At 40.6% G+C, this 72,089-nt stretch overlaps 1 protein-coding gene across 5 annotated transcripts; it reads right to left on the reverse strand.

Annotated features, from left to right (window-relative positions):
- Positions 1–24,981: 24,981 nt before the first annotated feature.
- Positions 24,982–43,433, reverse strand: SERTM1 (serine rich and transmembrane domain containing 1). Of its 5 annotated transcripts, XR_003528849.1 has the most exons (5): positions 42,094–42,677; positions 40,936–40,994; positions 35,520–35,615; positions 25,993–28,366; positions 24,982–25,314 (listed from the first exon to the last, which is right to left on the reverse strand). XR_003528849.1 is itself a non-coding variant. In XM_027650691.1 (3 exons), exons 1-3 carry the CDS (start codon positions 43,074–43,076, stop codon positions 28,352–28,354), a joined length of 243 nt encoding a protein of 80 aa, XP_027506492.1. In that variant the 5' UTR covers positions 43,077–43,172; the 3' UTR covers positions 27,197–28,351. The 5 variants fall into 5 exon arrangements, 2 of the variants coding, with proteins under 2 accessions (XP_027506492.1, XP_027506482.1); XR_003528850.1 differs by lacking the exons at positions 40,936–40,994; positions 42,094–42,677 and adding an exon at positions 43,336–43,433 and having other exon boundaries at positions 24,983–25,314; XR_003528848.1 differs by lacking the exon at positions 40,936–40,994 and having other exon boundaries at positions 24,983–25,255.
- Positions 43,434–72,089: the final 28,656 nt, after the last annotated feature.

A 72,089-nucleotide genomic window follows, 5' to 3' on the forward strand; every position in this document is an offset into this window, starting at 1 on the left:
AGGAAGGCAAGCACAGTAGGGTCAAGAGACAAGTACTCAAAGAGATCCTAAGTATCACAGCTGAGAATTTTATAAGGTGAAGACCTGGGTTCCCTCCTCCGGAATGATGACCAGCTTACAGAGTCCTTGAATAAAACCAGAAGCTACCCTGTGAACAGGAACCACAACCTCCAGTTCCCCACACCCCACAACATACTATCACGTGAAGTGATCTTAGTCAGTGCCACATTCTGGTATGGTAGCTTTTGCTGTCTAAGGGTTTGCATAAGACAACTAGGCATTTGGACCCTCATTGGAGGGCCCACAACCAAACATGCTGAAATGCAGGGCCCTGGGGAAATCTGGGGATAACAAGATGTAGGGAACTCCAGATGAGGTTGCCGTTGGAGTTGGGGCTTTGGGACAACCCTTGTGATAAGACAAAAGGGAATGGCTTTAGACTAAAAGATATATTTAGATTAGATATTAGGAAGAAAATCTTTACTGTGAAGATGGCAAAGCACTGGCACAGGTTGCCCAGAGAAGTTGTGGATGCCCCATCCCTGGAACTGTCCATGGCCAGGTTGGATGGGGCTTTGAGCAACCTGGTCTAATGGAAGGTGTCCCTGCCCCTGGCGGGTGGGGTTGGAACTAAATAATCTTTAAGGTCCCTTCACACAGAAACCATTCTATGATTCTGTGATAAGTTGCAAGACCATTCACCTTTAGATTAAGAGCAAGCAAGCACCTGATCCAAGATATTCTTAAATGTGATTCAGTGGAGAATTTGAAGTGTCTTTAGTGGTCTGTGTGGAGAGAGAATTGCCTCAGTCTTAGACCTCTTGTCTTGCCGTGTGCATTAGCTATTTGAACAGAGAAAAAAATGGATTTATAAGGAATTTTTTGTTCCCTCTTGCACATATAGCTGGTTCTTCCAAATTAGGAAGGAAGTAGCTCAAAAAAGAAGTCTGAGGAAACTTACAATAATTTTGTTGTACCAATAATACCTGATAATTCTAGCTACTTACGTAAGACTACGTTTTCTTATTAAGAAGCAGAATGATTGCTCAGGGAAATGGCCAAAATCATGGTAAGGATTAAACAGCAGCAAGGTAACAACAGCAGTCCATTTCAGAGGGAGATGAAGGTGAGGAGAAAGCAATAGTTATTGGACTTGCTGTTCTACAACAAATGTATGGATGCAGACAGTTTGCATGCAACAGTCCACTTGTCTGCCACTGCCACACCACCACGTGCTGTCATAGGGTCACCCAGTGTCGTTCAGTGAATGGAGCCACCAGGATTGCTGCTGTAACAGAAGTGCTGGTGTGTTGCCTGACAGCTCACACACTTATGCAGTGGCACATAGCTGGCCCACATCAGACCCAAATCATGACAATGATGTCAGAAAACAGTGACGAGATAGAAAAAATGTCCTTCCACTTCATAAAGTTCCTCATCGGCTGAATGCAATCTCCAAAGCTGTGATTCATACCAAGAGTTCTGCATGTACAGCAGTTTTATGTGCTGGTTGATAATGCATTTTGGAGGCATTTTATTAGAACCCTCATTTAGGGCAAGGTTCTTGTGTGATCAAGGACTCTGAAAAGTTCAGTGATTACAGTGCTACAGGCTTTCAAGAAACCAAGCCATCAGGAACAATTTATAGTCCAGCTCTCTCTTTGCTGCCATGTTTTGCCTCTGATGAGATGCAGAATCTCTGAGGGCCTGATCTTATATCATATTGATGAGTAAAGCTTTGAAAAACTGATGTTTTATAAAATCCATTTAACTGATAACTAGTCACTACCCAGTCACCCTCCAAGCTTCCTCGACTGTTCCACATCTCTCATTCTGATTCAAAATGGATTTTGTTCTTCAGGAGTACACAGTAAATCCCAGTGGTTATTGTTACTGATAGCTTATACTAGAGCTCAGCTGTGCTGCTCCTGGATTTCTAATCAGCTTAGCAATGACAGAACTCCTACTGGAGAATTGCACTAAGCATATTTTATATTCAAAACTAGAAAAGTGAAAAAAAAAAGTAAAAATATTTTAACACTCTGTATCACAAAAAATGGGATAAAATAAAAAGAGGTAGACATTTTCACCCATGGGGCACATCTTCTGCTAATCCCTGGAAGTTAGCAGAAAGAATGACTGGCTGCATGAACAGGTTGCCACAGGGCAAGTTTACACCACAGTAGCTATTCTGCTGGGAGACCCTATGAGAATGTTTTCATCCCACAGTATATGCAAGGTAGCTTAGCCTTTACTCACCAAGATACAAACCACTTGACACTTAACCACAGTTTAAAGAACAGTCACTGCAATACTTTGAACAGTCACTAATACTTTGCAAAATCACAACTCTCATGCCTGTTACTTGTTTGTGTTACTGCATTCAAAGTTTCGGAGAGATTATCATCAAAGTGGTCTTCTTGGGATTCCTAACTGCTGTAAACAGAAGTTGGAGACAGTATTTGGTCATACTTTTGGATGTCTATTTATCTAATTCATCTTCCTTTGCTTCGTGGACTGGTCAAAGACTCCCTGGTGACCTTTAGCAAACCTCTTTTGCCCAGATCCTTAGATTAGTCCCACACTTCCACTGAATTATTGATTAATCAACTTTGAGGATCTAGGATTAATCCTTCATTTCCTCAATTGAGGAACAAAAGCAAGAAGCAATAATAATCCTTGTTAGCTATTTTGTTTATACAGCCTGTAGTCTTTTTGGGTATAAATGACAATTATTGTGCTGATTGCAATGTAGTGTAGATCTACCAAGCTTTGAAGCAAGTGGTTTCGTGTTTGATTTTTCTTTTCCTCAGAGTGATAGTTTCATGTTGGAAGAGTATGCTGTGATGTTTTATAGAGATAAGAAATATTTCTCTCTTCTGATGACTGTCACTTTGGAACCAAAATAACTAATTTAAAATTGGTAAAACATGCTAGCTACTGATTGTCGCATTCAAATGTTTAATAATCTGTTTGCCCAAGAAGGGATATGTGCCACATTTGTTCAGCAGTCAGTGAGGAATGAAGCTCTCCATGTCACTGATTTTGGATGTTAGTGACTAAACAAACTTGTGTCTTCTGAACTGGATGCAAGCCTACTCTGAAAGAATCTAACCTTATTTTCATTCTAGGCACATTCACACCATGGATACCTCAGACCATTTAACATTCGCAAACCAGTGAGAAGATTCATTTAAAACCTGAACTGGATGCACATTTGTCCATAATCTCTGTAATGAGCCACAAAACTGCATTTCAACTGGACAAATTGGTTTAGTTCTCAATAATTATCTATATAAGGACTGAGACACCTTCCAACTGGGTTTCATCTCTTTCTGAAAAGGCACTAACCTACTGTAAAACAGAAGCTGTGAATGCTATGCAGAAGTCCTCCCACAGAAGGGGACAAGTTCCTTTCTAGTCCTCTGCTCTCAGTGAAACCCTTCTCTTTTTTGGTTTTCTTCTTAGTGTTTATAGCAGTATCCTGCATTCAGACTAGAGGTGTTTGAAGGGTATCTGTGAAAATGCAAGAGATTATGATTGTGATGTTTGTACCTGCCACTTCAGGCTTCCCTTTCTGTCAGTGAAGTGAATAAGTGTATTAATTGTAAAAGAGATAGCTTAGGACATCTGCCAACATACCTGTCCTCACAGTGTCTGTGTTTCATTCCTGGCAGTAAAGGCAGCCCTATGTGCTCTGAAGTAGGTACATGGTGTTAAAGGTAGGTAAGACAAAAACAATTCCACAACTTTGGGTTACGCAGACCAGCAATTTTTTGTGTGTGTGTCATCCAACATTGATTTTGTTGTCTTTAAACCCTCTCAGGATTTCTGGCATTATAACTTCACGAGGCACCTAGCTCTTCCTTTCCCATATAGCTTTTATGCTACTCTCAACATCACTGCTTACTGGGCAGGCTCCAGTTAGCACTCCAGATAATGAAGGGACAAATGTATTGTAAGCAACTGCTGATTTTTGAGCCCTCTTGCTGTGGAGAGATAACCATGCATCTCTAGGGGGCAGACAAAATGGCAAATGTTTTGTTCTGCTTGTAACTGAAGAAAAAGGCAAGGGAAGCTTCCTGCTGCAGATGCATTCATTTCTCTGTGCAGGTATCCTGACATGAGGTCCTTCAGAAAAGGTTAATTTTCTAGGGGAATGTGTCTTCTTCTTAAACAAAATGTGGCTTCTTAAGCAAAATGCCTGTGCGCCACAAGACAGTTCTCCTACAGCTGTGCTGGCAGGGCTGTTTGTGAGGAAATGCTGTGAATATGATAAGGAACTAGATCAAGCTCAAAACAAATCCAAAAAGATACATCGTTTTTCAGTTGCCTTGTCCAGTCCATTAGCAAAACGGGGAGGAGCCTCCAGCTGTGGGGAAGGAGGACCTTAGAGGAAACAGTGTTTGACTTGCAGAGTTCTTCAGTCAGTAGCCACATCTGATATACTTCTGAGGCAAAACCACTAATACTTTTTGGACTGTTGAAATATTAAGGACATCAGGATTTAACTCACAGAACCTCTGTAAGGGACATAACAGCCCAAGGATAAAAATGGGAGGTTGTCGTGAGTATTTGTGACCATTCTGTACTAACACTTGTATTATTCAGCTTTTTTCTGAAATTCATTCAGCAAAACAGGGCTTATCCACCCCCTGCTACCTGTTTGACCTCTGAATGACAGAATATTCTACGTCAGGATCTTGTTTTGTTCTTACCTGTGGCAAGTCAGCATGAAATCCTTGACAGGCCAATGAATTTAGAGGTATACGTAGTGACTTTTCTGTCCTTTTTTTTTTTTTTTTTTTTTTTTTACACAGAGACATTACAAAGCAATGAAAACTGAAAGGAGCAAGATTTCAGATGCTTGCCTGATAAATGGCAATCCCAAAGTAGCTTTAATCTGTAAGACATAGTGTAGTACATCAAATGGGCTTTTTGTTAAATTCTTCATCACCATGTTCTACTTAAAGGAACTGACCCAGATTCACAAGACTTTTCTGGTTGCAAATCCACTTAGAAACCTTTTATGCCATACTTAGTATCCTATTAAAAAGATATACTGCCAGTCTTTAGTGTGTCCTTTCTCCTCAGATATTTGAGCAAAAAGAGGCTGTGTTTCATGACCTGAAGATCCAAAATTGGGGTTAAAAAATCATCATGAATATCTGAGGCCTCAGCTTCAAAGATGTCTCCTTGTTTCCATTAGCTGTGTGTCTGAATCCTGTGTTATGCCCACACTGACAAGATCAGAGGATATCTGGGCAGTCAGTAACCTCAAAGATTTTTTCTTACACTGACCTGCGTCCCCAGTAGTTTTATCAGAAATAGAAAGTTAAAAACTGGCAAAGAGTCAGTGGGAACATGTCCGCAGTTGCATTTTGAGTTGCCATGGTACTGAAATTTCCTTAACATAAGCTGTCACCTTCCCACCCAAAGGAACTGTTGACAACAATGGGCACATCTCTTCCTCACTAGCCCATAACTAACTTCACTTCAGTGCCAGATTTATCATCTCTGTTAGAAACACATTTGATGAGAGTTGTTACAGCAGAGATTAATATATTCTACATGTCCACAAGGCAGACCAGCCCTAATTTTTTTTCACATGATATTATAAAAGTCAAAAATAACTGTAGAAGCAAATCTGTACGTTTTTCGGCTGTTTTGTGTTGCCAGCAGGTAAATAATAAGAAGATGTAGCTATTGAAGTCTAGCCAAAATTTTCTTATCAGCTTGGTTGGAAGATATGTCAAATGATAAGACTAAAGGGAACTTATTCATTTATTCTTAAATTGTGGGAGTATGATTAACTGATTTTTCCCATCTCCCAAGCTTTTTCTTATAACTCTGCTGGTAAAGGCTTTACTTTCAAGAATGCAGCTTTGCATACCAAAGTGTTGAGAAGTGTCACTTCAATTAAACATCTCTGAAAGTGTTAAGCTTTTGTTTCCACTTACTCTTATTTGGCTACCATGGAGTATCAACTCCAATGCAATATTTTTCTTAACTTAGCAGTGAGCAATACACCCAGTAGTCCCCTGTATTCTCTTACAAAGAGCTCTGCAAGAGCCTATCAATGTACACTGTAATCTGTCCTGGTGAAGTCAATACAATGGTCGTGTTTGACTATATGTAGAAGCACATTCAGTCCCAAGGAAGTCAACAGGCAAGGTTTAAGCAGGCGTGTAGGACTGACTCAGCCTAGTTGCACAAAGTTGCAGAATTGGGCAGGGATGCAGAGAATAACAACATTCTGAAAGAGAAATAAAGAAATTCTGGCTCCTTGGCCTACCCTGAAGATACTAGAATGACTTATCTTCCATTAGAGTAAATATCAAATTCAAGTGGGTTCTACTACTAGAATACATTGATGATATGTCAACACTGTTTGTCTTTTTATGTCTTTTGGTGTGAACTAAAATAGGGTTAAGAAACTTAGGAAGGTAGACTGATAGAGTATGAACCTACAGTCTGCCAAGGAGCCAAGCCATCTGTTTAGAGTTTCAACTGTCCAGCACTCTGGATAGATCTCAATTTTGGTTCTCAGTGAGACAATATAGGATTTACCTTCTTGCAGTTTCAGAGATTATTATCCCTTAACAAAACTCTCAGGGAATTAGAAGGCAAAAACTAGGTGCTTCTCCATTTAGAAAGAAATTTATTGACTCAGGATGACAAAATTAACATTGTTTCCTGAACTGAAGGCATACAAAAAAAAGGAATATGCAATTTGGTTTATTCCCACACTTAAAATGACTAACATGATCAAGACATGCTTTCTCAGCAGACAACTCATTCTTGGGTAAAAAAACCAGCTAGAATGAAAGTTCTTAAGGCTCCATGAAGGAGCTAAAATTACTGTGTATCCTTTGTGACTACCATGACTCAGAGCACAAGAGACGGCATTTAAAGAAGCAGTTCACAGTAAACAAATCAGTCTAGCAGGTGTACACATATTGATTCTTTAAACAGAATAATTTGTCTCTTTCTCTGCCATCTTTCATTAGAGAGGAACTGTAGTAGTTACTCTATTTTTAATTTATAATTCACTAGCTTCCATATTTTTTTTTTCCAAAACCCTTGAGACTCTGTCTGCACTAGCAGGAGAATGAACAGGTTCTTGCCATAAATTCCTTAATTCTAGAATTAAGTAATCACTGAGGATTTAACAGCAAAATGCTGCTGCTCTACCTGCCATTGCTATGACTTCATTAATTTTACAGAATATATCAAAGTGCATTGTCAGAAATAATTGTTGTGTAGCCATTCTCTGGAAAAGAGATATGTAAAAATGCCATCTTCTTACACAGCAGGTCATAGGCCCATGAGCATGCAGTCCCTATATTGTGACAGAAATACTCTTTTTTTGTTTTTCAGTTCTGCAAGCATCTTGTTTACATAATATCAGTAAAACTGAATATGTCAAATCCCTCAAGGACATTCTCCTCACGGTGATCACCAAACCTGGGTTCATCGAGTTGTGCACAAATTTTAGAAAAGCACAGCTGGAAGATCTTAGGGCTGATGAATCTTGAATGAATTCACAGCTTGATTTTCTATAGGCATGAAAGCAGACATAATAAGAAGAGAATCTAGTCTGACTTCTAGGAGGTAGGCAGAATTTCCAGAGCTAGCAAAGCACATCTCTTATTGATAGAGGCAATGTGTTTGATCTGAAAGGAATTAAGCTGTAACAAATATAGAATCAAAAAATGTTATTTTACATCACTTCCATTTTCAAACAACTTTATAAAATCAAGTTGTAATTGTCCAGTGCTACATTTTATTGTGCAAGAGCCTTGTTTCAACAAGGCTCCTCTCTTAATGATGTTGCTTTATTTCTTTATTAATTCACATAACATGACATTGTAGGATATCCATCTTTCTTCATTGTTTTCTTAATCCTTAAAACCCTGAGCAATTTAGTTTCATCTGAAATATCACAGGAGCCCATTACCACCTCCCTTTCCAGCTCATTCACAAATTATGTCAAATAGCAAAATGATCCTCGGCAGCTCCCTCCAGTCTGAAAACAGTTGGTCCTGTTTTGTTTCCTACCTCTTTGTCATTTACTCATCCATAAAAGCACTGTCCTGCTTGCTCCTCAGCTGCTTAGTTCCCTAAATAATCTTTGGCAGTAGGCTTAGTCAAAGGTCTTTTGGAAATCCAAGTAGACCTTCACCCATATTCTTGTTCAACCACTCAAAGAATTCATAAGGCAGTATTTCTCTTCATAAAACCCTTGATGATTCTTCTCCGATCATTTTTATTCAAGTGTCCACTAATTCTAATCTTCATTATACTTTCATTTAATTTGCCTGGTAGAAGCATCAAGGTTACAGAACTAGAGTTCCACAAAGCTCCCCCAGAGTCCTTTTCAAAATTGGGTTCACACCAATTTGCCACCCTCTAGTTTTCTGGTATCAAGACAACCCAGCACAACTTCTTCCCAGACTCCTATGATTTATTTATTCATAAAAATGTAACAAGCAGAGAGTACAAGATTGAAACAAGCAGAGCCTTTATCCTTTCCCTTCCTTGCCAAACTAGTTAATTTTTTCTAAAATGTAGGTTCTGTCAAGACTTACCCGAGCAAGTTGTCATATAGCTTATTTTGTCAGTGTCTCTGTTGGTCTTCCTGCAAGCAGTTGCTGTCAAGTCACCTCTTGTGATTTCTTCAGGAAACTGTTTAACTGGGAGAACAAGTTTTCAGTCTTGCTAACACCACTGTTTAACTTGGTTTGAAGCTTTGTTATTCCCATTTTGCAGATAATAGCTAACTGCTTTCTCTCAGTTTCTTTTTTTTTCCTCCCTCTTGGGCTGTTTCTCATCCAGACTGCTGCTCTTCCTACCTACAACAGCCTGTTACCAAAACAAGCCATTATTTGATCCACTGTGCCATACCTGTACTTTGTAAAAAGCTAAGAAAATATTAATATATAGCCTGTGCACTCTCTTTGGGCTCACACCTGTCCTAAAATGGAGCACTGCAAAGGAACTTCACATGGCTTGAGGGGTCTGTGCTGGTTTCCCAGGCCATGAAGCCAACAGGACAGGACTGTGAGACACAATCTGCACAGCTGGCATGGATGGGAAGCCAGCCAGCATAAAGTAAAACATCTATGAGATTCTGTTAGTTCCTGTAGTAAAAGGAGCTCAAAACTAAGCTTAGGAGGGCAGAGGATCGAGAGATAGCTAAGTACAACATTCCCATGACACAGACTAGTTCTGAAGTCCCAGGTGTTTCCCTGAAGTTGGAACGCATTCCTCCACTACTGTAAATGACTGTTCAAGCTGCTGAAGAGGTTTCAGTAGAGTCTGACAGTAGAGTCTGTGCTGGCTCTGTGCTTAATATGCCAAGGTACATTGACAGCAAGGGAAAACGTAGAAGGAAAGGATTCCTCAGCTTCCCACTCTTTGTACAGTCCACTAGGATGCAACCAAGCTAATAGATGGTAATATGGCATCTGTTCTTTATGTCTTTACCAACAGTTTAGTAACTCAGTGTGCTGGGTGTGGCCACCGGTGTTTATCCTTGTGTAAATAGCAGAAGTGCCAATACGCAGCCTTTAATCGAATGGCACTAATTTTACTTTAATGAGAAACAAATATGCATCTGAGTGCAGAGCTGCAAGCATCCCCCAAGATACCAAACTAAACTGCACACCACATTAAACAATAAAAAATAACACAACACAACACTTTTAAAAATAATTGTGTAGGTTCTTGCACAGCCCAGGCTTGGCAAGTGGCCCGAATAACACCCCCTGATAACACAAAGGTGTGAGGTAAAGGGGTAAAGTGTGTGTGTGTGTGTGTGTGTTGAATACACATGATAGTGACTATCAACCCCACATGGATGGTATTAAAGGGGGAGAGAGAACTTCAGTGGATTAAACAATAGGCAGGGAACTTAAAAGAGAGCTTTGAAACAAAGGAGGAGTCAGCCTGAAAAGAACTATGAAGTATGAAGGAAGCGTGAAAATTGGGGTGAGGGAGACACCTTGAAGGGTAACCAGCAGTAGTCAAACCTGGTTTGATGCTACCAGAAGCTGCCCTGCCACCACCTACATCCAACAAATCATCATCCCCGTGGAATTCCTCTTGGAACCTGTGCTAACCAGGTGGCATGACTGGATGGGATGCAACAAGCAGGAATCCACACTCAGGTTGCAGCTAAGGATGCTTGTGGAGGGACCTTTCTTAGCCTGCAGGAGACATGGTTTATCTCTTGTGTTACTGATATTGATTCTGAATGTTCTGCACATGAGTTATGTGTCAATAACAAATCAGTAAACTGCTTTAATCCTTATTTAGTTTAAATTATGAGGGCTGAACTGTTTTCCTCTGCTTCACTATTTGTACAGTGGATGGTAACACTAGAGAAATCTTTCCATTTGAGAACACTGCTTTGCAGAAAAGGTTTGTAATTTTCAACTATCTAGTGGCTAGATAATGAGGTTCAGCCCAAGATTTGCCATACACCTCTAATATGACCTTGGAAAAGACATTTAACATCCCACTTGAAAGACCTAATCAGTTGTCTGTAAAGAAGAAAAATAGCTGTGAGTTTTTTCTCCTTCCATTGTATTTAGACTGAGTATACTTTGGGGCAAGGATTGCCCTGTGCGCTGTTGCAATTTCATTTGGGGTGCAAGTATGATAAAATAAGTCCAAAAGTCTGTTTCAGGAGCAGTGCTGGTGAACAAAAAATTGATTTCTACATTGAAATACATTGCAAATGTACCCTGCTCTAGTACATCTCATGGTGAGGTCTAACTGTGACTCTTGAAAGTCAGTGATTTCAATTGCCTAACAGAAGGACTCAGCAGACAGTAAGTGCTGGCTGCACAACCTGATTCCAGCAGGAAGGACCCTCAACACTATGAAAAACTGTTGCTTTCTGAAATGGATGAACAGGAAAACAGTGACAGCAAAAATAATGCTTTGGCAAAAGGTTTTCAGTTCATGCAGTATGCCCAACACTTCTCTAAGTTCCATGACCTTTCCACGTTTCTTTTCCATTTATGCAAATATATTCATGCCTCAGATTGACACTGACACCCAAGCTGGATTTCAAAATATTCCAAAAATCCTCTCAAGAAAATTTGGATTTTATTACTATTTCATAGAATTTTCTTTAATTAAAAATTATCTATTTCTTTTAAGAGCTAGCTCTGCAAGTCATTGCAGAAGATACTGTAGTTGATTACTGAGATTAAGAAGTGTCAGGCCACATGTTTGAAAACACCACTTTGAGTCCTTTACATAAAACTGAAGTGGGTTTTTTTCTCCCTGAATAATGCAATCAGACTTGAAATGTGGTATCTAATGCTCTATTAACTATTTCTTTAGGGTGACTCAGACACTCCCTATTTTAGGTAATCTTCTGTCAAAATCTTTGAGTTTAAAACAAGGGGAAGTAGAGCACAATACAGCTGTACTGGCCACCTCACATCTTATGCTAAGACAAATGCCTCTGAGATGACAAAATATTTTGAATTATTCATTTTCACTGTTGACTTAGGTGGGAGAGAATTTACTGTAGCAAAGAATATTACCTTGGAAGGGCTGAGATTAGTTGAGTTTGTGATTCTGCAGAAAACAAAGCTCCTCTTAGTCCCTTTCAGCTGCTTAAAAGCAATTTCAGCAAATACTTTCCATGAAGAAAAGTGGACATGTGTACTTTGTTCTGCTACTGCCATGCTCCAAGGTTGCATGGCACTAGGTGGGAAGCTAAGTGCCTTCAGTGGCCAGGACTGATGTTATCTCTTAGCATGGCTAAGCAATCCATACCAGAAGGCACTCATCATTTAATCAAGTGTTTAATTTTATGCTTAAGGCTGAGATTTCAGGCATGCTTTCTATTTTGCTTCTTCCCCATCATACTCATCTTCAGGTCTAGACCAATGAGCTACACAGAAGAGCTGAGATCAAAGAAAATCTGCAGCAACAGAACGAAACAAAAAGAGAGAATTGGCTAAGGCTTTTAAGGAAAACATATAAGTAGGAAAACCAGTAGAAATGTAGTTGGAAATGATCAAAGAACAAATGAAAAATTTAACACATTTTAATGAAGGCCACTTCCTGCCTGAAAAAAAGGTTGCCAGAAAGTAAAACACTCAGAAATTGTTGAGGGGACTAAATACACACAAGAGCTTCATCTGACTCTAGAGAGGTTATGTCATACTGAGAAAGAAAAATAAGAGCATTTAGGAAGTAAAGGAGATCTAATAAAAGACCTGTTAATTGCTAAACCAGACATGGACTCCCGGAAAATATGAACATGAAAAAGGCAGTGGATTCAGGTCATATGGGGACTGTGGTATTTATGCAGCAAATGTAGGGTTTAATTGGGAGCAGCCACATTGCCAGTTCCTGCAGAGCCTGAGCCATCTGAGACACTGTCTGGGAGGAGGTGTCAGTCCCAAGTAACTTCAATGGTACTCCTGGAGCTGGATGTGCTTCCCAGACAAAGACCAGTGGCTGAGACACTGGCTGAGCAGAAAAAGAACAGCTGGCACGAGACTTCCAGCAGTGGTTTAAGGTTTGAACCAGGAAGAAGTGGATGAAGAGCTATGAAGAGCACTGCCGCTCTATGTATCCTGCTTCAAGGGGAGGTCTTACAGAGATTGCCTGTTAGTTGGTAGTGTTGACCTCAGGATGCAGTAAACTCCCCAATAAGGCAACTCATGCTCCAAGTTGTCTGTGAACAAGAAGAGAAAATCAAATGTAGTTTGGTTTCTCTGGAAGGGAGAAAAATCATGGCAGTTACATTTGGATGAGGATGAGCTCCCATCCTGGTTTACACAGTGAAGAAAATTCTGAGGAAAAAAAGCCCTACATATCTGTGGAAGGAAAGTTGGAACCACTGAGGACAGTACTGTAGACATTTCTCAACCAATGCAGCAGTCTGTAACTCTCCCAGCTGTATCTGGTCCAAAGTATCTCATGGATCCATGCCCATGCTGCCCAAACACCCTTCTTTCTCCTAGGCCCTGTCTCTGCCTCAAACAAGCAAATTAGGAAGAAGAAAAACAGAGGAGGTAACAGCAGCAGGGCTTCTATGAATGTAACATGCCTAATTCTGTTGATAGCTCTGACAATTTACAGCTGTATAATTACGTTTTAGTAATGCACCAGATAGAGTCACTTATGAAATATTACTTTGTAATTGTCTTGATAGATTGACTGGGATAAAAACACCCTGGATTGTAAACAAAGAGTAATGATAAATGTTGATGTATCAGATTGGTGCTTGGTGGCTTACTGCTGAAACTGGGTTTACAGGCAGGCTTATTTAACATCTTATTTAATGATCTGAAGAGAGTAGTAAACAGAGTGTTAAAAGAAATCCCAAGGGCGAGCTGAACTGGGACAAGGTGAGCACAGTGGAGGCAAAAAACGATGAAAGGATCTTAAGGGAAAGGATGGTTTGGGGTTGATGGTGTGGAGCAGAGTTCAGTTTTCTGATTATACCATATGCAACATGCCTCTGCCCAGGCTTTCATCCATGCGGATTGATTTGAGACTCACACAGAGGCTTTGGACCTAAAAAATTATTAAATCCCACAATATATGGCCAGTTTGGGGCTGTTTATGCAGAAGCATCTCCTTCCAAAGCGAGGAATCCAGCAAATGCTCTCCATGCCTGTGGGGTGACAGGAGCTGCAACGCTGAGTGGGATGCAGACTGTCTTCCTAGAAGTGATTGGAAAATTCAGAGAAGAATGACAGAAGTGACTGGGAGGATGGAGGAGTTTGGTGACATACACACAAGCCCACAAATATAGATGTGTATGTTAGAGTGAGAGAAAGTAAAATGAACTAATTTGGCATTGTCAACAAACATTTGCAGGATGTCAAACAAATCTGTGTTTCATACATATGCACTGAAAGCCATCACTGGGAGGCTTGTTTTGGTCCATGGCTTTGTGAAACCATAGCCTTAGCAAGTCCAAAAACCTGCACTGAAAGTGTTTCTTTAATGTTTTTAATCCAGGCTGTACTACTAGATTTTGCATGGGAACAAAATAATCCTGCAATGATAAGGAATACTTGTTGATTAAAATTTTGTAATTCAACCCTGTAAACCCACAAATCTTTGGGGACTTCCAGAAAACCAACCAAGCTAGTTTTTTTTCCAAGGCTTTCAAGAGAAAAAAAAAAATGAGAAGAGAAAAAAATGCATTAATTTTCCAAAGTTCCGTTTTCACTAAGTTTTTTTTTTTGTTTTCATACACTGAGTCATGAATTTTGGATAGTCTTTTTGGGTTTTCCATGAAAATTTTTCCAGGTTTGTGAAAGTTATAAGGCCTAAAGATTGAGATAGCACATCTGTATTTATTGTACTGTACAAGCCTCCGCGTGCTGATATTAATAGGATCATAAAATGGTTTGGGTTGGAAGGGACCTTGAAGATCATGCAGCTCCAACTCCCCTGCCATGGGCACTCCCCTGCCAAAGGGACACTTTCCACTAGACCAGGTTGCTCAGAGCAAGCCCCCTTCAGAGCCTTGAATGCCTCTGGGGCATTTGATAGAGCAAATCAGTGCCTCCATCATGGAGCTCAAAGTGCTGACCTGCATTTGCCTAGCAATTCCTTCTCCTGGCTTCCAGCTTTGCTGTGGCACTGGACCCCAGTCCTTCGAGCACAAAGGGCAACTTTTTCATCCTTTGAAAAAAGGTTGGAGTGGGTTTTGGCATATAAGGGAAAAAGCCTCTCTCCCAGTCCAAGTTCATTGGTGTGAATTGTGAGAGAAAGCAGTTGTTTCCCTGAATGCTAACACAGGTTGTCTAACACTTAGGACAGGGATGGAAAGGAGTCTCCATCCCCACTTCTCCTAATCTGAGCAGCAATTCCAAAAATTCCATATTTAATCATGCATCATTCTTAGTGCCTGTATATAGGAAAGGGGCCCTGTATATACTCAGGGCATATACATTTGCAGCACCCACCCTGGAATATCTATCTGTCTGTCTGTCTATCTATCTATCTATCTATCTATCTATCTATCTATCTATCTAATCTATCTTCAATACAAATTAGTATAGAACTAAGGAAATTAAAGAGTCTTAGTGAATGATAGTAGAGTATGTAGTACCAATAAGTATATTTTCATGAAAAGGCTTATAAATGTGACAGCACCACCTTTAATAATGAAACTAATTGATTTTTATCTTACCTGGCAGACAGACAGCCTGAAATAGTATTTGCAGCATTTCTCTATTTAACTGTAGAGACTTTTCCCATTATGTGTTCATCGGGTAAGCTCACTGAGTTTACCAGGACTTGGGAGATGCTTGGAGAATTGGGTTGAGAAAGTTGGGGCTGTTCAACCTGGAGAACAGGAGGTTGCGTGGAGACCTCATAGCAACCTTACAGTATCTGAAAGGGACCTACAGGGAAGCTGGAAAGGAACTCTTCATCAGGAACTGTAGTGACAGGACAAGGAATAATGGGTACAAACTGAAAGAGGGGAAACTTAGGCTAGATATTAGGAAAATTTTTTTTACTGTGAGGGGGGTGAGATGCTGAAACCTGACACTGACCAGGGAGGTTGTGGATGCCCCAACACTTGCAGTGTTCAAAGCCAGGTTGGACAAAGCCTTGAGCAATCTGGTCTAGTGGGAGGTGCCCCTACCCATGGCAGGGGGGCTTGGAAATAGATGGTCTTTAAGCTGACCCATTCCAACTCCTTAACATTCTATGATTCCATGATTCTATGATTCATTGCTGATAAAAATCCAAACCCGAAATGAAGTGCTGTATATTGATATCCAGATGAGAGGTATGTAGCTAAAAATGGACCTTGTCAGCTGTGATTTTTGTTAGACACCAGCTCCACCTAAAATTTGCTACAGACAGGCAGGATGAGCAGAGTCTGCTGGCAAGAAGTATTTGTTCCCTACTCTTTTGATCTAAAGCAGATGTTACTGATTATCAGAAGAAGGCCTATGTTGCATGCTAAACAAAGTCAGTAATATTCAGTAAAGGGCCTTGATAAAGGTATGTGTGAGAGTTGATAGGCATGTATTACTTACTTCTGTCAAGTTACCCAACTGTTTCAATGCAGTTTTCATCGCAGAGGCTTTCTAGGCTCAGTAAATCAGTGGGAGGTCAAGTCATGCCTAGTTACTGCACCACAGGATTTAAGATTGCTTAGCATAAAGTGCCACATACATAGGACAAGCAGTAATTTCTGGGAAAATAAAGAATCTAGGGAAAAAAAAAGAAAATAGGGAAAAAAAAGAGGTTCCTGAAGTACCTACATACAAGAGGACCCAGTTGAAGTCACTGTCATGTTTCATTTGAAAAACCTCAGCATACTTTCTTTGTGTCATTGTTGATATTTTGAGTCACTTCTTTCCCCCCTGTAGGCTGAATTAATGGATAATGTGATTAAGATCCATCCTGTGGACAATTCACAGATCATTGTCCTTAATGCAGATGGTCCAGTCCTCCTCTTTACTGCTCTGAAGGTCTCTGTATGGTGGTGCACACAGTTCAGTTATTGGCACTCAGTTTCTCAAAGCAGATGTTTTACACATTTTCAGGGATGTGGTTTTCTGAATATAAATTAGTTGAAGTGGAAACAGAAATGGTAATCGGTGGCATTTGTAATTCAAATGAAAACATTCACATTTACCAATTGCTCTGTTTCTGGAGCGCTAATATAATGTTAACTATTTTTCTTATCTGATTACATTCCAGCATACATTTCTTTTTCCCATTAAGAGTCAGTAACTTGGTCACTAAACTGCGGAAAAATCAAACACCCATTAGAGGAATTAGAAAACCACTAATTTTGTCTACTGAGTTTGTTTCTGCGTTCCTTTTAGATGTGTAACTTCCATGGAGGTCAACAGGAGGTCTGTGTGCAGACATGCATTAGGATCAAGTCATAAAAGAAAATTAGATCAAGGTTTTATTAATAACTGACTTTTCCTTTTTATTTTTTTTCTGGATGAATTAAATAATTGAAAAAACTCATCACAGGTCCATCAGAAGTAAATTTTCTTCACTAAAAGATGACCCTGCTTTTGAAAAAAAAAATTAAAAAAAATCTACTTTTAGGATAAACAAGATTGTTTCATTTAATCTGTACAGACATCATTTGGATACTTCTTTTTAAAAAAGATATATATGAATCACTTTTAAGTATAGTTCAAAACAATCTGATAACAGTCCTTGTTTCAAAAATGTTGTAATAAGACATCTCAACTGATAATGGTGTTTATTTAATTGAAATTATTTTGACAGTGAACATCATGCTTGTAGCGTCACTCTTTTCCTGCTTCTCTCAGCTGCAATATGCAGAGACACAAACTGGTGCATTAATACTCCTGCAAAACATCTTTTGGATCGGAGAGCAGGCAAAGTGGTAGCGTATGGCAGGCTAGGTTAGTGTCCCACCTCTGGAACCAGAGTGCTGGCACAGCAAAAATCCACTTCTGTACTGAGGGCTTGGAGTTACTTTAAGGCCAATGATGTTCAGAGCTCCAGGAACGGTGGTGGTCTCCTTCACAGTCTTGGAACCGTCATTTTCCTCACTTTGTCCCAGAAGAAGTCTATGAACTATCACAGGTTCTGTTTTCAGTGGGACTTTAAAGCACTGTGAAATAAGAATTTTAAGGATAACCATAGAAACTACTTAAATCATAGTAGGATATGTATTATGATTTACACCAAACTAGACTTTACTAAGTGGAAATGTAAATATTAAGTGTTACAACCTATAGTAGTGGACAAGCTCTGTACTTCTACATTAATTTCTTCTCTTCTTATTCAGTGTTGGTCTCAGCTTAACTTATATCATGGAATTGTAGAAACATTAAATTGGAAGGGAGCTATAGAGAGCTCTATTAGTCCAATCCCCTGATCAGTTCAAGGACACTTCAAAGCCAGAGCAGGCTGTCCAGAGGCTTCCCCAGATAAGTTTTGAGTATCTTCAGGGATAGTGTTCCCATAGTTTCTATAATATGTGCCTATAATTTAATGGCTGATATATATACCAACACAATAGAAAGAATTAAAAGCATGTGTCTGCAGGGATGGATATGGAATGCTACGAACTTTTTCTGCTGATGTTCTGAGCAAGATGAACAAGAGGAGGTCTGTTCTAGGGGTTATATAGATTTTAGGCTGAGGCTAGCACTGCACTGACACAGGCTACGGCCCCTACACCAGCACTGAGTCCTGGAATCCTTGGGTCACACTGCATCCTGCATCACTGTGTCACCCTGCACCCACCTGTGCAGACCCAACCATGTGAACTAAAATAGCTCCAGTGAGGGTTGGTGGGAACAGCTGAGTTGCTTCTAGCATAATTTCTTTACAGTTTTAATTTTGAAAAAAAGAACAGATTAAAACAACTGCAAATCCTGTGATCCTTGGCAATGATGTAGGGCAAAATTGGTCCCTCACTTCTGTACTCTGCCTTGCTCTCATTATCCTTTTATTTCTTTCTTCACTGTGGCACAGCCCTCATAGTAGCAGACAATTCCAGTTTAACAGAAGTCAGTATCTTCAGATACAAGTGTGGTCTGTTTTTCCAGGATAATTTTTTATGCCTTAGCTTTAAAGAAAGAAACAAGAAAAAAAAAAAAAAAAAAGAAAAAGAAAAATATAACCCTTTTTTCCAGGCAAGAGAGAGACCAGGTAACTACTTTAGGTGACCATGAAGCTGTCCTAAGGCATATATGCCTTATGCATATACAGAGGTTACTATGCAGGTGTTCGCAGGAGTCACACTGTCTCACGGCAGCTCCTGCAGCATCCTGGCTTCTGAGAAGAGGAGGAGGCAGTGGATGGCACTCACTGGCCGTGGGCACCTGAAGATGCCAGTCCAGTCCCTGAGCGTGTCTGGAAGGGGTGTAGGTGGAAACACGAGGAACAGATCCTGCTTGCTCAAATCCCACTGAGAGTTCATGGATCCCAGTGTTACTGAAGGCAGAGTTCACCTGCCTGTTATTTCTTGTCTGCAGAGATGGCTCTATTTCTCCATTATCTCTGGCACATTTCCTGCAGCAGCTGAGCACAGGGGCAGAGAAGATACCATGCTCCCCAAACATTTAATCATATCTGTTTTCCTAATTACCCTTCCACTTAGCTATTTTGCATGGTGGGTTTCTAGTTGTAAATAGGAAGTAACTGGGAAGTGGTTTGCCTCAAAGAAAAAATGTTTTTGAATTTGTTTTCCCTCTTCTCTGTCTGCAACCCTTTTTTCAAGATAGAATTGAACTGAATTTGCACCTCTTCTGCCTCTCTATCTAAGCATAATTTCCAACCCCTTTTTCTTGCTCTCTATTTATTTATTTGTATACCTATTTATTTATATATCCAGTTCTATTCTCATTAAAACTCCCTTGGTTTTTGCTTTTCACTTTTCCCTCTACTGAGATGTGTCTTTGGGGAAGAAAACTGAAGACCATCCCAGAAGACCATCTATAGGGTTACTATAGAAAGACAACTACTCAGACAGACTAGGGCATGTAAGGGAGCAACAGCAGAGCTTTGCCATTTTTGATAACTTTAAACAAATCCAGATCACAGAAGCTAGGAGCACACCAGCTGAGCAAAGGCCAGTCTGGCTGTCTTGCTAGGGTTTTTTTCACTTTCTCTCTGCAACCACCCTTTTATTGCAAAATTATAATCATTTCCTGTAATGCAAAATCATGCGGAGCTTTTTTTTTTCCTGTTTTCCCTTCCCCTTCAACTCAAGCACTCTGACTCTAGTACCTAACTAATTGCTTTTGATCTTGCCAAAGTTCAAGTTACTGTATCTCATATTCTTCTTTGTTGCAGCAGCCTACATTTCCACTTAATGAATACTGATGAGTTAGACACTAGAAGGCACCTTCGGTCAAACAGCTTGCCGTGTTCTGAATTCTCAGCAGATCTAAGTAATTACAAACCTGTCAGTCCAATCTTATTTACCTTCAAAATGAGCTACAATGTGTTTTAAATGTTTCTACATTTCTAAATGTTTCTACATTTCTAAAACTATTTACCAATAATATTTTTTCTGGAAGTTTTTTTGCTTGATTAGGTTACATACAGCTGCAGGGTCCCTTTAAAAAACATACATGTAGCTTGAGCTATTGAGGCCAGCTAAAGTGTCCATCAGTTAATTAATATTTTTATCTACCTGCAATAGTAGATTGCAGATTTTATGATATGGAAACCAGAAATCTCTGCATGCTAGATGAAAAAATACATATTTAAGAGGATGGCAGGGCCTTCTAGTCAGTAGTATTTTACCCTACATGGCAACAACAGAAAAGCACTCAAAGACTGCAGCTGGGCTGACAGGGATGTGGTACAGGTGCAGTCATGAGAAACATCAGAGGATGTTTCTCTTGTTGTGTGTATAATACAAGCTAAAGGGACACTTCACTGGATTTGCTCTTTTTAAACGCACCTGTGGCACTGTGAGGAGCTTATTTAGAAGGTTACTGGAGTCACAGAGCCCATCAAACATGTGTGGTGTGGACTTGCCCAAACCAGGATCCTTCCAAAGCATTTCTGCAACAACCAGGTCTGACCAGCCCATGCATGAGCTGATGATGTGGGAGAATGTGGCAGGGCAGGAGGGCAGCTGTGTACTGGATACCCATTCTGGGTGAGGATGAGACCACAGGATCACACCACACCTGCTGCAAAGCACAGATTTGCCCTTTGCTTGACATCAACAAGGCTGGCTATTTCTTACAACAAATACCATGAAATCTGAACCACTTGGGTGGACAAATCTAACCCAGCCTTTAACCCACTGTTGGGATCAGACATTGGGATTACCCTTTTTCCCCACAAGCACTTGCTTTCATATTAATGACTGAAATGGCAAAGCTGGACATTTCTTCAGGAATATAACATAGGGCTGTAATTTAAAATAGTGTATTTGCAAGCTTCTCAAATATAGAAAAATCAATGAAGAAAAATTATTCCTGCAGAGATACAATGACATGTTCACTCAGGAGTTAATTTCTGAATAAAACTAACCTCTTAAAGCAGGAATGGAAACTGAAAATCATGAAGCAGCTCCCATTTTAAAGGAACTACTGAAAATATCTGTTACTCATTCTTAAGACTTCTTACTGTAGAGGTTAGGCATAGGCCTTTTGGGTTTCCAATAATGTTACAATAACATGCAAAATTACTGTGAGGATAGAGGTATTTCTCATCGAGAAGCCCTCTCTGGACATGTAAAGAACAGTTTTTGAGGAGTACTTAGTTCCATGTGTGCTGAAGTGTGCTACATAGCATAAGAGCTGGGGCACTGGCAGGTGGCAGGACAGGAAACACCAGCTTGGTGTCTCTAGATGAGGAGACCTGTTGGGTCACACTGTTAGTGCTGTCTGTGTTTGGTGAAGCCAAACTTAGCTCTAAAGGTTGCTGCTTGTTGCTATCCATGTATGCCAGGTTCCCTGTGCCATTGATCACAGCTGCCCCCTGCCTTTTCTGTGATTCCAGGTGAAGAGGGGCTGCAGACCCAGGGTGGTGGTAGTGGGGTGTCCTGAGCTCTGGCTGCTGCCCACCAGCCCAGGCTATGCAGAGGTACATCATGACAATCAGGGAGAGCCTTTCTGTGATATCCCAGATGAAGTGCAGTTTATTGAGCAATCCTTTGGAGGCTTCAGATGCAAAGAGACAGCAAAAGAAGCACTACAGCAAAGGAAGGACTCTCATATAGCCTGAGCAGAAAATGCTTTGCCAGAGACAAAGGATTTAGGAGCAGAGCAGCAGCAGAGAGTGTGTGACAGGTTGGGTGGGGGCTTTCCCGTGTATTACTTGCCCAGACACTAATCTTTCTTTCCCCCCGCCCATTACCTGTCCCCATGTAGTCCTGTGGCAGGAGAAAAAGGGACAATGTGCCTCATGAGGAATGGTAGCCTCCCTTACCTTTTTGCTGCAGTATTGCCTATTTGTGTCTAATTCACCACACCCTCTCACCAGAAGATGCTTTTCTGTCACTGCTGCTACCTGTTTCTCTAGCCACCAGTGGTCCTTTTTCACTTTACTCCTGCCTCAGACACATTCATTTGCATACTTTTCAGATGGCATCTCCTTTCACTCCCTGCCATGCTTCTGTTCTTGCTGCGTGCCTTTGTATCATCATTCCTTTTTCCTGGCAGGTGTTTGCAGCTTGTCCTAGTTTAATAAGTTTCATCTTCTGCATTCTGATACAGCTGTTTGGAAAAATGGGGGATACCTTTGCAGAAAGCCCCTGGCACATAGCTCCCAGTGCTAGAACAGCATCCAGGGAGCTGGAGCAGGATTTGCCCTGAACAAACCACATGGGGAATCTCCAACAAAAACATGTCCTTTGCACTTATTTCTTACTTGTCAGCAACTGCTGAGCCCAGGCTCAAGATAAAGCCATGCAAATTATTTATGGCAGACACTTACTTGTTTATTGAGGATAAGGCAGAGAAATAATTGGATAGAATAATTTTATGTCACCTTAAACAGTGAAAAATCTGTGGGAAAAAATATTTATGTTAGCACAGCTGGAATAAAATGTTCCATTTTTAACAACTCAGCCAAGTAGTTTTTCTATTATTCTTTAAAAATAAATATTTTGGCAAAAATGTAATTTTCCAAAGAAAAGTTTCCAAGTTTTTTTTGTAAAAATTATACATTAGATTATACTTAAGGAAGTATACTTTTTTCCTTCTGAACTTTTAAATGAAGCTGCTTACAGATGTCTGTTGTATTAAAACTGCATCTTTTGGCACTGAAACAAATGCAGCCATTGTGTTGGTGCTTTCCATAAGGAACAGAAGGTGAACTGAAACCAGTCCAATTTCCTGAAGGCAACCGGAGATCCTATACATGTTGATAGCAACCTACTGTGATTTTCAGACTTACAGTGGATAATCAGCTCCCATTGATATAAAACAAAGAAAACAGAAGTGAAAAATAGCTCATCATCCTGGTCCTGCCTCATTGTCACCTGCATGGTGATTACCATGATTACAGTAATGCACCTACCTGGTCTTGGAAGTGAATACACAGGAGGCTGATGTTGCTTTTACCTCCAAAGCACAGTGCTAGGAGGAGCTATGGCAACAGCTGTCATCAGAAAAGTGCCCCTGGCCAAACCCCAGACTGGGGCAGCATCTTGGCTGGTTTTAGCCCCTCGTTTACAGCTGAGTGATCTAGGAGCTTTGTGGAGCTGTGGTGTGAGCGTGGGGCTGTGGCTGCAGGTGGGTCCCATTGGCACGTCAAACTGACTGGCATCACATAGATCATTTAGTGTAAAGCAACTTGAGGGCTGCTCTAGGTTATGCCAAAGACATAGGCAAGAGCAAGCCCACTTTTCTTGAAGAAAAAAAAAGGGTGTTTTCAAGCTGCTTTTGCACCCTGCATTTGGGGCATGTAATCCTCCACTGTAGCCACAGAGTGGGGCCGTTTTCTTCGGGAGCCTACAAAGGGCAGTGGATGTGAAAAGGTCATTCAGCTGGGGAAGCAGCTGAGCTGTGATTCACTATGTTTCCTTAGACAAGCATAACAGATGCAGTGAAAACAGTCCTATCAAGAAAAATGGAAGGTATACGGACCTCATAAATAACCTTCCCACACAGATGTCATTCCCAGTGGTCTCACAAAAAAAAAAAAAAAAAGGGACTCTGAAGGAAAAAGGCTCAAGTACAGCAGAGCATGATGCTCCATGGGGATTCAGCCTTGCCAGAGTACCATGGGGTTAGACAGTGAGAGCAGGGCAAACAAGTTGCACAGAGTGGAATAAGAATTGTTCCCAAGTTAAAAGATATTTATAGGAAATCCAGACAAGACTTTCAGCTTACAGAGAGAAACCTTTCAGGTGAGCTGGCAGACAGAGAAGGGCTGAATGCTGAAAATAATTCCAGTAGAATAAACTCTCAGCAGATGAAGAGTTGCTAAGTGGTACTAAGAACATGACATTTCAGGATGGGAATAATTTGGTAATGTTGAGGACAGACGAATATGATGGGTTAGTTTGACAAGTAGGGCCAAGGTGGCCAGCAGTGCAAGAGTCTTACATATAAAGCCTACTACAGCCTTCACCATGTACTCTTTGATTAAATATGCTTAAATGGACCATATTTGTTGAACTTTCCTCATCCATGCTTTATTCATATTTTTCTTCCTATAGATTTCCAAGTATACTTTGCAACTACCTGATGTCATGCAGTCTTGGAGTCATATATTACCAAAGCTAATGGCACTGTTGGGAGTCAGAGGGCTTAGTAAAAACTAAAAGGGCTCAGGGCAAGAGATGACTGTTAAATGTCAAAATTGTAAAAGAAACCCACACCACAAAAAGGCAGTGGAAAAGCTGGAAAAATGTATGGCTGCAGGCAGAAGGGGAGGCAGAGCAACTCTTTAGCAACAAATTATTGAACAAATCACCTCCTAGTAAAGATATTGCTTACTAAGCTCCAGGGATGAGAAAACATATCAGGAGGAAGCAGCAAGCCAGAAGCCGCTGAGTTTTTGCCCTGATGTGATCCACAGGATCAGCTGCAGGGAGGCCAACACATGCAGATGCCACAGCCCTTCTGGGCAGCCTGTGCCAGTGTTTGACTACCCTCATAGTAAAATATTTTCTTGTGATCAGGTGGAATTTCCCATGTTTCAGTTTGGGCCCATTGACTCTTGTCCTGTCATTGGGCATCACCAGGAAGACCCTGGCTCCCTCTTCTTCCTCTTTCTCATGAGGTATTTATACATATTGATGAGATCCTTCTGAGCCTTCTCTAGACTAAACAGTCCCAGGTCTCTCAGCCTCTCCTCACATGATAGATGCACCATCCATTAATCATCTTAGTAGCCAAGCACTGGACTCACTGCAGTATCTCCACCTCTCTCTTCTACTGGGGAACCCAGGAATGGACACAGGAAAAAAAATTCCTGCAACTCTAGTTAATAGAATAGAATAGAATATTTTCCGTTGGAAGGGACCTACAGTGACCATCTAATCCAACTCCAGGGTTTACCAAAAGTTAGAGCATGTTAAGGGCATTGTCTAAGTGCCTCTTAAACACTGACAGGCTTGGGGTATCAACCACCTCTCTAGGAATCCTGTTCTAGTGTTGTCAAGTTAGCTCAGGCTCAGGTTGTCAGATTGGTTTGTTTTTTCTTTTCTCTTTTTTTTTTCTTGATGAACTGGTACTTAGCAATCCTCAAAAATGCCATGGTGCTTTTCTCCTGTGGCTTCTCCTGATGCTATTTTGTTGGATCCTACTTGTTTCTACTCAGATCTGTCCTGAAGAGAACAGGTGCAACTCAGCTGAAATCAGGACGACTATACAATCCCATATGTCACTGCAGAGTGGGAAAAAATTAATAGCGTCTAGTAAACTACAAAGCAAAATCAAATGTGTGGTTTCAGTTATTGTTGCTACTTCTTGCAGTCTGAAAAGAACTTTTTGTTCTTGTGAAGTTTGACAACAGCCAATTGAACAAAGCCAATGGGGTTTTAACAGTCTGTATTTTAATATTAAATGTCTCCATATCTGCAAGTATAAACATATTGCTGGGAACAAATACCCATCTCAACCTCTGGTCTCATCTCTGGTTTTGATTAAATTTCTGCATTTGCAGCAGAGGAAGCAACAAATTTACAACTTTGCCAGTAAGAGAAGATAGTTGAACAGTTGCCCTCCCTTGATTTACAGTTCATTTATTTTTATCTGCCAGTCAACACACAAATACATTCTGTTACAGGTTTAGGATTTGGAAGAGCTTTCAGAAAGGAAATAATATTTCCTGATCCCTCTTAAATAGTTACCTCTTTTCTCACAGCAATTACAGTGAAAAGTGACATACAAGAAATTTTTGTCTAGATGTATAAAATATTCCAAGCAATAAATATATTCATCAAACCAGTTTGGCTCAGGGAACCTGAAGGCTTAAATTCTTTATTAGTCAGCAAGTTCTTTGACTTTGTAAGGAGCTAATCACCACAGTAAGTCATTATCACTTACCATACTCTATACTCACTTTTAAAAATTGAAAACACCGACTCCAGAATCATCTGTGTTGTTTGGCTGAGAAGCTGCATTTCTAATGATTATATTTACACTGGGCTTTCCAAATTTCTCTTTTAAAGCCTGTGTAGTTAATGACAGTCTGTCTTGTTGACGAGCACAATGACAGGTTTGCAGGAGGCATAAATCTGGTTGGGAGGTCTTCTGCAGCTCCGTAACCCCTAAGCCTGCTGGGTAGTAGGCTTGCCATGCAAGGAGAGGGCAGCTGCCCTGTGTTCCTGTTGAGACCAATCCATCTCCCAGAGCTGTGCCTGCTGTTATGCCAGCAACAGAAACAGCAGTGACATCGCTGTACCCTTTCTTGGGTCTCTGCAGTAGCTTGGATCCTGCCATGAGAGCAAAAGTTGCATGGGCTTGAGTGGCAGGATGGGGCTGTGCTCACACAGTGCAGTAAGAAAAACAAGGCATCACACTGCAGTATGTGGCTGCAGTCCTAGCAAGTCACACTTGGCATTCCAAATCACTACTTTGAATGTCTGGCTTGATTTAAAGCCCAGCTGACCAAAGGATCCTGTTAACAAAGCTTCTAGTTATTTTACTGCAGAAATTGAGTGAAGTGTTACATTTTGGGCTGGGGGAATCATAACCGAAACTATGACATGGCAAAAAGGAATGAGACTGATGAAACATCATCCATTTCTCTCCCTCTCATCTCTGGCCTTTCCTTATGCTGACGGAGAAAACAGGCAAGGCCACTGCCATTTTCCTGCCCATCCCTTCCTGCTCTCTGCAGGTACAGCTCTGACGGTCAGGGCACAGGTCTGCCTGGCCATAACACAGATCCTCAAGTCCTCGCTCCACCCCAGTGTGCATTTGTGAAATCACAGGACAAAACCTGGCCCAGAAAGTCTTCACCAGTACAAGTAATTTCTGTCCCTGCTAGCCCTGCTCACATGAGTACAAATATCTTGTGCCTAAAGGACAGTTTAGGAGCTATTCCCTTGAAAACTACATTTGTTGATTGCAGGTCTTTTAAAAGAAATCACTAGTTTGTCCCGGTATCCAGTAAGAATAAGCTACAGTATTAGTGAAGAATGCAAAGGAGTTGAGTGGTATTTATGATTCAGCAGCAAAAGCTGCCCCCTGGAGGAACAAGTCATTAAGCAAATGAGCTGCAACAGGGTCTAAAAATACCTCCACACATTCGATACTGAGTATTGTTATTAAAGTCACTTTACTAAGTTAACCAGAGACTCAAAAACTGAAATACAGACTTTATACAGAACAAGTTGGGAGTACAAATAAACACAGGCAATATTCTTCAAGAAATGGATTTTAGTTGTGTTTTATAAACATCAATAAATACCAAAAAAAGACATGAAAATTAAAAAAAAAAAGAAACAATACCAACAGCTTCAATTTTTCATAATATTTATAATTTAAGCAGATTTTTTTTATACTTTTGCAATAGGGATTTCATTCAGAAGTCCTTATATAATTAAAACATGAGAAAGAAAATTAGTCAGTATATTACTGACACAAAACCAAGGAAGGGGTCACAACTAGGGCAGAAAACTGACACATCAAGTTAAAACTGTATTACAATTTGGCAGGAATGCTCTTAATGAATACCATATATGTGTGAGAAAGAGACAGCATCACTATTACAGGCAAGAAATGATGATCAAGTATCATTATCCATTGTCCAAAATGAAAATTAGTTAAAGAAGAAATGAAGACTAGAAAAGGAAAGGGGAAAAAATAAGGAAACTTAAAAAACCTCCTCTTCATAACAGTCTTCTAAGGCGAATGTTGCATGCATTACCTCCCCAAGAAACTAGACAGAGCTCTCCCATTCCCCATGTATTACCTTTCATTTAGTTTCATGAAGAAAGGTTTGAGAGAGCAGAGCGCTGGGAAGAAATACTACAAACCTCTAAATTAGTGAATGAACTTCCAGCATCACTATTGTATTCTGGGTAGGAGGAACTGGAAGAAATTATGTTTTTCAGCCTCTGCAGTGCAATGATCAACAGCAAAAGGAGAAAAGCTAAGAGGCTAAGGAATATAGAAACATAGACATAAACATTGGATAAACGGCCAGGTGATGAATCCACTGAAGTTGAAAGAGATGTGGGATACAGCTCCAGAAAAGTCCCATTTTCCATGTTTCCTACAAATCCAGATGAAGGGTCAGGTTCTGACATTACTGGATTTGAGTTTTAAAAATCACAACAGATCTTGTATTCAAAGGTTTTAGTAAAATAAAAAGGGTTTATATTAAGCGAGCATTTTTCCATCACAACGGTGAGATGACGAGTCAGACAGTGAACAAATTTATCCTTTACTGCTCAAGCCAGGACAATTTAAGATCATATCCTTTGGAACTGCAAGAAAAAAAAGAGGCAAGATTAATATACTAGCAGATAATGTGCACCTGATACAATTTAGCTCTTAAGAGTTAAAAGTTATTATTCCTTAGCACAAAGCTGCAATTCTTAAAAAATTAGCTAGGAACTATCTGCATATCTCAATTTTCCAAAATGCAGGGATTAGGAGAAATCCTACTGAATCCTAATGAATTAAAGTTGACTTCTCCACCATGAGTTGTTTAACTGAAAGGGACAATCAAAAATGTGCTTTATATGGGACAGAGATATTGGAATCCAAATTCATCTAGTGGAAAAAATCTAGTCAAGGAATGAAACTCCTTCTCAAGACTTCAGCTCCTCAATCTAGATGAGCAAGGCCACCCAACATCACAATGGATGATGAATCCATTAGCCACTTACTCCATAGTGTCTTGCTAGAGGTACCCAGAATGAGAAAATCTGCCAGACTTGCTTTCTTACTATGTATTTTTAAAATGGTTTGAATGGTTTCAAGTATCAAAATGCATCTTGCTGTAATTCTGCCATGGCAGATTTCAATGGCAGGCAGGTTTCAGTGAAGTGATGCAGCTTCTGACACCTACAGTCAAAATCCTAAGGGAATGGGCAGCCCTGTCAGCTGAGCAAGCATGAGGTGACTATCTAAGGGCAGCAAACACTAACTGGGAAGAGATCCCACCTTTGAAAAAGCTTTGCCTCCAGCCATTTGTCAGAACCTGGAAGCTCCAGTGCTGGTAAAGGTCAGAGTAGCACAAGATAAGCAGATCAGGGAATGCTAGGATGCTTTCCTTTAAACGAACATAGTCAGTCCCCTGGTGCAGGCTGGAAGCATAAGAGAAGACTTGGTGATGAGGAATTGCTTGTAAAAAGCTGACATGCTGTAGCTGAATTACATGGCATAACCCTTGTTTTTGTTTTGGTACAAAAGAGATAATGCAAGTTGCATACAAGGTAAGAAATTAAGATCATTCTCTGCATATAATCACCCACATGCAATCTTGCCATCCATCCATTCATGGTCAGCCTCTCACTGTAGATACCCAGGCACCACAAGGAAAGTCAGCAAGCTTTCCTCCGATAAGGAAAACAATATCTAGACAGAACTACCTTCCCAGTGTGATTCCTCTCATCCTGACCATGGTTTCAGCCATGTCCTGTGGTCACAGTTCAATACAATTATCTCTGACTCACATTTAGAAGCTTTGAGGAAAATTCCACTGATTTTCATAGTGACAGAGAGCACAAACAACATCAGCATCAGTCAGAGAGACAGAATCAGACCTTGAAGTGATGATGTGACAGCCTGGAGTCTCTCCTTCTCTGTGTCACACAACCGCCCAAGTATCTATCTGGGTTTCCATGGGAGTGTCCCATTACTGTTCCCAGCAACGACCTGCCTTATAATTTTTCCTTTAAATGTGCAACTTTTTCTAACTTTCTTCAAGTACCTCTTTCTTCAAGAGGCTGACACTTTTTGAAATTAGGTGTGACCACAAAAGCCCCAACCTGAACTAAGGATGCTTTAAAAGTATAAGGTATTTAAAATTCCTAGAAGTTTGCTTTCCAGACACTGAAGTTATTTGCATAGTTACCTACTGTACTTTGGCACTGTAAATTAAATTTAGGTTATGCTATATGCCATTAAAAGCCCTAAGAGCCTGAGTAAACAAGTACTACATTAGGTGGTAAGTAGAATTTAATTGTACCTTTTTAGCCAAGATGGCTAAACTCCCTTTTATCTGCATGGACAGGATGGCCAGATCACAGCTGCCTTTGGGAATGAAAGATAGCCACTCCTAACCCCAAATATGTCCAGGCATTGCTTGAAGGGTGCTAGCTGGCCAAAACCATGCCAGGAGGTCAGTTTACTAATTCAACAGGAGCCTATGTCCTGGCCTGGATTAATTTACTAGTACACACACATCCATAATGCTTTTATGGACAAAAGGTTACATTCCAGATGTTATTTTATTGTTTATTGCTTTCATTGTTTTATAGTGGAGCTTTTGATAGCCTTAACCAAGCATCCCAATAGCCTACAAGACATGCAGGAGTACAGAACTGCACCTATATATACCAGAAAAAAATATTCTTACCCTTGTGGTATATAACTCATACTGATGCATAAAATATACTAAACCAAAACAATTTTATAACCTTAATAGTATTAAGCTCCACAGGAAACAGTATTTGTTGTACCTCGTGAAATAACTCATAACAGACTGAACAAAGAGAGCTCCTTATGAGATTATACTCCTTTTGAACTGTCTTTAATTTAGTGATCCAAAATTAACTAATGGAACAATATGTGTTCATTTCATGTTCTGGAAGTAGTTGTGTTATAGCTAATTTATCCTTTTTAAAAAATAAGCTTTGATATAGGAGATATTTATCCTTAATTACTCGTCATAATGAAAAGCAGATCCATTATTAATTGAATTGCTCTATAATAACTTAAGGAATTAATTCACATGAATTCTTTAACATGGCAGAAGTTAAAAGTCTTTAAATTTTTCACAAATTTTAAACCTACTATATTCTAATTTTATCATTAACACTTTTGGCCCTGCTACAAGGAAGAACTTTGGCATGGTACTTTTTTTGAAGTTAGTGAAAAACCTATGGTCTTAAACTGGACTAATCTGAACCTCAGTTAAGCAGAGATGTGAGTGCTTTGATAAATCAGAGCTTTTATAGGTCTTACACCATCACCCAGGCTACTTTTAACTGAGCATTTTGTAATGAGGTCAGAGACACTGTAAAAATTCTGATTCCAAATGACTATGGCCTAGATTCCAGTTGTCTCACTAACACTGTGTAGTGACGCAATGTGTAAATGTAGCTTCGGCTAAAGTGGATAGTATTTTAGGAAGAAGAAAAAAAATCTGCGTTGTTTTAAACACAGAGTTAAAAATATGGGCCTAAAGTCTAAGGTCCTACTCAGTCTAAAAGGATTTTTACCAACCATCTGCACCCTATTGGAGTAAAATGGCAGAATCATACAGATTGTGAACATATCTGGTCCTGACAATTCAGTAGTTTTCATAGGAAAGGTACAAAATGCATAAGAAATAAAACAGATCTGATCCTGCTCCATGATGATGATTCCTGGTGCTGTTCCAGCACGGTGATCCTGCCAGAGAGCAGCCAGGATGGCTCAGCCAGCGATGTGTGGCAGGGTTGCAAACACCTGAACAAACACATTCTGAACCTCATGCAACTCCATGGTTCTAGGGCTGCACAAACCTCTGCCATGCTGCAAATTAGACCTCACAGCCTTTAAGAGCCTAGTTTTATTCAGTGCACCACATCTACCACTTCGGCTGAGGTTTCTACTTCTGCTGGGAGAAGACGGTAAATGGCATGAACCATTTGTCTCTCTTACCCCAATTCTCCCAAAGGAATAATCCCCATAAAGCCAGATGTCAGCTTCACCTTCCTGTTTGGTAATTGGTTTTTTTGCACTTCTGAAAGTGAAATAGAACAACACCATAACATCTAGCCCAAACCTAGTCCCAAAAAAATGACTGGGAATTTTGTCACTGACTTCAAAGCGTGGCAAAAATACCTAACTGCAATAAACCCATTGTCTTTGTGAGAGCCATAAACTAATCAAGGAATTTAACAAAGGAGCCAAAGTTTTCAAATTCTGTAGTGGTCCCTGCCTTCTCTTCATCTATTGTTGGAAAGCTGAGTTGGTTTAAGGCAAAGAATTAACTGAAAGTGTTGTTCCTGAATGACTGCAGATGGAGAAGAATTTTAACTCTATTTGACAGGAGAAGGCTTTCCAGCTAACTCCTGAAAACTCCTGGGACAGGAGAACTGGAACCTGCCTGCTGGGGGACTCAGATTTTGTGGTGTAGCTGGATCTGGATTACTTTCTCAGAGGCACTTCTGCAGTGCCAGGGTAGGGTTCTGTGACTTGAGGAGTCTTCCTGAGTCATTGAGTTCTGCCCCACTGCCGAAAGGCCCAAGTGCCTTTCTGACACTGGCTAATTTTTCCTGTTGCTATTACTCCATTGTTACAGCAGCCTTGCTGCTCCGATGGACAAACTGCTTAGAAGATTCACACATTTCAGTAAAAGAACTCAGTGTTCCAAGAAGGCAGACTCTACCTCCATGCTCTGCTGGTTTTAGATGTACAAGAGAGCAAAACCTTGTTCTGTTACTTTAGTCCCCAAATATGAGGGTTGGCACACAAGGAGAGGCTCTCCTAGACACATGGTGTCATTTGTACATCCTGGCTTTTCAACCAAACCACTATTTAAGTATTTTCTTCAATGTGTGCATTGTTTCTCCATTCATGTCCTTGGTATAAATCACTTTCCACAGGTGAGAACTACCACTCATATCCCAAGGGTAGGCCTACCTGGCAGATACTATAGGCAGGCTCAGTTGGAGTTGTTAATATTTTCTTTTATCCTGTGGTAAGTGGGAGATAGGCAAAGAGGCATTCAATAGAAGGAGGGCAAACTGGATAGGTGAGGGATCAAGCAAGGCATCACTATGTAAAAGGTCAGTCCCAGATACCGTGCAGTACCATGCCTGGGTAGCCATGCCGGAGCTATCCACTGTTTGCATATTTGACAGTACTGGTCATAAAAACTATTTTGTCAGACAATGCAAATGTGATCAGGAGCAGAGGTCTCACAATTAGCATATGCCATGAGTACCAAATTATAGGTAACATATGTAATTTAATCTTTAGGATCGCTGAGACAGTAGTCATCTCCCTGTTCAAACTAACGTGAATGTTAAATGAGACTGCAACACTACCCAGGATGGCATGCAGCAAACTGAACTTTTTCACAGTCCCAATGTCATAAATGCTTTACCATCCAGCCATCTGTATTGCATGCCTCCACATACCCTGATGGAACAACTCTATTTCTCCAGGCTCAGTGAAATATTATTTAATGGAGCATACTCACTACCACTGAAACGCTAAAAACTGAGGAACAGGAAGCAAAAATAAGTCTGGTAGATTGAATTTCTTGGGAGTTTATCGGCCATAGAAAAGGACTTTGTTTTCTTGGTTCTTCCTGTATTTTTGTGACTACAAGCTGAGAAATACCTAGGCTGTTTCAGAGGCTTCAAAATGTTTAAGCAGAGAGACAGACTGACATCAAAGAAAACCAGCATTTTTATGCAAAATAAACTAACATTTTTGTCACACTCTCCCATGAACTCTTTCTTTACAGGTAGAAGGTATTCTAGAAAGCCCTTATTGTAAACAACTTCTAACAGATGAGAGCTTAATTTGCCTTTAGCATAGTTACAAGAGTGAGGTCCCTCATTCGGCTTAACTTCAATATGCTGTTAATTGTACCTGCCTTCCTTCCATGAAAATTTAAAATCCTCTTGGCTGATTTCAGCCCAATGTACACAGAAAGGCAGAAGATGAGTGCAACAAAAGGGATAGATTTAATCTTCAAAAGAGAGGGCTCTGTGAAGCGGGACAGGGAGTCCCTCACTGACCCATGCAGGACAGCTGAAGAAGCTTGCCCCCATCAGATGTCTCTGGATCTTTGCAAAGGGAGCCTCTGACCACCAAGCTTCATTATTTTGTACACACCGCCATCCCGTGAATCTAATTCCCATGCTAGCACATGTGTGTCTCAGATGACATGGAGATAAAGGTCAAAGCAGCACATCACACTAGTGGAATAATGCATCCACTATGGATGACTTGGGACCATGCCCATGATGGGGAGGATCTGGTGGTTAGCAGATCCTAGATGGCACTGGAAATCTGGCTAGAAAATGGCTAGGAAAGGGAGATGAGTTGCAAGATGGTACTCTGGGCCTGTGCAAAAATTGCTTCCTCTGTATTAGGCAAATAGCTCTTTGTTTTGGGTAGGAGAGGGGAGGTAGAGGACATTCATTAAAGTGACACTATTAAAGAACTCTTAAGTGTGTTCTCTGCTCCATTTTGCCCTTTTGTAAAGTTAATGCCAGGAGTGAGCAGATAATGATATCATTCTCTCATGAGCTGAAACCAGAACCACCTCTCCTTTGTTCAGCATCAGGGCAGGAAGAGCAGGAGGTTCCCAGTTGATATGATGATGCCAGATACAGGATGAGACCTCCTCATCCCTAAAGGTGTGTCGCCCTCCCCCAGGTTCTGTTATCATAGTGATTGCTTCCAAAAGCTGGCAGCAAGAGTTCACTAGATCAATACATGTATGAAGGCCAGTGAGCTTCTGGTTTCATCTTCCCCCTCACTGCCTTTGTTTTCTACATTTATTTCCTTTAGCACATAGGACTATATTACCAATATTGTCTTTCCAGCTAACTTGTAACACAAAGTATTTAATGCCAATAAAGATATGTTTGCACGCTCATATTGAAGGGCTGAATGAACTTTAAGTACTGTGAACACTTCAGCCTTGAAAAGCAATTTGCTCTAGACTGGAAAAATATAGCAATTTAAAATCATGCAACTAAATAAGATGGTAGCTCTAGACAGAAAAAAGAAGTAAGTAACATCTTATTCCATTGAAAATGTAGGTAGGAAAGGAAAAGAATGAGTGCTCACTTGGAGTTTACCAAGACTATGATCCTTAATACTTCTTATTCTTGCATAAATGCCTTTGGCAATTAAAAGACCTGAAGTAATTAGGATGCTTCTTTTTCCCATTATAGTTGGACCCTTCAGGAGCAGAAAATCCCTTTATCACTCTGCCTGGCAAACAGGATCAGTGGGCAACTGACTCAATAAAACAGAGTACAGCAGGAAAAGAAAAAAACTATTTCCTGCCACAAGCAAAGTTTTCCTTTTAATTTATGATCTAATTTCATTTTTTTATTATGATTTAATATGATTTAAATTTATGTCTTTGAAAATCTAAGAGGACAAGAGGACAAGTGCCCAGATGGCTTGGCTGCGGGTTAAAATCAAGTTATATTTTGTTTGGGGTTTCGTGTGGGGATGGGAAAAGGAAACTTTCAGAGCCATAAGGATACTTAGATTAATTCAGATAGGCTCAAATGATTCAATAATTCACATTTCCCATGGATCTGCAGTCTATAGAGTAATTTATATTAATGTAAAGCAAAGACATCATGACCTCAGATCAGACCCAGAACCTGTCAATTGAATCTGGTCTTTAACAGAAAAACAAGCAAGGAGAAAGAATAAAATACTTACAAGCAGGAAGAAGATACGGGGATACAAGCCAAATGTCCAATGTGCAGGTTGGTTATCACGCCCAAATCTAAAGGGACTGCATGGTGAGAAAAGCACCTATAAAAAAGCAAATAAAAGCTTTAGTAATCAAAGTTTAGTAATAACTACAATAGTAATAAAAAACAAGGAGGAAAAGTGCTCAATTTTGACTACTCTTAGTGCCAGAAATTTCAGAAAAAAACCAAACCAACTGGAATGCTGGCTTGTGTTTTATTCCTGCTAGCGACATCCTTCTGCTGTCCAGTTACAGCACTGCATGTGCAATATAAAAACCATGATCCTGAACTCTGCTTTACAGCCATTCTTTGATAACACCTTTCTCCTCTTCTTTTGCAATGTGCTCCAGGACCAAGACAGACATCTGTCCCGTGGCACCTTTCTAAGCAATGAAGCACTGTATCTGCACTCCAATTCATTTTGCATTACCTCTAAAAATTTCTGCCAAGAATCAGCCCTGTCAGATTACACACTATTATTTATTTATTCTCTTTATTTCAGACTATCTGCAGTTTAAGTTCACATACCTGAAATACCCAAACTGAATGCTGTATTTGCACAGGGATAATTAGAAGAATTGTGTGTGCTACATGCATTCAATATCTAGAATTAAAATGTAGCCCCTGAACTGTTTTTAATAAAGTAAATTAAATATCTTGTATATGAAGAAACAATCCCAGAATTTTGCAGATTAAAGCAAAAGTAGGGCTACCTTCAAAATGATCCTCCCCTCTGGGAGAGAAAAGACACTTTCACAATCATCGTACCTCTCAGAGCTCTACCTTTTCAGCACATTCGGTTCAACTGCTTTAGAGAAGCAGATCTCTGGGGATGGATGTTAACACGTTGTTGTGTTGCTTTCATCCCTTCAATCACTGAATCACTTATGGTTTAAACCTCTCCAAGTTCAATAAAGAAAATTATCTAATGCAGCTGTTAAAAGTCAGTATTGTTGAAATCCAAATGTTTTGATAACTTGACTATAGTAATGTTCTACCCAAAGAAGTCAGACAGCTTCCTGACCATCTCGCTACGCAGAAGGAGAGGTAGGAGTCTGCAGATGAACATCAATGTCAGCTTCCCTGAGGATGGACCCAGGACATCCTCTGGATGTGAGGGCATGCACCATGCCACTTTGTCCAGAAGCAGGTAGGCTGAAGCAGGTGGTGGTACTAGGATGGAGAGCAGGTACAAGAGCCCCCGTATACCTTTTCTGCAGCAAATATGCCTCATGTAACAAAGAGCTCTATACTGTGTCCCTCAGTTTTTTCTGCGCACAGCAGGCACCCTTTCCCTTCCCTTCCCTTTACTTCTTTCAGAACAGTTCTCTTGGGGGAAAGAGGTGTGAATCTCTGCAACAGGGACTGTATCTTCAACCAAGACAAGTATAAATGATTTTGCTTCTTTTCCATCTTTCTCTTGGCTCTCTATTCCCAGATACACAGAGCACTGCTTTTGCCCATTTAGTCCTTCATTCACCCCAATAGCTGGTGAGGCGAAGGAAACGGAGCCCACCAAGTCTTGAGCTGATTAAATAAGCCAGAGTTGTAGTGCAAAACACAAGGCATCCTCAAGGCTCCTTAAATGCAGGGATCTTATTCAAATGGCAAGTGTATACAGTGAGATGGGGAGGTCTGAGCTTTTGATTACCTTTGAAGAATAAATATCTGAACCAGTTTGATTACTTTTGAAAAAAAGAGAAATATTTGGACCAGAACATCAAGAAGCTTATCTTCAGAAGACCCCTGGGCATACACAGTTGTATCCCACAGTCCTTCATCCTTCTTGCACCACTCATATCCCCTTCACAGCTGTTTTCACTGTCTCAGCTGCAGCACTAGACCACAGAAGGATTTGGCCCAAACAATGTATTCATTCTCACTGACATCAAGATATGTGAGAAGCAGAGACCTTTCTTTTTCCTGTATCTCTCAGGATGTGAATGGAGTAAGGAGTCTCACTGTTGTACATCTAGGACCTCAGACAGGGAAATGGGGTCCTTCTGGTCCTGCCTCCAATGGGAGTGTCAATTTGAATCTCACCCCAAAGGACATACAGTCACCAGGGAAATTAGTCTCCTTCTTGTGCTTAAAATTTCTGGTTACTGAAAATTACAGGTTGCTGAAAAAAAACACCCAAAACTCTTCGCTGACAACAGTGATGGGTCAGATTTCCTGGTGTCCAGTCCCAGCTTTATTCCCTTCATTGCCACTCTAAATAATTTTTGTTATTGACACTCAGTCAAATTCAACCCAAGCAGAAACCTCAAAAGCCTTTGAGTTTCTGAAGTTTAATGATAGTGGGTGATCAGATAGAGGGGACATGAAGGATCACAGAGCCATTTGGTTCCCCCTAATAGCTTTAAATCTTGGTAATTGACTTCTACAGACAAACACAGCTGCTTAGTTGTTACTGTCAAAGTAAAAGACCCCAGGTGCCCAGCTGGAAAAGAGGTACAAAGCAAGGCTAGACAAGGAAGAGGGAGAAACCAGTGGGTATTGGGAATCCTTAACTTCTGCATTTTGTGTAATGACTTCTTGTTTGATTTCTTGCAACCCTAGATTTGGAAGTTTTGTTTGAATAGAAGATTTAGCGTAGTGTGGAATGGCTGCTTAATGAGAAATGAAAATTCTGCTAAAATCCATTTTCCTTAGTGGAACAAGTATATGAAAATATTTCAACTATTCCTGCCTTGTTTGTCTCCTTTCATGGTTGAGTCATCCCATTCCTGCTACCCCTCCTTGCCAAAGCCACAAGTGGCTGTGTGGAACATCCCACTGACACTGATAAGCCTTTCAGGAGAAGGTGCCATCCAGCCTAGGGGTGGGGGGATGGAGGGGGATAGGGGAGAGGAGTGGTGATGTAATTAGTCTCAGAACAAACAAAAAGTAATTAAACTTTTCTACCTCATGCCTGACTCTTAACATGGGCTGCTGATAACCACCTTTTAAATTTGACACAGACTGGCGCTGGGCTCCACAAGCTGGGCTCCACAACTCGGGCCAAATGGCCTGTGCAGAGGAGGGCTGTGCACTGTGTTTGCCCTTCCTGAAGCCACACAGACTTCTCATAGGGCAGTGCTTCAGCTCCTCCACATTGTTTACTCAGAGCAAAACCTACCAGATAAAACATCAAGCCCCAGGGCAAGCAGTCCTTGTTATCAGAGCTTGCTTTCATTTTCCATCAAGCTCACATGTGAGGCTAACAACTTGCAGAGCTCAGACCCTCAGGTTCAGCATTCCTCCAGGTAAAGGGGGGGAAAACTCCTCAGAAATATTGGCATAGTCCCCTTCATGTACAAGGAATACAGTTTTAGGACAAAATGTGGCTGAATCTGGAATTGAATGGATTTGAGATCTCTATTGTCTCTTTCAGGGCTGCAGCACAGCAACCTGCCCAGTGCCAGATGAGGTGGCTGCACACACGAGTGTACCTGAGAGCCTGCATCTCTCACTCCATGTGGGCACATCCACTCTCATCTCGGGAGACCTCTGTGCAGACTTCAGCAAGGGGCTCTGCTGAACAATAAGTGGCCTTTACCTTTGCTAGTCAATGGGATTATTAGTTCTTAACTAACGAAGCTGTGACCCAGTAAGCAGAGTCCTGATTAATAAGAAAACACTCTCCTATTGTAAAATTCAGCTGACATACTGGCTTCAAAGTATTTTATAAAAACAAAGGATACAGTACATATCAAACTCAAAAATGTCAAGCAGATTTCATTTTAACTTAGAAATCCTGACACAATATAAAGCTAGGACAGAATTTTGAACACTTGGCTCAAAAGGAATCTCTCTTAATGCATCATTTTGCTTCAGATTTTTTTTCTCTCCAAAAAAGGCAGATTGTAGTACCAATTACATACTGTGAACTTAAATGCAAGGGAATTTTAGGCACAAATGTGCTATCACAGTTACTATCACTGTAACTCTGCTTCCAGACTCCAGTGGCTCAGCATACTTTACCAAGAAAAGTAAGAAAACAACCTTCTCCTTTGATTCTCTGTTTCCCCTCACTGATATAACAAAGATCTCTATCCTTGCGACATTCATTATTTTATCAGTGCAGGCTGCATGCACACCCTCCCTTGACAAAGAGACCATGGCATTATCCTATCCATGTTTGTGTGCCTTATATTTACATACAGTCACTGTTTGCAAAACAGTCTGCAATAACTTAGGCAAAGATACAACACTATTGCAAAGGGAGTCACATTGAATCACTGAGCTATGTAAGCATAAGGGGGCAGGGTTGCACCTGAAATGCCAAAAAAGAGCAAGCAAGGATAACATGGACTATGAAAGGAGACTTTCTGCTGGTGCTAGATGGAGTGATCTGTTCAAGAAGTGCCTCTCAGATGGCCTAGCTTTAGAGGACACCATTGGGCTCAAATTCAGAGCCAGAGTAATTCCAGTGACAGGGATGGTGGCAGCAGCAGTGAAGGCTGGTCTTAAGCATCTCACCAGATGCTGAAGGCATCAAAGCAAAAACGAATGTGCCAGGACATTTCAAGGAAATTAAAGAAATGATGGACAAGGTGCCTACATGAAACTACAAGTAAGTGCAAGGTGGAGCTTGGGGAAACAAAAAGACGATGGCTTGAGGGAGAAAGATGCTGAGAGTACAGGCTGATCAAAGCCCAGGAGGTATGTCTTCGTAAAGCTGGAGAGGTGGTACATCATGTATGGGGACACCTGAAAGTGAAGCCTGCGACTGACGTGTCTGATGCAGGGGAGAAGGGGGAGCAGCAGAAGGACTGACAAAGAAGGGAGATACAGATGAAGTGGCAGGCTAAGAGGTGGGTTTTGCAGCAGCGCCATGGATCGACTATGTCATAACAGGATTTCCTCTGCGCAAGCCAGGAAAAGGAGGTAACCGGAGTCATGAAGACACAGGGGGAGGAGTGCTTGCAAAAGAGTGCAGGAGGTAGAGGTGACAATATATTGACTTCTTAGTAATGGACTTTTAAAATTTCAAGTCTCAAACCTATCAGAAACATCATATTTTTCAGCAACTTCTGAATACACTCTGTCGTTAAGATAATTCCTCTTCTTCTTCTGCATAGATAGGGTGCCAGGAGGAAAAACTGCATTGCTTCCTGGCTCTGATGAGAAATTTACAGAATAAACTTATAATTTCCACTGCACCACTAAGACCCAACTATGAACAAAGACACTTGCCAGACACGAGCTACCCTGAGTTCAGCCTTTTACATGTGAATAGGTTAACAAAATGCAAACGGCAATAACTTCATATATATACAGTCATCTACACGGTGATAGTACTAGATTAGACTTCGATGCTGAAACAGCCCAAGACCCCTTCCCCACCAGTTCATGGTCCTACAGCATTTATCCTCTTGACAGCAAAGCACACTTACTAGATATAGCAAGTAGCAGTCAGCAGGCAGGCAAGCCTGTTCACCAGAGCAGAGGAGAGCTGGGGAAACATGAGGGAGGCAGGGGTGAGATGCCTGCCTTTCCTTCCTCCACCTCGGGTGACATAAATGACCAAGTCTGAGAAAGAAGTGGGGAACAAAGGCAGCCAGTATACAGCTACAACCAGCAACAATCTCTAAAGAGAAAAAGCCCTTCTAGGCATTATAGAGAGAAAGCAGCTGGTGGTTTCAGGTTGCCTTTCGTTTTGGTCTGTTCAGGCACAGAAAAGTCATAGTGGGTTCAAAATGACTGTAAAAAGCAAAATCACAAGGAAACAGACATCAACCCTCCATCTGGATCCCTTATCAGAATAAAACTGCCAGCATGATACACATCCTGTAGGGTCCAGATTTTATACGTCTCCACCTTTCTCCCATTCTACTATAATTAATTAAGAATTAAATTTAATAATAGTCAATATGCATTCCTAACTGTCTTTGCTTATATAAATGTTAATCAACATGGCAAATGCTCAGCCTTTTACCACTATTTTCACAATTTTCCTCTAACTGTCTAACATTTGCAAGCGTAGGAAGAGTTTGTTCTGTTCCAAACTTTATTACCTCTACCAAAATGATGTTGTAACAGCCTGCAGATTTTAGCTAGACATAAAGTGTTTGTGCACCCATCCTGTTTTCTTTTTTCTACTGCTGTGCTGTCTAAGCTCAGCTCTTCTCTCAGTACGTTAGATAGGCATGTTACAATTTATTTGCAGAGGGAGCAATTCTTTTCCCGCCATCTTCCTGCAAACAATGTGAAAGAGCACACGCATGGCAATCTATGATGGGCAATCTATGCCCACAGAGCCAAGAATGTGCTTGCACAGTGATGACCCAATGCTCTGCACTATCACACCCCTGGTCTGCAGTATCTTTCAGCGATGGAAACCAGCCTGTGCGTCCCTTCTCTCCGCATCCCTCCTTCCAGAACCAGCACAACCCCGATGCTGTCTCCACGGTCTCCTAGAACGTTCCCCTTTCTGCCTCCAACAGAAGCAATTTCTCCGAACCGAAGAAGCGTTCATTCAATTTAAGCACTCTGACAAACCACGAAGTCAGGCTAAAAACAGGTTCTTTACAAAACACAGGCCTAACACGTACCTCAGTTAAACGTTTGTGAAAATCAAATGCCCTTGGTTACGGCACAGGACAGGCAAACCGCTGAGAAGGTTCTCTCGGAGCAGCAGCACCGGCGAGGCACGGCGGGCGCTGCTCCTGAGCTCGCGGCGGCTTCCCAAACCCGCCGGGACCCGCCTCAGCCGGTGCCGGACAGCGGGAGGAGCAGCCCCGGCGCTGCGGGACGTGCGAGCAACAGCGCCCGGCCGCCGGGCAGCTCTGCCGGCCGAGGGCACGAACAACGCGCACGGGGTACTAGGGCAGGGGGAAAAAAAGCACCCCAAACCCGGAGTGCCCACCTCCCTTGGAAAATGAAGGCGGCTGACCCCGCCGGGATGCTCCGGCTCAGGCGCAACCGGCAGCGCGGCACCTTCCTGCCCGCGGCCACCCCGCTGGGGCCGGGGCAGCTCCGCTCACCGCTCTCCGCTCACCACGCCCGGCTCCCACTGCGGCTCCTCCTGCCCGGCTCGGGCTCCGGTTCCGGCCCCGGCTCCCGCTGCCGTCTGTCCCGCGCGGCCGCGGAGGCAGCACCGCCCCCGGCCCGGCCCCCGCCCGGCCCCGCCGCCCCCCGTCCGGAGCCTCTCACTGCTGCGGGGCCGCGGAGCAGGAGAGCAGCCGCTGCCGCATCGCCCCGTACGGGCGGTCTGTGCTGTGGCAGGGGCTAAGGGCTGGGGGCTGGGGGTCGTCCCGCCCGCCCAGCGCGCCCTCTGTGTGCGAGCCTGGGAGAGGCGGTGCGCTCACGTGGAAGGGAGGTGAACCCCCCCTCCGCTTCACTGGCGTTGGAGGGTGGAAGTCACCGGCCATCGCACAAACCCGCCCCAACACCTGGCTCTTACCGTCCCACGGCTGTCCCACAGCATACATCCCCGGGGCTGATCCTTTTCCAAAGAGACTATGTGAAGTCCGTATCCCACAGGGCAGAGAGACCCGTGGGAAACGCGTGCTCCTTCGGGGCAAACTGTCTGCATAGGGTCAGATAGTGGCAGCACAACCGGGAGCTGGGCACAGCGAGGGAGTGGGTTAGAAAAGCGGCTCCCTGGGAAGTGGAAACTTGCAGGCGTCTTTCTAAAACTCTTCCAAGTTTTCAAGGTTTCTCAGGGATACTCTGATATCATGTACATGGCAGTGAATTAATAGTTGTGCCAAGACCAGCTGAGATAGTGACTATAAGCTAGTGTAAATAACAATAAAATCTGGCTTCCCTAGTTTATTTGGATCATGACTTACCTACAGATAACACATGCTCTGGAATCAAATAGTGAGAAAATACTGGCTGGATCAGGCGCATTTCCTTCTGTGGACACTGTGGAAGGAAAGGCTCATCTGGCTTCTGGTGTACTTGTCTCATCCACTATGATTTTTTTGGCCAAATGACTTTACTGTGGGTTAGAAATCAGTGATGAGCACTGTGAAGAGCAGATGGGGAGTTTAATGCACCCTCTGCAGCTCAGTCTTGTATCTGGCTAATGTCCATGTGAAGTTCTGAAAGGATGTTGGGAAAGGTTGTTCTTCATTTTAAATTGCTCTTAGGGAGCTGTGCAGTTCTTAATGTGCTGTGGAGGCACTTCTGTGAATTGTGCTTTCTTTGGTACAGTCTACACAGTTTCAGTAGAAGAGTAACTTGGAATGTCATGGTACAGTCACTTTTGGAAGAACAAGACATATGAATAAGTATAAAACTTAAAGGGAAAATCATTCCCAAGACTGAACCATATTTCTCCTTGATAAAACCAATGAGTGCAGTGGCATAAAAAAGAGATGAGATTGGCTTTGAAGTGGCAAAAATACCCTTTCTGTTTCACCTCTGAGAAAGGAAGTAAATGTTTTTGTGGATTTGGGGGTGTTTTTTTTATTTAGGTATGGCTTTTCAGGGTGGAAAGTCATGTGCATGGTATATGAACACAAAAAGAATAGCCTATCAGTTAGTGCTATGATATCCCTAACATGGAAGCAGACCACTGCCTCACTTAAACTTGAAGCCACTGCAGAAAAGGGCACATTTGACAGTGAACTTGCTGATTGCATGATCTTTTGTGGAAATAAGACACAAAGCCTGTTGAAACTGTAGGGAAAGAAAAATTGTAGACACCTACTACACTACTGCAATGATTAGGTAAGTTGTGAAGAACCCTGCTGAAACCATTTTAAAAAACCCCAAGAATTTGCTATGTCTTTTCTTATTTGTGTACTCAGACTAGAGGACTCTTTGGTACAAGCCCTGTGTGGATGTTGCTGGATATAAACAGAGACAGATGGTGCATTAAAATTTTCAACATTGATTTTGCAGATAGAGGCCCAGGTACAAAACTCTAAGGAGACAGGAGTAGCAAAAGTGGTAAAGCAAAATGATTCAATCTTGAAAAAAGAAAGAAGCCAAGAGAAATGCTTCTGTTATAGCTCAGTTGTTCTAGCAGTGGAATTGCAAGCTGGGACATACAGCAAAGAGTTTCCCCAAGGTCAAGCAGGAGGAAGACAAGGAAAGGTAGATGCAACAGAGCTGAAGTGACTGCTAAGCCAGGCATGCTGTTGCTAGCACTGGCCACAAAAATCAGTATTTTCTAAAGAAAATGAATTGTGATCCCTTGGACTTTTATCACTTTATTGGATTTTAGTTCAAAGCCTAATCCTTTGAGGAATAAGGAAATTCCTAAGTGCTTCCTACTGACAACCATACTTATGCCACATCGTCAGCCATAGTCACTAGTAATCCTTGACTCTAGAAGAAGCTCAGAAGTCAGATCTAGATCTATCCAGTAAGTCTCACAATCTCAACCTACATAATGTAGGTTAGGTCATATCATCCTATCTTGTACAGCTACAAAAAATACCAGTACTTAGGCAATGAGTGGGAATTAATTTTTGCAGCTGTGCTCTGATTTTTCACTCTTTTCCTGAATAAAGCAGCTCTCAAGGGGAGGTGAACAGCATTGCTAGAAGAGGGTATGATTTGTTCAGCAAAGGAGAACAGGGCAGAAAGGCTTTTGTGCTTCTTGGAGGTCACTGGTATTTCTTTAAGTGTTTTAGATTGGGTCGCATCACTGATGTCCTGCTGCTCTTTGTGACTTGTTCTTTTGCTGTGAGCTGCTCAGTGGCATTGGGTAAAGCTGCACCAGAGGAGCTGTCAGCAAGATCGGGCCTCTCAGTCAACTCTGATGGCTGTGTCAGTACCTCATGCAGAGGCCATGGTAGTGGGAAGTGCTGCAGCTCCAAAGTAATTAAGTTGCTCTTTTATTGCTCTTCCTCCTTCTGGATTTTTGTGCAAACAGCACAGTGTGAGCTGGCCCTTCCTCAAGACACTGTCTTTCACGCAAATATGTCTCAAAATGTTTTGCAATTATAAAATATACCAATAGAGCATTAAACAGAGAAATGGGAAGACAGATAGTTTCAGAGAAGGTTAGAAAAAGACAAGACAGTACAGCAAAGCAGAAAAAAATATATGGAGTCTTCAGATGGTGAGAATACAAAAAAAAAAAAAGATAATTACAAAGCCACTTTTTTTTCCTTTTCCTTTTTTTTTTTTTTTAATACAGTTGCAGCCAGATAAGTACTGACTTTACCTTGGAGTCCGAGCATGAGGTTGAAGGTCAGGAGAATGCTCTGGGTGGGTATGGTTGACTCTGCGGTTTGGCCTGGAAAGGGCACATCAAGGAGACATGGCTTGACCGTTGCTCAGTGAGATTAGGCCTCCAGAGCTCAGTATCATTCTTGCTGCTACTAGATTGCCTACAAGACAGCATGGCTATAGTGAATTTAATGGCTTTTCTACCTTAGAATGCAGAAAAGTATGGGAAATTCCATATTACTGTTATTATTATTACTGCTTTGTTGGTTCTGCATATGATTTCCTGTACCAGCTCAGAGTCATTAGGTGGTGGAGTAAGCAAACACTTTCTTAATTCCTCCATGTGGCAGGAATGTCTGCCAACAGTGTTGCTATATCCATGCTGTCTGCTTGGCTTCACTGTCTTTTCTGCTTTAGTATTCCATCCAGGTGTAATACAACTTGGGGAACGTCAAGAATTCCAGCCTTCTGCTGGCTATTATGATGTGAAATGCTGAACATTTTATGTTGTCATGAAATCAGTCACCAAAGAAATGTTTTATCCAAATTTCTCCCTCTATCTTTGTGGTTAGAATCTGTAGCTGACAACTTTTTGTCCTTAAAAAGACACAGTAATTTATTTATTGAAGTGCATGTTTGGATGCTGGTCAGCCAAATTATGCATCTAACAGAGCCATATTTTAAGACTCTGAAGATGAGTTTTTCTGAAATGCTTCAATTCACTTTATTGTAAATGGAAAGTATTAGGTGATCATGAAAACCTCCAGAGGGAGTTCTTACTCATTGAAGTTTGAGTACAGGAGTTAGGTGTACCTGACCTTTTCTGGTGCTTTAAAGCCATTTATCTTCCTCCTTTTGACTATCTATGGAACTTAGGGACTTCCTCAGAAAGAGCTGCTTCACTACGCCATTAAAATATAGAAACATAGCAGTTAAATGAACTAAATCCCACCCAAGAAAATCAGATCCTCATCTGTCCAGCTGAGATATGCACTTTAAACATTTACATATAGAGAATGCAGTTCTCCTGAGAGCCAGGAAAAAATAAACCTCTCTGCTATTTGGAAAGACAGTCTTTCCCCCAGAATGCTGTCTCTCCCCTTGTTCTTCACAGAGCTCAAAGGGGCAGGCGGTGAGTACTGATGCCTTCCTGAACCTGACCATGTCCTCTTAGTACCTGGATTTGTACTCAGCTTGTAGCACTGCCTTAAGCACCTATTTTGTCTCGTATTTTTTTGTGAACATTGTGGCCGAAAGTTAATGAGTTTTCAGGGCAACATTTTCTGATACTGAAAAGGTTTCAGCACTATAATTTACGTAAATATTACTATTTAATAATGGCTAACACTGCAAATAGGAAAAGTCTTAAAAGACTTATTGAGCCAATATTTAACTTCTAATTCCTCTATCACGTAAAAGATACTTGTTAATGCAGGGACTGCCTAAATAAATTCTAAAGCTCAATTAACTCCATCGTTAGATGTTTTTAAAATACTGTTACACCATTATTAGACCTAGAATTCTCCAGATACCTCTGGTCTTTTTAATTACCTGCAGTCATTATAAAGAACAGTCACTGCAAAGTTCATTCATTTTTCCGTGCTTCCTACTAATCCACTTAGGAAATTTACCATCTAGTAACCTCAGGAGAGGTTGTCTTTAATGAGACCCCTATGGAATAATGGGCTATTCGTTTCCCTAAATGTCACTTGTATCATATTAACATATTCACATGTTAATAAAAGGACAAGTGCCTCATATGCTGCTTATTTGTGATGTAAAACCTTGGCATGGGTCAAATCTGTGTGTTAATAATTAACATTTTTCATAGAATCTTTTAAATGTTTATTAGTTGGTTCTTTGTTTAGGACATATCTGCAGTGAGGTACGTTAAGTACACAGATAGTCTCCAAGGTCAGATGGTGATGTCTTCTCATGTTCAGGGACTGCTGCTTCTTCTGGGAATCAGAGTGCATGAATAGCCAACAGCAAATCCTGTACAGAGCCAGATGAGAAAGTTGCACTCTATTTTAAAGGCAATGAAATCATACATAACTGTATGAATTTGTACCTGCAAGCACTGCAACCACAAAAATTTGTTTTCTTGGAGATTTGTGTTTTGGGGCTGGTGACAGATTAAACCCATAATCTGTGACACCTTGGACTTGATTCAGTTGCCCACAGATACCATCCATGATGTTTTATATATCACAGGATACCTGAGTCATTGTGGAATGCTGGTAGATACAAAAAGGGCTTATAGGAAACATTCAGGTTTCTTACTTGGTAACTAGGATGCAGGCAGGATACCTAGGAGCATCTCAAATGGCACTGAGCTGAGCTGAGCACTAGTTCTCCACTATCTGTATTGGGATCTTGGGTGCTCAGCTCCCATAAGACATCTCCAAATATGCACATACAATTAAGCATTTTAATGAAAAACCAAGCAGCCAACTCCTATCCACATTTATTTATTTATTTATTTATTTATTTATTTATTTATTTTATTCTGTTGCTTATATCAGGCAGTGACTGCCATCTGGAAAGGGTTTTCTGTCCTCATAGATCTCATAGTGGAACTGGAAAAGCTTTAAGTGCAAAACCAGGATTTCCAAAATCAAGTGTTGTTCTGTACCTTTTACTTCCCTGCAACCCACAATCTCTCCCAAAAGCATATCACTGCATTGGTCAGTACAATCCATTTTTCACTGATATTCTTGCCCTTTGCTGATATAAGCAATTGGCTCAGATTATATGTATGTGCATTTTTCTATGAAACCAGCCTGAGTATCGCTTCCAAATTGTAGAGTCTGGTCTCATCTATGAAGTGCATTTCCTCAGTTTCATTGCTATATCATATAATTAGTCAGCCAACACTATTTTCTATAATAGTTACTGATAAATTCCCAGATCAGAGTTTCTCTCCTTATAATATACAATTCAAAGTACCATTCCAGACATAATTTTGTCTTTAGTCTGATGATCCATTTATGAGTACTGGATATCCAAGGCAGAGCTACTCTGATATCCTTGCCTGTGATGTTTTAACATTCATGTCATTTTCAAAAGATAGTTACATAGCTGCTAGTTAATCAAAACATTACAAATCTGATGGCAATGTGCTCTACAACCATCTAATACCATTCTGTCAGAGCAGAAGTGCTTTAAAGTGGGTACAAATGTGATCTAAGATGATTTTAAAGCCCCATTACGCTGCCAGGTACTCCAAAATGGCTTAAGTATAATTGAAAATCAGGATCTCCATCGCACAGATAAATGATCCCACCAAAAGATCAAACTCATCTCCACAAAACAGCAGAAGCAACAACAGTAGAGACAAATCTCATCGGGGGCCTCCTGTCTGAAGCTTACTGAGCCAGCTGCGGAGCCAATAGTGAGATGGGAAAACAAATGCAAAGTACAAGACATATCTCATGTGGGACCGTCTTTTACTCAGGGGATGAAGCACAGCTACTGCAGCTCATCTATTTATGTCGGATGCAATATTCCCAAAGGAGTCCTCTCTTTCCTTAGAAGGTGCCTTTTTTTTTTTTTTAATACAGTAATAAATTCTGAACTGAGAAAAAGCTAAAACAGTGTAAGGAAAGGAAGTTCATTATAATTCAGAGAAGTGGGAGTTTTTTTGATAATTTTAGCATCTCAAAGGTCAGTGGCTGCTGCTTCTCTTTGTCCCTGAGGGGTAACATTTCCTTTTCCTGCAGTGTCCCTATTTCATCAAAATCAGAGGAAATCTATGAGCTGTGTGATAACCTTAGCTAATTTTTCAGAGAGTGGTAATGTGAAGGCCTGTGACATCAGCACTGAGATAGAATAATTCTGATAACGTGTCAGCTTCTGAGTGCATCTGCGCATGCCAGCCTAGGAACTAGGAATTCTGAGAAGATCAGCTTTTCATCTCAACACTATAATAAAATGCAAGTTCTATCACCAACCAAGAGTGAAGAAATAGCAGCTGTTCCTACCTCTTTCTGTGATCTATTCACATTTGAAGCACTAGCAAAAAAAGAAGCAGATTCCCTACTGGTTTAAAGCCTGAAAATATCAAAGGCAAATAATCATAGGTTGTCTTTGGCTAGAGACACCAAAGATATATAAAAGGGATTTAAGCTCTTTTTCTTCCCAAAACTCAGCTATGTTAATTGCAAGTGCAATTTTCACAGGCTTTTTGATTGGGACAGTTTTTAAATAACCTGGATCTGATTTTGAGGAGTACTAAACATGCACTTGGTAATACATGAGGGGAGGCACAAAGATCTTCACTGGACATGCTTATCTCCTTGTTGGAAGTGGAGCTTTTTTTCTATACTCTTATCCTAAAGCAAGCATATAATATATGTTATGTTACGCAGCTGGGCTTCAGACCACTTACAGACTACAATTCCCTTATTCCCGACTCCTTAGGTTCTCTTTTGTAGTCTCTCCTCAAGTTTTTAAACAGAAAACTCGGGACAAGAATAGTTACGCTTTCTCATCTGATTTTATGCATATCTATCAAAATGCAATTATTTTTTCCTTTGGCTTTTTGACTGTATTTCAGATCAGAAGAAACCTAGCAGACAGGCTCCTCCTGTGTTGCACCTTTTGAGTCCTGGAAGCTCAAAGCTCTGCTAAAGTGTAAACCAGAGCAGTAAGAGAAGTGCCTGATCCAGCCATTTGGAGAGAGAGGTTTTGTCTGTGAAAGGCAGATCAACTAGGTCATATTAGATTTCTGGCTTACGATCTCCAGCCCAGGCTCATGCTGGCTACAAGTAAGACTATTACCCTGGTCTAGCCAAACAGAGAGGGTAATGCAACACTTAGTTGTATGTAAGTTGTGTCATGAATGCAATGTCCTGTGTTTTGTCAGTCAGATTAATTCTAATATTAAAGTTATCCCCTTTCCTGATTTTCAGTTTTTGCTAGCTTGGAAAAACCTTACTCTTATTTTCAAAAATCACCCAAGGTCTTTGGAGGGCCAGCTGTGTGGTGGGAGAGACAAGGCAGCATGGGGAGAACAGGACCTGTCTTGGTGTCTCTAATGAACCCTCTTCATTGTATTTCCCAATGTCCTTTCCTTATGGTAGACTATTTGAGAGTTCTTTCAATGAAAGATGCTATAAAAAGATTTTATTTCATAATGATTTGTTATTACTCAACAAAATGGAGCAAAGCTAAACACATCACTGTTGAGAAGACTCAAGGGATGAGTGAAAAAGATGGTTTAGCAGTTTCAGGATGGTGGGCTAGTAGCTGCATGCTGGGGATGATTCATTTGTCATAATTTTATGCACGTGCTGTTCTATGGGCACCACTGATTCACATGAGTGTCAAAAGAAAGCCCTATAAGGAAAAGTCAGCCAGAAACTGATTTATTCCCATCACTCCCTCTGGAAGATAGCTTTCTTGAGCCATGTTCCCCAGTATTGAAATCCATGAAACTATTCTGTTTGGCAACTATTTCTTTTTGTCAGCAGAAGAGCTATGGAAAAAAAAATTGTGATTTGATTTATAATCTCTGTTCCAAGTTGTCCTTCATAACTAATTAAAGGAGATCAACTGGTGCCAGTCTTTCACTCTGCCACTACAACAGACTCATCTCTGCTTAAAATCTGATTTTTCATGGAACGAAATGAAAAATTCCACCAGCTTTTTATGATTTGATTCTTTGTTGCTTTCTCATAATTTACACATTGGTATGTGCATACATTTTAGTAAGTTGCTGCATTTCTTGGTCTGTAGTCCTGATTATCAGTAAGAGGTAAATTCATGTTTCTGGTTATGGTCACATGAACTGTGAGGGACTTGACATTTGGAAGCAGCAAAACATCAAAGAGTGCTATTTAATCAACCTTTTAAGTTTTGGATGTGCTGTCATGTAACGGATGCAAAGCCTTCAGCAAATAACATCACAGGTGAAAGAAGGATTTGACTTAGTATTTCTGTTGCCCTTAAACTGAAGTAATTGGTTTTAATATATGTAAAATAGTTAACAATAACAAAGGAGTGTATTACTATTCAGCAGTAATAAATTCCCAGAAAAGTTGAATATATGAGTTTGATTTTTTTCACCTAACAAATAGAAAAGCATCAGAATTAGTTATAAAAATTCACAAGTTTTCAATGTGAGACATATATTTAAGCCTTTCTCCCAGAATAATTTATTTCCATTAAGCCCAGCTCAGTAATGACCAAAGTCTTCAGTTTTACCACCTTCTAGTTATTTACTTGTCTAGCTGAAAGAAGACTGGTTGTTTTGATACAGTCAACCCATGCCAAGCTGAATGGATTAACACAGCTCTTTTCATGTAAAATCACTTCACGAAGTTTTAAATGTATATTATAGCTCTGAACTGTACCAGTGTACTTTTGGTAGGCTTTAGCAATAATCCCATGGAGAGTTATACCCTATAAGCTTGTTTTATTGCTTTAAAGTATTCTTTGTACAACTACCAGAGACACAAAAATTCAAATTATTGCTTGAATTAAAGGAAAGGCATCCCGCTTTTCCCCAAAATTAATTCTAAACAAACTGTTTTCCTGTTTCCTATCATGCAAGTTGTAACATTATGCTTCCTGGCTTTCTATTAATTGTTTTAAATCACTAGCTGATAAAGGATAATATTTTTTTTTCATTTACTAGTGTTCCCACTAATTCTGTATGTTGATATATCTCTGCAATAACACTGTTACCTCTTTGTGAAGGGACAGAGGTCTAAAACCAGAACAAGCAATATACGGTCCAGGTACAAAAGACTAGCTATGCTAGTGATACATTTCAAATTAATTCTATCACTCCCTTATGGCAGAGTCTTATTTTCCTCTATTTCTTACCCTAGCATAGGCTGCAAAGATATAGGTGGGCATATAGTGACTGCAGAAGAGAAAGCCTTCACATTGCCAGAGGTCTCCAAGGGCTCAAGAGGCATAAAAACTGCTTGCTTTCTCTGATTTTTTTTCCTACACTATATCCCACAGTAGGATTATAAGGCCAGAATTTATCCCTTAAACCTTACCAGGGTATTTGAGTTTCTGTAGTATATCACTGTTCTGAACTTGGGAAATAATTATAGTATTTAAAACTGTCACCTTCATCTAAGAAGGTAACCAACCACATGTGTTTTCTTCTATAGAATGTCAACAACCATGTGTGAATATGCCTCTTTTCTTCATTTATCCCTCCCAGCTGAGCTATTTTATTTGTTAATATAATAGCTGAGCTATTTTATTCTTTCATTCATTTAATCTTGTTCTGGAAGACACTGAAGCATTTCTAAGAGGCCACTTAATTTCATTAGCTTTTCTGAAAACAAAAGCACAGCATGAACACCTAAGTAGAAAAATTAAATTACTAGATGCAAGTCAGAGGAGGGAAATGCCCTGATACCGGCTTTACAGACCACAGACTCTTTATAAACTCATCGCTGTGGTAAGTAAAATTATAGCCACAGTCTCAATAACAAAACTTGGTGCAAGGAGGAGCAAGACAGGCTGACTTACTGCTGTGGTGCTCTGTGTGTGTGTCAGGACAACAAAGCTATGTCTGAAATTCAAAGAGCTATCAAAGCAATCTTATGTGGTCCTCTTCTATTAATCAAATAGTTTCACTATAATATTGAACATTGTTCCTCTCTGAGCTACATTTTATCTCCTTTTATCTAGTCTCTGAAAGTCTAGCAACTGTGGTGGTAGTGGATCAAGGGTTGGACTTGATGATCTCAGAGGTCCTTTCCAACCCATCTGATTCTATGATTCTATGATTCTAAGTCATGGTTGCAGAGGTGTTTTCCTCTCTAGTATCTGAAAACCCTGAGATTGATTTCTGCTTCTGAATGTAACTGAAACAACTGAATGATATTTTTCCTCTGAATAATGCTAATAATCAGATAGATGCACATAAATTCCAGGAAAACATATATAAAGTTTATAAATATTCATTTTATATGTATTTTAAAGATGTATTGTTTTGCTTTAGCCAGTGGGAGTTCATTATCAAGGTCTTGCAATTTAAACAAAAATAAGGTGGTTTTTTTCATCCATTCAGCAATAGTAGTATCCATCCACAATAACTTAGCAGAAATCAATTTAATTCCTCTGATATAACGTCAGCTACACGGAATAAAAACCCTTTTCAATAAATTTAATTTACAAATTAAAATTCTCATAGATATTTATACCTCTACTTTCAACATTATTCCTTAAGTTTCGCACACAAAATGCTGATACTAATCAGTTGCTCAAACAAAAAGTGTTTATACAAGAAGGGTATGTTCTTGGGTGGTCACATAAGATTTGCATATAAATACATGGTTTCACAGGTAAAGTGTCCTGCAGGTACTCCAGGAGATTGGGCATAAAATAACCTGATTTATAGTTTTTCTACTGTCATTGCCAATCCTGTAAAGTGCTGTTTGCTCTCAACACCTCCCAAAACCAAAGCTGTGGTCATTCACCCTGTTGCCTGTAATACAACCAGTAACAGCAGATGTCACAATGAAAACATTGGATATTGATGCTAATGAGACAGTGGCAATTCTAGCCCTTATGAGGCTCAGAAAGCAGCAAAGTGCAGCCTGGAAATAGTCCTGAGCACCTTTATAGAGGGGTTTCAGAGTGGAGCAGAGCCACAGCCAGGACTGAGCATGGCCAAATATGTCTCAGCCACTGCTGCCACGGGCACTGCTGGTATAGCAAGTCTACCAGCCTGTACAGGACAAGATGAGGTTGCATGTCCTCCAAACACTATCACTACAAAGATAACAGTAATTAATAGTACTTTTATTCTCAAGTGACACTCTGTAGGCAGAAAGGGACATAAGATGCAGAAAAGTAATAAACACTATATTTGCCTATTTTTGCACTAGGCTTATGTCAGTATTTCCAAGTTTGGAGATAATATAAAACCTGACTGTAGGGTCATTCAATGTTATTCTGCTTAAAAGTTAAGAAGAATGGTAGCTGATGATAAAATTGCTAGTTTTACATGCAGTCACTCAGCCATGAATTTAAAGGGAGTTGAATGGATAAATCCCACCCATTCAAAGCAAATCAAAGGAGGGATAGTAGAGTCTTCTTGAATGGTCAAAGTTCCATATTTCAGTGAAAAAATTTCATGCAAAAGCATACTGGATTTTTGGCCTTCTTAGGGTTTTTGGGCTGGAGGTATTGTCCCTTTTGGCTATCAAAAGTGCTAATAATGGGTGAGTCATCAGCAATGACAATGGGAACAGCAGTGGTTAAACATGGACTGGTGACAGAATTTCATCTCTTATAATTTGAAGTCTAATTAGCATTAATATATTCCTCAAGCTAAATTGCACCAAGTGTTTTGCATACATAAGTAAAGGAAAATATCATTTAATAGCTTCATAGATCAAAGCACTCTTTGTAAGACCTGAATATCTACTACGCACAGAAGCAGCAGCATCAGCTGGGATTTTTAGCCCTTCTTATGAGTGAACTCTATGATGGCATGCAGGAGGCAAACAGAGGTGGAGGAAATGGGAGGAACCTAAGTATGTGAAGGTGAACCCCAGATGCCTTATGGAACTGCACTTTTTAAAGATCAGAAATGCCTGATCCCAGACGCGCCACACAAATTAATTCTACCTTTGACAGAAACAGGTGAGACAAAAAGACTATGATTGAGATTGGCTTTAGAGAGACCTTGCTCAAAATATACCAAAAAAAATATGCTGTGATAGTCTTAGAATTATGGAGTCACAGGATGGTTTGGACTGGAAGGGACCTTAAAAATCACCTAGTTCCAACCCCCCTACCATGGACAGAGACACCTTCCACTAGACCAAACTGTGGCTCAGTGTTGTGGTTTGAGACCCCCAAAATCCAATTCCCAAGTCCAAGCCCCCCTCCCACAGCTCACCCCAGTGTGAGAGGGGTTTTCCAGACACAACACAAGACTCAATATGGGGGGAAGGGAATTATATTACAATCACTGCACAAATAAATATTGTAATACATTATATACATAATCCTAACTATCTCTCCTATGATAAAGCAATATTTACATTGGATCAAATCTCTTTTCCCTCCAATAAAAGTCCAGAAGGGAAGAAGGAAAGGTCCTTTCCACCTTTAGGGCAGCAGTCTCTCCTCCTCAATGCAGCAGCTGTAGCTGGATTGTTGTAGCTGGATCTCTCTCTCCATTGCACAGACGAGGGGGTCTCCTCTCACCCCTATCAGCCCTTCGACTCCAAATGAAGGTCTCTCTCTCTCCCGTGGACTGCGATTGCCGGGACAAAAGCTCACCTCACCATGCCATATCATGGGGTGTAAGACCTCCGTGAAGGTCCCTTCCTCAGGGGATTCAAGCTCCCCTGAGCCAGAACATCTAGGGCAGCTTTCAGTTGAAAGTCTTTGCCTGAAGCATTCCATCACAGCTCCTTTGCTCTCAAACTGCCAGATTGACAGCAGCGGGGGGACAAGGCCCTCCTCTGCATTCCGTCCGGCCATCCCAGTCCAGCTTCTAGGACGTCTGAGCTTCTTAGCTCCTCTCTCTCTGCTGCATGCTGCGTTTTAGGACTTCCTAAGAGTTTGGAAGTCCACCTCTCCTCTCTAGGAGGTCTCAGAGGGGTTTTGGGGAGCTTTGATTCAGTTCTTACCCCCAAAACTGTCCTTGGTGAGCTTTCTCTGCTCTGTTGCCGGCTCTCTCTCTCCTTGCAGGATATCTCTCTGTGTTGCTGCATGCTGTCTTTGCTGCTTCTTCTTATCTCTTGGCTTTCTGCCACAGTTCTTTGCTCAGTGCTGTCTTTGCCGCCGCTCCTGCTGCCCACTCACAGTGGAGAAAGGCTCCCAGCTTTTCAGTCACAGACCTCAGTGCAGTTTAACACTGTTTCTGAGTTTCTGCAGCTCCAACAGCTGGGGCTGTGGGCTGTGGCCCCCAGCGGGGCTCGTAGCCCCTCTCTCTCCTCGTGGTCTAAAACATGGCTACTACTCCTCCAACTACCTCATCATCCTTCTTTTCCGGTCTGGTGTGATATGTTTAAATTTTGCAGGGGTGCTGATTGGATCAACCCCAAGGGACACCACCCCCTCAGGGATTACCATTTTTTTAACTCTAGGGGAAAAAACTTTTTTTTTCTTTTTTTTTCCCCCCACCACACTCAGAGCCACATCCAACCCGGCCTTGAACACTTCCAGGGATGGGGCATCCAAAACTTCTACGGACAACCTGTGCCACTGCCTCACGACCCTCAGAGTAAAGAATTTCTTCCTAATATCTGATCTAAACCTGTCCTCTTTCAGCTTAAAACTGTTACCCCTTGTCCTGTCACTATATACCCTTGTAAAAAGTCCCTCTCCATCTTTCTTGTAGGTCCCCTTTAGGTACTGAAAGGTTGCTATGAGGTCTTCTTGGAGCTTTCTCTTCTCCAAGCTGAACAACCCCAGCTGTCTCAGCCTGTCTTTACAGAAGAGGTGCTCCAGCCTTCTGATCAACTTCATGGCCCTCCTTAAAGGCCCTGCTTTGTGGGTCTTCCTCTTCATATTATCCTTATTCAATATGCCATATTCTAGCTGAAAGAGAATAATAATCTCATTTGTTTGTTGCAGTGAGTTTAATATATACCACATAACATAATATAATGCTTACAAAGTATTTTGAAAATGTAATGCAAAAGGACTAAGGGCTGTTATTGTAATGGATGTCTTAATTTTTGCATAAAAGACTTGTAGCAGACAGTTTTAGTGCAATATTGTGAAAGACAAGGAGCAATCATTACTTTGATGGTAAGAAATATATAATGGATAGCCATTCTTGAGAGCTTTTGTTTCTTTGGGTGGTGTTATTTGTTCCGTAATTTATTACTTCTTTATCCCAAGACATATATGGCTGTTTGTAGGCCTGAGTGAGATGGGTGAGAGCAGAGGGAGTGGGAGAGGAGCTGGAAAAGGAGGAAGACCAACACCACCACTAAGAGAATATGATTAGTCAAAGAGGAAAGTGTCAGCTCTTTACCTTCATCTTTAGGGTTTTCCCTGTACAGTTTGGTCCTTGTACTTGGGAAGGAAATACAGTACTAGATCAGCATTGATGCAACAGGATACCCCATCATTGGAGTTGTTTCAGGAGGAGAGAAAGGGTGGCGAGGTGCCAGGCATGGGCAGGCTGAAGTTTCCCGTAAATCCTCTGAGGATGCATTGGTGGGAAGAGGTGAGGCTGACATGATTTAGGAGTCTGAGGTTCCTATGTAAAATACAGTCAAACCTGAGCAGAAACTGTAATTTTTTTGCTGCAGAGTTTTTAAGGCATTTATTTTCACAAAGGAACAAACTCGTCCCCCATTAGATCAGATGGGCAAATTTCAGTATCCTTTTCAGTCACTTACTAGTGAAAATAGTCATCAACCCATCTACATAGCTTGGCAGTGAAGCTGCTCTCCTGTAATCCAGGGCTGTTTGCAAAGCACTGCTGAGCATTGCTCCATATCCCCCAGTCAGATAGTCACCTTTCCCAAAGGTTCGTTTTACTTCTGATAAAACCCTAAAGACTTGCCTTACAGTCTTTTAAGCAAGCACAGCCTCCAACTTATTGAGTGCGATAAGCCCAGCCGAGGAGTGAGTTGCTGCTACTGTTTCAGTTTAGGCATTGGTCTGTCTGTCTTGGGCTTGACAGTTGTCAGCTCATCTGAGACATGCTTTGGGGGTAATCAGTTGCTTTTTCCACCTTTTCCATAGTTTCTGCTGCTGCTGTTGCCTGCTTTTCCAGTGCTGTGCCCCAGCACAAGGCTACATAAAGAGGAAATTTTCTGATGCATGTGGCTGCTCACCTGCCCGAGCCCGAGGCTGTGGTGGGCTGTTGGGCAACATTCATGGTGCTGTATGCTGCTGTGATGGACGCTAGCATCTTCCCCAGGCCATGGCTGTACTTGGAAACTGCTGTGAACATGGCCCTAAGTGACACACCCTAAGAATGGAAAGCGTCTGTTTTCTCCCTATCATAAACTGACAATATGGATGTGTACAGGTATATTTGATATCAAGGAAAAAATGTATGCTGGCTATGAGAAGGGGAGTAGCTTTCACTCCCAGAGCAGAGGGAGCACTGCTAGAGGATCACCCTTCTGGGTAAATCGTTCTTGGTGTGCAGTCAAGACATGAGGAAATGCCCACAGAAACCAGAGAGCATCTCTAAGACAGTTAACATTGTGCTTTGCATTTGGGGGTCAGTCAGAATTGCTAACAACCTCAGGTTGCAGGCAACTAAAAGTCAGGCTAAAGTCTGTTAAGGGGAAATATGAAAATGTTTCTTCCAACTGTTTGGGACCTAATGTGGTTGAACTGAGTTTTAAATCTTTCTAAAGGATGATTCTCATATTCTAAAGCAAACTTTTCCCTTTCTTCCCACTAGCATTCTTTTTTTTTTTCTGCTGTGAAAACCAAAGTATTTTCATTTGAGGGTATGTGGGGACCTTTAGATTAACCCAGTTGAATCAGATGTTAATGCTTAAAAATTTTGAAGTTTTCCTGCTTTTAAAATTGATTAATTATTATTTATCTGATAGGAGGAAATCTGTTGTTAAATAATCCTGAGGCACAAGTTTACAGTGCTTTTAAATTCAAAGAGAAACTACTTCTTCTGCCATTTCCTAAGGCTTGTAATCTATGTTCTACTAATTAACACACTGAGTTATACAGTAGTTACTCTTCTTGCTCCTATTTAGCACACAGACTAGTCTACAGTTTAGCTTTTTCCCTTTCAGCTGTCAGCCCTGGGAATCAGGCTGAGGTTTCTGTGTGGTACCACTATGGTCCAACTTGGGTGAGATCCCCTCTGTTTTCAGCTTCATTTGAACAACTGGAACAAAAGCAATATTTCTGTGCATAGGTCTTTTCCTCTTTTTCTCCCTCCTGTTTTATGTTTTGTTTTGTTTTCTCTTGGGCTAAAAAGCAGCCTGTTAGTAGTACAGCTCTTGGGGTAGGATGGTTTGTGCCATTCTCTGGATGTAGTTAAGAAAAACTTCAAGTCAGAGACAAAAAAAGTCTGATAAACACAGATCTGAGAAGGGAATTAGACAAGGAGAAGAGGAGTGTCTGTGCCCATCCTGCAAGGATGCAGATGCCAGCTAACCCAGTATCAATTGATTGTAGAGTTTTAATGGTCTCATCACATTTCTGCGGTCACCCGGTATTCTACATCTCTTGCAGGTAACATTGTCTACCCTCAACGGCACCCTCCAGAAATAAAACCAAGGCAGCAGCACATTGGGTGTCAAAGGATGTGGTACCTCTGAACCCCACAGACAGGTGTCAAAAATATGACAAATATTAGCCAGGGCTTCAGAAGAACTTAAAGCTGTTTCATCTTTCTTCTGCTGGTTTATAGTCTGGCTTGTATTTGGACCATTAATATGTTTCCTCTTTGCAGAAAAAACTAATTACAGCTGGTGCTGTATGAAGAGGATATCCTGATCAGATATCTGCCGATGGTTCCATTTGACATCAAACAGTCCATGGCCTGGGTCACAGAATGGTTTGGGTTGAAAGGGACTGTAAAGATCATCTGTTTCCAACCCCCCTGCCAAGGGCAGGGGCACCTTCCAATAGACCAGGTTGCTCAAAGCCCTATCCAACCTGGTCTGGAATACTTCCAGGAATGGGGCATCCACAACTTTTCTGTGCAACCTGTTCCAGTCTCACATTATAAAAATACTCCTCCATTTCTTTGAATGTTACTATTACTTTTGAGTCTCTCATTTCTTAAAAAAAAAAATAAAAAAAAAAAAAAAAAAGAAAAACAAAACAAGGGAATTCAATTTACCTAAAATAGAAAATGGGCATACATCCCTTTTATTACACAAATTATCTTTGCAATGCAGAGCACCGGTAAAGAGCCGATCTCCTATTTCAAATTATTCTGCACAAAATATAAATATATACTTTTTTTAGTCTTAAAACCCCCACATATGTCTCTTTAGCATGTGGTTACCTCCTCCTAGGTGACAGAGCATTTTTGTTTCCTTACCCTTTTATCACTTGGATGGAATTGCTACTTGTCCCATTCACTGGTTCTGATTTTCAGAAGCCTTTAGGGACCTGCACATTTCCAATCTTTCACATGCATAATGAGAAATCTTTTTAGCAAAAACCTGATGGTGCAGATCAGACTTTCTACTTCCTGTGACGATTGCGGACAAAAAAAGACATGAATCCTGTTCTATTTCGTGTATTAACTGTCAGTTTTCCTATAAAGTGTTTCCCTGGTTCAATTTCACTTTGACAGATCAACTCCCATGGATCTATTTCACCAACACATGAAAAATGTGAGGCAACTTATTTTTATATGGAAAAATGAGTTTACGACAACCAACATTTACACTTACATTTCTGGGGAAGGCAAGCCTGTCTGCAGAAGTCAGGTTTTCTCTGTCCAGACTTTTCTCACACTTCAGCAAGGAAGGTATCACGTGTGGCATATTTTAGCTTATTAACCCCCAAGTTAACTCTTAGTCTCAGTGGTTAAGCATAAAGTGCAGGTGGATCCTATAAGGCTGATAAAAACTATACTAAAAACTAGTAGTTTGGATTATAAGTGTTTTGAAATTCTGTGCATTTGCCTAAATTAGAGATGGCTTTAATTTATCCAAATAATTAGGAGTGTTCTTTCTCATAGGAGAGATTTCCTTTAACCAGAAGTAACCTTGGTTGCAAATGGTTTGAGGTCCTTTTAAGCCAAATGTGTTCTATTATTTGATGAAGTGCAAAAAAGAGCACTCTCCTCCCTGCTTGTAGGATTAATTAGTACATACATTACATTATTTCACAGTATTTTTCCCATCCAAATTTGATTAACAGTCTTCTATTTGCAAGAAGCTCTCTTGTCCTCTCCAGAGATTGATTAGCCAGAGAGAATATTCACACTGCATGCTCAGTTTTATCTACACTTGGACATAACTCAGGTGCTCCTTGTTTGCCTTGTCCTGCTGTTGTGGCTTAAATTTTTGCCTTTCCTCTAGTTGCATATAAATTTAGAAAATTCCTCTTCTTTTCTTCTTTCATTTTCCCAACAGTTGTGCAAAAATTTGTACTGACCTGAGCTACACTTTCTATTCATTTCTTTTATTTATTGTTTGCCTCTTCCATGCCACTTCCATATCCATGTTCTTTATTTGTCTTCCTTGGATACTGAGTCACAAAAGACATACCTGAGCCACCCACCACCTTCTCTTCTGATTTCACTGTGCCTTAATGAAGTGCTTGGGAAGATCAAAGGGGTTTCAAGGACGTATTTTTGTTAACTGTGCCCAGTTCTGACTGCTGGCGACCTGTGGCCATATTAAATTATGAAGAGTCAGCACATATTCTCCTTCTGTTTTCCTGCAGCCTGGCTCTTGGTGTGTTGGATGGCATTTTACCAATATATTAGCACAGTGCTATATTAAGTCTGTGTCAATTAGTTATCAAAGCATTTTGTTATGGCAAATATTTTTTCCTTAGCTGTTCAATGTACATGGCAGCAAGATTATGTTACGTGTGTGATATAGGTTGGCTTGCAGCAGGAATACTGTCGGAACCTTTTAAGATTGGGCTGCAATCCCTGTTAGTCAGTTTTGTAGATATGAGCTAGTGACGGCTCTCAAAGGTGATAATCATATTAGCTGGTTTACCAACTCCTGTAGCTCAAAAATGAGTGGGTTTATCTCTCAAATAAGTAAGTCAAATCAATTACTATTCATTAATATTCAACATCAACATTAAATCTCCATACATTACCTAAATGGAATTGTGCTTGTAGTGCTCACAGCCTCATTTTCCAAAACTATGATCTCAGAATTGCTCCTATTTATATGCCACTTGTTTATGGCACTTGAAACATTTAATTTCACGGTTGTATTTCTCTCCCACGCCTGTCTTCACTCGATGTTTTTAAGTCAGTAGCTGTCATACTTTTAAAGACTGTTGTACTAAGTGTACCTAGCATAGGTACAGTTCTGGTGTGCTTCATTAGACACAGCAGAACACGTGTCTCATATATGACCACATGCAAACCCAGAAATTACAGTAGTTAGCTGCTTTCCCCACCAAATCCTAGTATGAATACAAATCATTCTGGGAGTAAGTTTATGATTAGGTAACTTACCCATGTACTCCACAGTCTGGACCTGTATTGTACTAGATGACTGAAAAATTACATTTAGCCCATGCTTAGAATCATAGAATCATTTAAGTTGGAAAAGACCTGTAAGATCATCCAGTACAATATTAAAACCTACCCCTAAAGTGGGATGGACTCCACCTAATAATATTTAATCTTGCTCTTAGCATCCTTTCCCTGGCCTAGGAATGGATGAGAATCTTTCTTATTTGAAGCAGTTTAATGAAATTTAGATAAACATCTCTCCAGTATGGTCCAAGGATGCCTAATTCTCAGTATGGTGGGATGATAGGCCTTCTGTTCAACATTTCTATAATTCTACTAAAATCTTAAGTTCTGAAATAAACACCAAAATCTGCAATTAAATGAATCTGTCATAACTCACTCCCCCAAACTGATGTTTCTGTTTAATATTGCCACTTTTAACAAGAGGAGGAAAAACACATAAACTAAAAGAATTACTTTGTCTTTCCCTATTATCCATTAAGATACTGGATCTATTTCCTCCTATCTCAGTTTGAGAAAACTTGGAGGAGCAGAAACATCAGACAGAAGTCTCCTCCTTCAGATGAAAATACCCCTAGTTTCTCCAATACAAAGAGAGAGACCAGATGTAAGTGAAAAAAATAACACTTTACCAAGAAGAATGCTAATAACAATACAGATAAAAATGGGTTAAACCAACCAATGAGGAGAAACTTCTCAAGCCCCACCCACCAAATGGGATGGCAGCTGGTCTCCCCCACCTGGAAAACCTGGCAGGAACGGTTGGAGAGTCAGCACTGGCAGGAAACAGTGGATAGCTGGGATTCAATACCAGCACATGCTTGTGTTGCACTGGAGTGAAGCTGTGATGCTGGTACAGGCAGTGGGAGAAGCGCTGTGGACCCCCTAGGCAACTGGAAGGATCCACAAGACACCCAGTGGATCCAGCAACGAGACTTGGTTGTTGCAATTTTGATGTTCATCGGTCGAAGTGGTGGCTGTAGTCCTGTCAAAGTGGTGGTCACAGTCCGGATACACTGAGGTGATGGGGGAAACCCCCGTGGGAAGGGAAGCCCTGAAACTCAGAGTTGCATATGCTCAGGATTGGATGGGAATGCCTTCTGTACCTCTCCTGGGGTGGGGAATTTTACCCTGGATGATGTAATACTGTGAGTCACATGATATATCCTGTGTCTCTGACACCTTCTATGAAGTTGCAGCTGTCTCTTAACGCCAGTGTAGCTGAGTCCATTTTGGCCCATTATGGCTCATCAACAAGAGATGAATATCTTCAGGCTGGGTGTGAATGTTTTGGGGAGTTATCACAACTGAGTCATCTGTGTAAGGAAAAAGAAACACTATCCCACCTCGTAGGGTTTGCCCCTTTCCTTATCTTGTTAAACACCCAGCTTGCAGCCTGAGGTGTTGGATGTGCATGCCTTCAGCCTCTAGCCTGGGTGACCACTCTGCACGTATTTTGCATTAGCAAAGCAGACTGCTGATTGAGCCATGAGCACAAATAGTCCAGTCTCTAAAAAAAACTGTAGGTACTGGAATATTTGAGTCATTCTCCTTAAAGTCTTTTTAGAAAGAAGGCAAAATACCAAAAAGCCAAAAAGGCATGTGTGGAGAAAAGAGAAAAGGTGGATATCAGAATTTTTGTGTAACCCAGGACACCTCTCCATTTAGATGTGCTCACGTGTTAAAACCAGAATGTGTTTATGCTAAGGTGCTGAGATAACTTAATTTGTCACAACTGATAAGACAGTTAAAAGACTTTAGTTGTTTCTCCTGACATTTGCTGAAAGGTCATGAGAGGTGACATTATGGCCCATAATGGTGATGTAATGTAAATGTAAACCAAACAGTGGTTAGCTAACAGAATAGGGTATCCTGATGTGTACTACAGGACTCATATGAGGTGTTAATTAAATAAGTCATGGATTGAAATGTGATACCTTGCAGCCAAAAAGATTGCATTATACATTGTTTGATTTCTGATTTGGTGATAAAAGTTATTGTTCTATCAAAGAAGTAGCTCCTTCCTCAAGATTTAGGTATAAAACCACAACTACTTTACACCTGCTGTAAATTTTTATCAGTTGGTGCATAGTCTTTTTATTTGAGTTGTACTGGAAAAAGAAATTGTCACACAAAAGTTGTTTTTCTAGGTATCATTTATTTATTTCATCTACTACCTAATTATCAGGAACAATATCCCCCCCCCCCCCCAACACAAGGTTTCTAGCCAAGAAGGTGTGCTCAAATATCAATATATAATATAAGCTTTTGTGTAAGCTATTACGGTATTTTTTTGAAATTACTTTAAAGACAGATCATGACAGACCAGTTACCCTGACAAAGCCTGGTGTTGTTTTCAGAGGATGAGCACGGTCCTCAATTTACCTGTAGCATTTTTATGTCAATCAATGTAAAGAAATGAAAGCACTTCATACCCTTCTGGATGAATAACAGGATAGAAGCTTTTTTTTTTTTCACAGTATAGTTACTGGAAGACAAAGAGACCAGTTGGTGAATGAGAATTCTGAGCAAATTAACTGCAAGTCATGCTTTGTGTAAGACACATAGCTCACTGGCAGGTAGGAGCCATATTATGATGAACTATGAGAACTCTGTGTTCAAGGCCAGGTTGGATGGGGCTTTGAGCAGCTCAGTCTAATGGGTAGCATCCCTGCCTATGGCAGAGAGATTGAAACAAGTTAATCTTTAAGGTCCCTTCCAACCCAAACCATTCTATGTGTCTATGATAAAAAAATAGATTAAGTAATTTTAAGTTGTTTTCTGAACTGTGACTCAGGTGTTGGTGTTCAACCAGATTAAAGGACAGGCAACTAGGCTGTTTAGTTTCATTTAGTTATGTTGCATATAGAATTTATATAAAAGATACTCAGGGAAGAGCTCATCACAAAAACAGGTAATTTCACGGCTATTACACAGGGTTAAATTTGTCTCTATTTTAACTATCCATATCTACAATTAAATATGTCTTTTATCAAAGCAAGTAATAGATCATAGATGGTCAGGTATTTCTAGTAACTTGAGAGCTAACAGTTGTTACTAAAGAGCAAAGAAGAAATTAATCCTGTAGAGAAGTATGTCTTAGAGGAAAGAGAGACAGCTCTGGCCACTCTGGCCCTAGGCAGCTAGTTGGTAGCTGTAAAGTGTGTGAAGAAAGGACCTGGATCCCTGACACTGGGTGGGTTAGGAATACACTGCATAACAGAAATGGGAGAAAGGCTTTTTTAGCAAAGAAGAATTCTGTTCCCTTTGCGTTGTCTCTGCTACTCAGGGGAGAGAGTGATGAAATCATAACTGCTAGGTTAAGATGTGCTTAGCCTGAATGATGTGGTCTGATAAGCCATTTGGGAACTGGGGGGATGCATTACATACCTGTGAGTTCATCAGAACCCCAATAATTTTGTACTATAGAAATGCCAAAATAGAAATAAATCTATGTTTAATCAGAGAAATGAGGTACCCCAAATGCACTGTGAAATATATGACAGCAGAGAAATAAATATTTAAATGACATCATCTATGTTGTAAAAGGATAAGTGCCTGGAGCGATTCCTTGGCACTCTCCCAAAGATGATACCTTTAAAATATGACAGTTATATTGCTCTACTAGGTTAAGAAAGTTGCAAATTGGAAACGGATCACAAGCTGCTGCCTAAGGTTTGCTTTATAAAAGTGTTGTTTCAAAGGTTAGTGATCAACAGTGCTACCTTTACCTCCTGGGGTTTTGTGGTAAGTTCAGAGTTAACGGCCAAAACTTGAAGCCTTGCAAAACACAAGTGATAACTGGCTTCTCTAGTTGCAGTTCAGTCTGAGGGAGACGGACGAAGTAGTCTGGGCTTTAATTAGTTAAAAAATCCAAACATGTTTTTTTAACTACCTGTTTCACAGCTTTTTTTTCTTAGATAAAATATCTGTAGAAGTCTCTGAGTATGAACAGTGATCATGATTATTTTTGTAGCAATCACACAGTTCTTAATCTCTCACACAAGATAAAGGATGCTCTGCAGAGAGCATGGTACAATACATGCACCTAATTAGCTGCCAATTATCTAACTAGCAAATGTAAAGATGGGTGGAGAGATTTAGAAAATGTAAGGGGGGGGTGTCAATTACTTACCGGCATTTACTTACCAGCATTTACTTGTGGAAGGAGGTCAAATTGCTCCTGTTTCTTGGCACAATAAATGTCCTTGTGCATTGTCAGACTAAATGATTAATTTCAGACATAAAGGAGCTGGTGTATCACTATGAGCAAGGATCTCCCTTACTTTTGGTCGTCTGAAAACCATGGAGCCACCTCAGTAGTACCGATGGAGAAAAGCAATGCTCATCAGCACTTCAGGTCCTCCCACCCTCAGCTAAACAGACAAACCAGGTTTTGGTGGCACTTGAGTGTCTTCCCTGACTTGAGAAAGCCCAGACAGCTAACTTTGACTAGAAACAACCGTTCATGAATGAGGAAGAAGCTTGCACATACCTTTTGACAAATCAAGGTATCTGAGGGAAATCTTGTTTATACCTGTCTATTGCTTTCTTTCTTTTCTTTAGGGTTGTGTAGCTATTTGGTACTCTCCTTATCTTTATCTACCCATATCTGAGTTATGCTGAAAACTAGAATTTTGCGCTTACACATAAGTAGCTAGAAAGCCCTTAAGTATTATTCAGTCAGTATTGAACAGCTGAATTAGCACAGCCAAAAAGCTTTAGAGCTTCCTTCATAGCGTGGATGAACTCCAAAGTCGTTACCATAACTGAGAAGAACAACAAGGAAAAAGATAAAAATCAACTGAAAACCTTAAATATGCATCTATCTAGATTGTTTCTTACATGGAAAGATCTCAGTGAAACAAATGAGGTCAAAAGCAATTTTGACACATTTTAGGAGTATGGAAACCATCTTGAAAGCCTGGAGAAGTCAGTAGATACTGACTTAGTTTATTGTAACCTTAAATTATTATAATGTTGAATTGATATTTAATATCCATGTATTGATGTTTTACAAGTAATGTGCATAGGGGATTTATCTTCTTTCCCAAGTATTCATTTCATGCTCTAGCAGAACTTAAAGACTTGAACAGAACAGGACTCATTATACTGGTGTTTATAAGCTACTCAAAAAGGTTTAGAAGGACTATAATTTTCTAATACATTTTCTTAGACATTTTTCTGTGCGTATTTTGTCCTGAAACTATTTTGTCTCTTGTTAGGAGAAAGTGTCTAGAGACACATAACAAAATTTCTCCAGTTCAATTGTTAAATCCCTTGAAATAGCTTCTTCTGTTTTCTTGTCCTGTTCACCTGGTTTCCAGAAACAGAGTAGTGTTCTATTCCATAAAAAAAGTCATGATTCATAGAGACTTTCGGAAAAAATGTAAATAATTGCAGTCAATAGTTTATGTGCTTAAGCACTTAAATCAGACCGTTGTCTTTTTTGTTTTTTTTTCCCTAAATAAATGAAATTCCAGAACAACTAGGTGAAGGTTTCAAAGTTCCCACATCAAAATTTTTAGCTTCTTTTATTATACTGTGTTTTTACATTTGGAAGGAGACATGGTAATATTGCAATATTTGCTTCTAGGCCTTTTTGAAGATACGAGTTTTTTTCTATGATTTTGCAACAAAATGGGTATTTACAAGTCTTTACACATTTTAAAATTGCAGCAGAGGTATAAAATCAGGTAGGGAACTTCCCACAAAATTAAGGAAAATAAGGAAAGTATGAATCATTCCCTGAGAAAGAGAATAATATGAGCTGAAGAAGCCAAGATAGGAAAATCATTGACATAAAGAAGCCAAGATAGGTAAACAATTAGGGTGCTCAGTACTGGCAATGTTTTCCTAAGGGAAGCTACTGCTTCTCTATGAACAGGCTCAGGAATGCTTTGACTGCACAGTGCACAGGGGTGAGACTGCTGCCCTCCTTGTATCTGAGCAATTAGTAATTGGTGTGCCTGCCTTCCCTGAGGGTGTTTGTCTTCTTGAAAGTTGCCCTTCTACTGGGGCTGGACTGAAGTCAGGAGATGCTTATGCATGAAAATCCCAGATTGTGTTCTTGGACTAAGTTTTCTCTTAAGAAGTGACTTCTATAATTTTCCCCTCTTTGTTCCTCCTCAGTTAAACCCGCACTGCTTTGCCATGTGCAATCTGTGCTGACCTGAATGTGCTGTTTTCCAGCTCTAAGAGAAACAAAACTGCTCAGTTTCTGTGGTGCATGCTGTTGGGCCTCTGCAATTTTATTTTTATTCTCTGGCATGATTTGCCTTAGGAGCTTTTTGTGGTGGCTGAGGCTCTTCATTCCTCTTCCCAGTACAAGCATGCATCTACCCTCATGCAGCTCTTCATCCACATGCAGATGCCCACAGCAGAGCCACAAACAGAGAGAAGCAACAGGATATTTCAGAGGCACAAATTACACTTGCAGACAATTCTTTCCTGAATTTTATCTTCTGCCACTGTTAAAATCAACAATTTCTCCGTTATTATTTCAAAACACTGGCTACCCTAAGAGGGAGTGTGCTAAAACTTTTACACTCCTAATTCTGATTAAAAACAAGAGCCCCTTTCTTTGCAAGCAAAACAGGTAAGTAATACAGAAAAAGAATTGAAAATACTATAATCTCTTCTTCTGGTTGCCCAGATCAAATTTTTGTTACTGTTTGAGCTTTAGACTTCTTATTTGCAGAGGCAAAAATGTAAAGTTTCAGTCACTTCTTATCTCCCTAAAAGGAAAAACTCTCAGTTCCACAGCAGTGACTGGAGCTGCTAAGGGGGTTCTGGCTGCCCCACTGGAAAGAACCACATTGCAGCTGCTGGGAAGTGACAGCTTTTTTCCTGGTGAAATTCACCCTCATCAGAAGGCTGTCACATCATCAGCTTTTAAGCTCTATGCAGACCATATTTCTTTGGACAGGATTTCCTAAAATAACCTTGACGGTTGGCTGACCATCTCCTGTGCTTTCAGAAAGTCTTGTGCAACACATATACCATGCCTTGCAGGAGAACAACTCTTTTTTCTTTGGTCATTAAATATAAAAACACTGCTCAGATGTGATGGTGATAAAGGCCTTCAGAAAAAAACCAACACATTCTCCCTGGTGATATTTTGGGGTGATTTTTCTATTATTTATACTGCTCTAATCCCTATCCAAATCATTCTATTTGGCTATTCTATATAGCTTCTTTCAAGCTATTTCACCAGAAATGAGCATAAAAAAATTATGGCAAATGATGTAATCAGCTGTTATGGGGAATAACAATTTTGTGAATTTAAAAAAAAATGAATGTTTTACACACTAAAGCAGAGTGACTTTCAACTCTTTGTCCTTTGAACAAATATAAAGATACCATAAAGAATATTTTAATACCACCATAAGGAAAAATACATACATTAGTTTTACATGAGGAAAGAAAATTTTTAAGTGTAAGCCCGAAAACCCATATGTCGTGCTGAGGTCAAATGAGATTGTATATGAAGTAGAAAGATGCAATTGTGAAAACACATAATTTCCCTTCTGTGTTAACACGTGGGAGGTGAAACTTTACCACCTTACTATGGCAATTGCATCTGCTATTGAACATCTCTTTACATCCCTAGGGTTAGTCTCTGAATGTTACTAGCATCTCTCCTTCTCTTTTATTTTAAAAAGGAAAGACATATGCAACTGTGTTTGCATTTCTCTTTGAAGAATCTCCATGCTCAGGGGTGCTGGGGCAGAGTAGCCGCTGTGCTCCCAACGCATTGAGATCCTTGGACACCCTCGCAGTAGCAATCACCCCATGCTGCTTTCTCCCAGGCTGATGCTAGCAATTTTTTTAAAAGCATTTTTCCTATTTGAAATAGTTATATATATGCGTGGACAGAGCAGTAGGATCAGCACAGACAACCTGGCTGGGTGAGGGCCAGTGGAGCCAGACAATGATGCTTTCCCTCTGGGAGGCTTGCACTTGATCCTGAACGTTGCAGGGACCAGAGCCACTGCTACTGAGCCTCACAGAAAGGAAAATAAGTGTGTGAGCTGTAGGAGTGCACCTTGGTAAAAGTGTGTCCTGGAGATATCCAGCTGGAGGCAATTAGGGAGATAGAGGACAGGTACAGAAAAAAAATTAGTGTGTTTTTAAAACAACATGGGAGATAGTTAAGATGCACAGAAACACATGTTAATACCACTCCAATCCCACAGCTGCTCTCTTTTTGCTGCACTTCCTTACTCTTAGCCTGAGTTCTGCTTAATTTGGGGGCTGAATTTGCTTCCCTCCTCATTGTTTTGCATTTCACATTAGCCTGCTTGAAGTAAAGTCTGCATATCGGGCTGGAGACAGGCAGAAAGAAATCACTCTTACTTTCAGACAGGTCTTTTCCAGAAGCTATTTACCCTTCTCTTTCTTTCACCAAATATCTGCTTGGGACACATCCCTCTGCCATGTGCAGACCTCTGTGTCCCTGCTCAGTGTCCTGCTGCAATGGCATTCTGGGAGTGTGCCTTGAAGCTGCCCCAAGTACTGGGCATCCTGCAGGATTACTCACCCTCAATTCACATTTCTTTTGGGGAGCTCAGCCTCATATTTTTCCTTCCACTAATTAACGTCAGAAATATTTTATTGTCATGCTTTCTTTGTCCCAGTGTTCCTCTAATTAGCTCGCTGAGTTACTCAGTGTGAGTTTGAGGCTGTTCAATGTTAATGAACCTGTCAGTCACAGTCTTCAAAGACTCATAGCTTCAGAGAAGCCAGGGATGGTTACTTCCTGTCTCTGAAAGCAAGAGTCCTCTAGGCTTAGTTTAACCATTTGTAAAATTGGCAATGTTTCTTTGGGGCTTTGAGAGTGGCATATGTGTTTTATTCAGCTCAGCAGTTTGGCCAAGCCAAACTTTGCATACTAAACTGGTAAGGTACTGCCATGTGTCAAAGGCACATGATAAGATGATACCTGATTTGAAATTATCCTGCTCTACATTCTGGTCTGTTTTCACATCATACCTATGCTGCAACTGCATTTTATGTAAATAAAATCCTTTCTGATGTTGCTAAGATAGAGACAGTACAGAAGCCAATGAATTCTCTAAAATGCACATGGGATTTTTGCAAACTGGCCACACTGAACCTTTGGCCACACTTGGCCTTTTACTAGGTCATGAACTACCTTTTCAATTTAGGTCACCTTCATGCCTGTCTCCTGGATTCATCCCATATGGCTACTGCTGCAGACTTTCATTGAGCCAAGCTCCACAGAGCTACCATTTTCTGACCCCAAAACCTTTCCTGTTTTATTTATTTTAATGTTTC

The sequence above is a fragment of the Corapipo altera genome, unplaced genomic scaffold, assembly GCF_003945725.1.
Source record: "Corapipo altera isolate COAL_440 unplaced genomic scaffold, ASM394572v1 0, whole genome shotgun sequence".
Classification (NCBI taxonomy): domain Eukaryota; kingdom Metazoa; phylum Chordata; class Aves; order Passeriformes; family Pipridae; genus Corapipo; species Corapipo altera.

What these genes read in the sequence shown, in the direction of transcription:
- SERTM1 (XM_027650681.1), bottom strand. Translation starts at nt 28,186, where the DNA reads ATGTCAGAACCTGACCCTTCATCTGGATTTGTAGGAAACATGGAAAAT.